At 40.4% G+C, this 70,396-nt stretch overlaps 5 protein-coding genes and 1 pseudogene across 6 annotated transcripts in view; 5 read left to right on the top strand and 1 right to left on the bottom strand.

Annotated features, from left to right (window-relative positions):
* LOC119787004 (striatin-like) overlaps positions 1–24,750 on the top strand; it is a 32,745-nt gene extending 7,995 nt beyond the window's left edge. Inside the window, exons 3-19 of the mRNA XM_038290624.1 lie at positions 9,526–9,629; positions 11,261–11,334; positions 11,589–11,667; positions 14,279–14,449; positions 14,537–14,672; positions 14,750–14,909; positions 15,741–15,854; positions 16,472–16,615; positions 16,708–16,844; positions 17,264–17,439; positions 18,909–18,956; positions 19,048–19,169; positions 19,252–19,419; positions 19,706–19,846; positions 20,772–20,873; positions 20,966–21,052; positions 23,360–24,750. Of these exons, the coding sequence (XP_038146552.1) occupies positions 9,526–9,629; positions 11,261–11,334; positions 11,589–11,667; positions 14,279–14,449; positions 14,537–14,672; positions 14,750–14,909; positions 15,741–15,854; positions 16,472–16,615; positions 16,708–16,844; positions 17,264–17,439; positions 18,909–18,956; positions 19,048–19,169; positions 19,252–19,419; positions 19,706–19,846; positions 20,772–20,873; positions 20,966–21,052; positions 23,360–23,529 (2,133 nt within the window). The 3' untranslated portion in view covers positions 23,530–24,750. The remainder of the gene's footprint in view (positions 1–9,525; positions 9,630–11,260; positions 11,335–11,588; positions 11,668–14,278; positions 14,450–14,536; positions 14,673–14,749; positions 14,910–15,740; positions 15,855–16,471; positions 16,616–16,707; positions 16,845–17,263; positions 17,440–18,908; positions 18,957–19,047; positions 19,170–19,251; positions 19,420–19,705; positions 19,847–20,771; positions 20,874–20,965; positions 21,053–23,359) is intronic.
* Positions 24,751–31,626: 6,876 nt separating this feature from the next.
* On the top strand, positions 31,627–40,155 carry btbd3a (BTB (POZ) domain containing 3a). Its single transcript, XM_038290619.1, has 4 exons — positions 31,627–31,796; positions 34,098–34,188; positions 35,545–35,663; positions 37,445–40,155. The coding sequence occupies exons 1-4, from the start codon at positions 31,627–31,629 to the stop codon at positions 38,475–38,477; spliced, it is 1,413 nt and encodes a 470-aa protein (XP_038146547.1). The 3' UTR covers positions 38,478–40,155.
* Positions 40,156–42,306: 2,151 nt separating this feature from the next.
* Positions 42,307–47,692, top strand: acaa1 (acetyl-CoA acyltransferase 1). Its single transcript, XM_038290628.1, has 12 exons — positions 42,307–42,580; positions 43,048–43,141; positions 43,267–43,324; positions 43,495–43,574; positions 43,994–44,036; positions 44,168–44,266; positions 44,458–44,538; positions 44,764–44,954; positions 45,024–45,203; positions 45,635–45,690; positions 45,773–45,918; positions 46,010–47,692. Exons 1-12 carry the CDS (start codon positions 42,407–42,409, stop codon positions 46,083–46,085), a joined length of 1,278 nt encoding a protein of 425 aa, XP_038146556.1. The 5' UTR covers positions 42,307–42,406; the 3' UTR covers positions 46,086–47,692.
* A 2,537-nt stretch (positions 47,693–50,229) lies between these two features.
* On the top strand, positions 50,230–53,313 carry LOC119787019 (annotated as a pseudogene).
* Positions 53,175–65,663, bottom strand: esf1 (ESF1, nucleolar pre-rRNA processing protein, homolog (S. cerevisiae)). Of its 2 annotated transcripts, none has more exons than XM_038290640.1 (14): positions 65,580–65,663; positions 62,868–63,225; positions 62,189–62,496; positions 61,895–62,008; positions 61,469–61,578; positions 60,994–61,146; positions 60,774–60,888; positions 60,290–60,446; positions 60,040–60,207; positions 59,815–59,942; positions 59,639–59,726; positions 55,688–55,779; positions 55,445–55,600; positions 53,175–54,193 (listed from the first exon to the last, which is right to left on the bottom strand). In XM_038290640.1, the coding sequence occupies exons 2-14, from the start codon at positions 63,190–63,192 to the stop codon at positions 53,864–53,866; spliced, it is 2,244 nt and encodes a 747-aa protein (XP_038146568.1). In that variant the 5' UTR covers positions 63,193–63,225; positions 65,580–65,663; the 3' UTR covers positions 53,175–53,863. The 2 variants fall into 2 exon arrangements, with proteins under 2 accessions (XP_038146568.1, XP_038146567.1); XM_038290639.1 differs by having other exon boundaries at positions 53,177–54,193; positions 60,040–60,210.
* Positions 65,664–66,278: 615 nt separating this feature from the next.
* ndufaf5 (NADH:ubiquinone oxidoreductase complex assembly factor 5) lies at positions 66,279–69,797 on the top strand (the record flags this gene model as incomplete). The annotated part of the gene is made up of 9 exons (XM_038290609.1): positions 66,279–66,595; positions 66,933–66,973; positions 67,821–67,884; positions 68,029–68,076; positions 68,160–68,263; positions 68,690–68,729; positions 68,802–68,999; positions 69,492–69,552; positions 69,714–69,797. Coding segments are annotated over exons 1-9 (883 nt in total), but the record flags the coding sequence as incomplete, so codon positions are not given.
* Between the last annotated feature and the right edge of the window lie 599 nt (positions 69,798–70,396).

Genomic DNA, 70,396 nt, shown 5'->3' with positions numbered 1-70,396 from the left:
CCAATATCCTTCCTGGTATCAGATCGGTGCAACATACAGTCGGTGCATCTCTACTGTCCCTTCGTTTTTTAGTCTGGGTTTTCCCTCCTAAAAGCGTTACATGTGGGACCCAGCCTTGGATAAGTAGAAAACCACAGTTAAGGAGCAACTCATCAGAACCTACAACCAGTTGTCAGCTCCTGGTCTCTCTAACCCCTGACCTACAGTTTACAGCTCTAGCTGCTGCAACCCAGACTCTGCTGCAGTAGGAGATGATGCATCTTTGTCACGAGCATGATGTGCTACAGAAACCTGAGAGAAGAAGATGAAACATCAGCATGTTCTCAGTAGTTCTATCACCCCAAACTTCACTTCAATGTGAGGCAGAAATCCCTGCATCCTCCCGCTAACAGGCAGTCTATGTCCCGCCCACGCAGAGCGCAGCATTCTGTAACAGCAACCACTCGGCATGTGGGGTGTAGGTGCGATCCACAGCTAGGACAAAAACACGTTCCCAGTCTGATCTGGGCTGTTAACATGTCATTCAGGAGGCCGGGATCCCACTGGGAATCAGAACTTGAGCTGAACTGTGAGCTCTTCATCAGGATCCTTGGCAGTTTCTGCAGAGATGCAGCAGGTTGATCTTCATGATGGAAACAAATCCTACAGGATGCTGTTGAGAACAATATGGGTGTAAAAATGTATTACTTACCAAATGCAAAGAGTCAAAGGTGATTTAAAGGTTAGAATTTAAGTTTTGATCTCTTTGATCATTGGCTTGAATTGATGGAAAAAAAACCTTTAACAATAAAACAGAAGGAATGTTATTGACCCTTTAAATCAACTGTAAACCCTTCTAATGTAGAAGATGACCTTACTGCTGGACGTTTTCTGGGTTTATTCCAACATGTTTCTATGTTGCAGCAGCAAGTTAATATACTATTGTGCTTCCATCTCGTGTTTGAACAACGTAGGAAGATTTGGGGCTTAAATAAAACATCCCTCCAATATCACCTTGCTTCTCTCTAGCACATCATGTGAGAACCTGCTGACACAGGTGTGATTAGACATATTGAAAATGTTCTACGAAATAGGCATCACATCTTAAAAATGCACGAAGCCTAATTTAACTATTCATATTTGAATTTATTTAATACAAAAAATGTATTGTGTAAAGATTTTCATTTGCATAAAACCAATACATATACCTACGCATATGCAAAACTTTACATAGCAGAGCTGGAGAACCTGAGCCTGTCATAAATGGCTAGCTGCTGCTGGAAGTTTGTAGAATAACCAATCATTTGTGTTTGTGATTGGTTTTTAAAAAAATGCTCCACAGCTTCCATCATTTTTCACTTTCAGCTGTTTCTTTCTTTCAGTTGTAAAACATATGGTTCAGATTCAAATCTCTCTTTTCCAGTTTACAAAATACTCTTCAATTTTAAAAGTATCGGCTGATACAGATTAAAACAAAACAAACCCTGAATATCGGCCAAAAAGTATCATCTGGCTATTGTATACGCTTATTTTTAATATAAAGTACTAATGTTTGCTGTGATAGTAGGACAATTTCTTACGAGCATCTCTTAAGCTCCTGTATCAGTAAACATGCTGGACGATGTGATGATTCAATATGAGCCATTATCACTAGCCCCATTAGGATGTGAAGGCAGTTTGATCTCCTTCATCGGGGTGTATATCCTAGCTGTTGAGTCCAAACTGCGACACGCTCTGTTTTACTGCAGGCAGGAAAATACTGATCATCAAACCATGACATCAGGTGCTAAATGATGAATCCCCTAAAGCAGAGATCACGTATTAGTGGACCGCGGTCCGGATCCGGACCCACCTGCTGGCTACTCAGGACCCAACCTGATTTAAAATATTTAGAAATTACCACATGTTGTCCGACAGCTGTGTCTAATTTCACTTGCGCCGCTTCTCCTGTTTGTACGGTAAAGCCCTCCAGAGCGTCCACGACCAGGCTGCACGTGATACAAATTAGCCAATGAGCATCATTTTGAAAAAGCGCGTCAGTCTGAGTTGCTGCTGCTGCTGCTGCGGCTGCTACTTTTAGACACTGCTGGCAAACCTGTGGCAAGCCGGGCGATGGGAAAGAAGGAGAAGACAATGAGAAAAAGTGAAAGAAAGTGTGGACTGCTGGAAGAACTGTGGTGAACTGGTGACAGAAAAGTGAAATGGTGTGCTCAAAGATTACCCTGCACATTTTGAGTATGTGTGAATCAACCTACTGCTGGGAAGCAAACGGTCAGTTCAGGTGTTTTAAAAATATGCGAATCAGGAAGGTGTCTATATACCAAACTGAATGATTTTTGTTCTCTACTTAAAAAAAAAAAGGAAAATGGAAAAATGTTATCATTTTTTGTATTTAAAAAGTCAATGTATAACATGGATGCATAAACACCTGATTTTATTTCAGTTTTAAATTCTATTTAAAGTTACAGATTATAAATAAAAATGTCTCAGGACCTTTACTGGTTGTTGATTTTCTTTATTTGGACCCCGCTGATCTTTAATTGCTTACCCCTGCCCTAAAGGATCAGCACACACAACCCACCCCACCGGGCATTACTCTAAAACAAGCCATAATTATTACAATATGACTTAAATAATAACACAACTTACTCAAAGATAAATACTTCCTCAAAGGACATGAAGGCATAGAACTGTTTTGCTAAATAAAATTGATAGAGGTTCTAAACAAATGTTTCAGCAATGACCTATTGATCACCTGCATGTCATGCCACACCATACAGACACTCGGTCTGCAATTAGGAAGTTTCACTCCCATATACAAGTTAAATTATTACAGTGGACCCAACAAGCAGTAGCCTCATCTGCTTTCTGATTATATCAGCTAATAATTGATTGTTTAATGCCATGTCTGCTCTAGCATCCAAAGTGGTAGATTTAGAAAATTAAACGACAAATGCACAACTGTTTTTTTTTGTTTTTTGTTTTTTTCGTTCTTCCTTGCAGTTCAACTTTAAGTCGTCAATATTGTAATAAAACAATATTTAAAACAGAAGGTTAGTTTCATAGAATACAGCAGGGAAGGTGGAGGAGTAACAAGGAAAGCTTGTTCATTCGGTCATATTTCTAAACTTAGAAAGTTCTCTGAATGACCCAAAAAGAAACCTTGCAAGCCCATGTTTCCGTTTCTAGACCATCAGCTCCTGTAGGCTTCCGTAAGAAACCATCCCACACACTCCCACGTGTGTGGGATCTCCATATTTAGGATTACAGGTTTCCATGGGCACACTGCAGCTTAGAGATAACGGATGGATGTTCAGAGTGATCAGCTGAAGCCCAAATGCTCTTAGAGGGATGTTTGGCTGATGTTCCTCTGAGAGCATCGTCTTAACAGCTTCCGAGTTTCTCCAGAGGGCAGACATTCCTGTTACCCACTGCAGTGAGCTGGCGTTAAATGCTCATAAATCACTGCTTCTTGGGGGAGACCCCTGGAAGATCCTTCCTTCATGAAGATGGATACTAGGAGGCAGAACTGGTTTCAGCATTCCCAAAGAAAGCTGGAAGAGCTGGAAGTGAGTTGATCCCAAAAGAGGTTCAAACTTTGTTCAGGACTAATTGAAGCTTCATATTTTGTTCCTGACACACGGGCAAAAAAATAGACATCCAGGGATCTATGTTCACAGAAAGGAGATGGTCCTGCTACTGCAGAACGAGTTGGGAATCAGAGGAATTCCATAATATAAATCCTTTTCTTAAAGGCTGTAATGATGCACAGAAATAAGTTCTAGTCACGAGAAACTGGACAAAGAATGTTGAAATGAAATTTTATTTGAATATTTTCTAACATTTAGAACATAACAAGACCTTATAAGATCATAAAAAAAATGTGGAAACCCTGATTTAGGATATTTAAGATATTTAGAATCCTTAAGAACAAGTCTTCTGCTTGTTTCCATGTATCCCTGCTGCAAAAAAGCTTAAATGACAATTGAATTGGCTCTTCAGTTGGTCCTAAATTTCTGCAGATGCCCGGGTTTGAATACGTTTTTTTTTATTCAGGTGTGTTTAACCAGGAGAACATCTCAAACATGTTTGCTCTCCTGGATGGGATGTAAACACCCCTGATAACAGTCCAGTGTACTTTTTATGCTGAAATGCACCGTAAAGGTGAACCTGGTGGGTTCCACAACTCTTTTTTGACATACCCGGTGCTCTCCAAATGATGCAGGCAGCAGATTTTGTCTCAGCATCTTTCAGATTGATGCTGGTAAGCGTTTTTTACGCCCAGGTCGCGTTCTGTGTGAACACACCTTTACATCACAAAATTGGAAACTTGAACAATGGCAAACATATCACACATCACATTATATTTTTTTCTTTGTCTGTTGCTATAACTAGAATCTTAAAAATAGCACTGTTATTGTGTGGGACAGGGAAGCAAGTCAGAGTTTATGTACAGTTGGCTGGAGCTGCAGAAGACCTGCCTTAAAGATACAGTTAGAAGCCATGTAAAGGCATGCAACACCTCAGATTTTTTTTTGTATGAAACAGCTTAAAATCTGCACAGGGTTGGGTCATACAGTTGACCAGTTTAGTGGAGAGTGGCTTATATAGTTTGTTTAATGCCAATACTTATTTGGATTCTGATGTTCTAAAAATGGTAATTCTTAATTTCTTCAAGGAGTCATAACATAAACACTGGGCCACGAACCAGAGAATACCTCGGTCATGTTATAACAAAGTACATCTGTGATAAAGGTTTCATTCTAGACTGCATCTATTGTGAGGATCCTCCTCCTCGTCCTCATCATGCATTAGGGTGTTTTAATTCAAATCTTCAGCTTCAGAGCAGCATGATTCTCCTAAGCAACCCCTAAGGAGAGAAAGTAAGTTATTTCGTCACGCTTCTATTCTTATCCTCCCCCTCCTCCCCTACCTTCTCCTTTCAGAGGAGAAGAGGAGGTTGGCGTCAGAGTGATGCTGGCAGTGTGGGCAGCTGTAGTTGGGGCCGGTTATAGGAATGAAGGAAAATTATAGTAAAGAAGAATTATTCAGGTTAAAGCAGTGAGGTAACGTCAGCGCTTCAGTTCATCCCTACCCAGGGACTAGATGTGTTTGCATGAATGCTCACAGCCTTTTGCTGGTAATTCCTTTGTGACGAATATTTGCACAACCCCCCTAAAAGTGTCCCTTCAACGCTGGGAACAATAATCCCTTCACTGCTCCAGATTTAAGCAGCGGGAAATTCCCAGTCGTCCCAAAATAATTTGGTGGTTTTCTGCAGTCTGGATGTGTAATTGGGTTATGGACTATCGGGGGGGGGAAGGGGTTCCGTATAACTGGACATGAATCAGTTATAAACTGAATACATTTTATAGTGAATAAAAACAGAAACCACTAAAATAAATTAGTTTCTTCTTGTTTTGATAAATTATGTTAAAAAAAACAAATGTATTTTGTTTTTCAGGAAGTCGTGTGGGAAGTCGACCCTTTCTGGAAGACAACATTTATTGGTTCTAATGCAGCTTTAGACACAGATCCAGTTCAACAACAGCAGAAACTGATGACTATAGAGAAGAGACAAAAATACATATATAATTTAAAATGTATAAAGTCCCCATTAATACAACCAGAGTGGATGTTTCCCTGGAAACAGAGAGCATCTGTGAGTGTGCAGTCTCACCTTTTTAATGTGATGCTTAGCCTTACAGGTGCTCAGGTGATTTGTTGGGGGGTTTTTAGAGCTTGTAGAACGATTTCACACCTTGCTGCTGTGGCAGGACCTTCAGGCAAACCAAATAAATCCACACTCCACAAAAATACAAGCTGCTGGTGGTGGTGAGCATGTTCCGCATGGACCCTCACCCTCTAGTAACAGAGTGAAGAAATTCAGGCATCTCCAGCAACCCAACTTCACATCTGCAGGAGAATAAATTAGATCTGAGCTCTGCAACTGAATGATCCACTTCAGGAGTAGATTTTGCAGGTTCTTAAAAGAACGAATAACTGGATGAGAAGTACATCTATTATTATAAAACATATTAATCTCTTTTCATTCCACAAAGAAATTTATCTGAACAAGCCCCCAAAAACTTTCCATGTCCAATTTGTGGACGAGTTTGCAGCAGTGCAATGAGGAAGTCAAAAGAACTCATCAATATGCATACAGTTTACTTATGGTATAGAATTTATTTTTATTTTTGTCATGTTTCAGTTGCTGGGTCTCAATGATTTCTTTTTCATTTTGTTGTCCACATCACAAAAACTCTTGTGGTGATTTCACCCCAAACACATTTTGAGCAGAAAAATGCATCTAACCGCTCAACTTGGACACTTGTGCATTTTAAAGTCAGACGATGTGGACGTTCAGTCCTCTTGATGATCATCACCATGGGCGTTGAGCTGCTCTTTTCTTCTTCTTGTGATCTAGAGCAGTGGTTTTCAGACTCATTGGCTCTGTTCGAAAACCTAGGACGTGTCCTCCAAGGACGCGGTCTACCTAGACTGGATCCTTCGAAGTCCTTGAAAATAAGGAGACCGGAAGAGTTTAGGCTGTGAATTCGACCAGGTCTACCCTTCGGCAGGTTTTACCGCCGTATGCTCTGTTACTTAGCAACCGTGAAAGTTGACACACAAAGCAGGAAAAGAATGAAAACCGAAGTTTTCAAAACTGTTTGTTTATTTGTTTATTTTTTATAATAAAGTGAAGAAAGACTCATGAGAATTCAGAGTGGAATAAAGGTTCCAACCACCAGGAGCAGGAACAGATAAAATCAAATGTAATGATAGAAACCTTAGTCAGATAAATAACTTGCTGCTGTCATTCTGCACATCTCTGATGTTGCTGCTATTTTCGAATATCCATTACTGTAAAAATGTCCATAGCTGCATATTGGTTATTTATTCCCCAATTTTATACTGTTAAAACACTTTACAGTATTGTATTGTTTATATTTTAATTCTTCCCTATCATGTTATTCTTATGCATTTTTCTAAGGTCCTCATTTGTGTGACCATTTTCAATAATCTTTCTGCTGCTGTAAATTTCCCCATTGTGGGACAATAAAGGGATTTTCTATTCTATAAAACGGCTAGAAAGATATAAGTAAATCTAAACAATGTATTTATAAAAAATAAATCTGCAAAATCTCTAATATTCAACAACAAAAAATACGTAGTTAAGCATATTGTGCAAAACAGCAATAAAAAGATAAAAATCCTATCAGATTTATAGTCCCCACCCTGCAGATATATTAGAATCTGTCCTTAAATTCCAGCCAAACCCATTTACACAGTAACAGATAAAAACCTTTAGATAAATCAAACATTACCGCCACATATCTGACTCAATAACCATTAAAACAACTATTTTTCATTAATCTCAGACAGAACTATTAAATGACTTGTATTATATTAAACTGAACTTCCAATTTTCACCACTGTTCGGCGCCAAGTAACCTTTACTCTGATCACAGCTTGCTTGGTCTCGCAATGAATCCTGGGATATCCAAATACCGAGGATACATCAGACCAGTCCTTCAAATCGGGCAAAAAGAAGGACACATTTTAAGGCCGCATAACAAGGACTCTTGGAATCCGACCAGACCTCGGCGCCGCGCTATGACATAATCGTCCTTCGAATCCGGTCTTCTAAGGATGCGTCCTAGGTTTTCGAACAGAGCCATTGGTTGGGACCCACAGTCCTGCAAGTTTTAAATCTGTCTCTGCTCTAGCACACCTGCATCAGATGATTGCACTCCTTCCTCAGCAACCACCACAGGCTGCAGGGGCATGCTAATCGCCCATTTCTTTAAGTCAGGTGTGTAGAGGAAGGGAAATACCTAAAGCATGCAGGACAGTGGGTCCTGATAATCGAGTTTGAAAACCGTTGATCTAAGGAATGGCATGGCTTTGTTTACTTTGTTGATCTGGAAAAAACTAGCTTTACAGGTTTTAAGTGATAAAGTATACCTCACATATCCAGTCAGTTTATGATCCTATATAAGAATTATTTTCTTGTTTAGAGCAACTGAACCATCATCATGGTGTGGGACAGTGCTGGGAGTCCCCAGTGAAAGCTCACTGAAGTCGGCCAAACTGCCATTAGTATTGGCTAAAAGTGAATAAAATTGCAAGTAAAAAATATATCTTAAAAGTATTTTTCACTGTTAGTTTTTGACATGTTTAGTCATTGTAGGCATTTAAGTGTTTCTCCACAGTTTTGTCAGAAAACATCTAAGTGGAGTAATAATAATCAGAGTGCTCACTTTTCCTTTAACATAAAAAAAGACATTCTCTTGGCTTTTCAGGCAAACCAGCAGGGTTAAACTCCTTTATATATATTATTTCTTCAGTTTTATGCTGACAGGTTAGCAAAATGAGAGATGATGGCTTGCAGGTAATGTCGGCCGCCCAGGCCGTTCTAGGTTCTCTGATTGGTCGGCGTCCAGCTGCAACAGTTCAGATTTCCCAACTCCAACATCCGCCACTTCGTAAGCTAGAACGCTAAAAACACGCTGCTTCCAATGCTGAGAAGGCTGCAAGATTTGCTGTTCACACTCAAATTGTGCAACTGGACCTCTTGACCCTTCTTGATGCCGTCACCCAGATGCTCTGATGCTCCCGATGATTTCCCATGGACGCACCATTACTGCATCAACAAAATTCAAGCAGAAATTTAAAAAAACATTTGGAATAAGCCTCTCACATAACTAAATGTGGAACCAGATGTATGTTGATTGCTAGATGGTGGATCAAAGATTATCTGTAAGAACTGGACCATAATCAGGCCTAAAACACTGTCCATGTTTCTGATGATGGTAGAAGCTGCTAACTCCAGCCCTGCTTGTCTGCTGCCAGCTGGATGTGTTGGGCATGATCTCTTGTTTTAAATATAACTGCTGACCTGCTTTCACCCCGCCTGTTCTCACAGATGTGTGTCAGCAAAAGGAGGAGAGCACCGTAAAGCTGCAGGACGTTCTGAGGTGTTATTATTGACCAGCTGGAAACAGCTTGCTCCATTAATGGATTTTTGACAGCTTCTAAACCCTCTACAAACTTTAAATCTGACTCATTGTCCGTCAAATATCTCAAATGGAGAAATATCCTGTTTCCAACCTGTTGGACTCTTTTTCCATCCTGCTGTACAAGCTCCAACCTCTGCAGAGTTGATCGCATCATGAATTCAGATTTGGTCAGTCATGTGTCGTCTTTTCCCACACTGCTGCTTAGGCCTCAGGTGGTGAAACATGTCAGTTGAAAGAGGCCAGACTTGTGAACAGGTCAGCAATCATTCAGCTGATCTAGTTTCTCAGCCGGCTTTAATGTCGGCGACCTCTCCACCCAGCGCCCTGGAAACCTCCTAAGCTTCAGAAATTAGGCTGTGGTCTGTCAGCAGAGATCAGGATCTTTATGGTTAAACCTAAAATGCTTGGAATTAGTTAAAACTGCAAATATAGACTTATTTAAACATGTTTGTCCAAGTAGCTTTGGAGGTTTTAGAGATTGTTTTCTAAATACATCATCTACATACATCTCTATGCTTTGCAGGCCCAGATCGCCTTTCTACAGGGGGAACGGCGAGGACAGGAGAACCTGAAGAAGGACCTAGTGAGGCGGATCAAGATGCTGGAGTATGCCCTGAAACAGGAAAGGTGAGCTGAGGGATGATAATAAACACTAAAGAAATATGAAATTTGTGTAAAACCCTGCAACAGCTCTATTTAGCAGCGTTCAGAGGCAATAATGGTTTTAGTCACAGATGAGAAGCTTCCAGGTGATCCCAGCTCACTTATTTCACTGCAAAGCAGGCAATCAATCTGTAGTTATGCTACAGATTGATTTAAGATGCATTTTAAGACTAAAAAAAAGACCTCAGTCCTGAATTGACCTGAGTTTCATGGACAATCTGTACTTAGGTTTACTTAAAGAAAAAAATGTTTTGTAAAATACTTGAGAAAATGTTTGCTAATCAAGTGAGCACAGATTTACACCTGATGACCTGTTTGAAATGTTACCTGTAAAAGTTGATCAATTTAAAGTCATCAGACCTGAAAGAATAGGTTCATTTAGCATAACCAATTATTGTAATCCATTTTAAGTTTAACCCTTTTTTCTGCTCCTTGGTTAAAAGCTCCATACTCCTTAACCTGGGCTTTTTCAGAAATGAAATAAGGTCAAGGAGGAGCTTAGACTTAAAACTAGACTTAGACTCAACTTTATACTTTTTACTAACTTGGAGTGTTTCTGAAATAAAACTGAATTAATTTTATATTTTTTTCAAATTAATTTTTAAATGTAAAGTCTCCTGAGACTTCATATAAAATAACTTTACCAAGCTGACATCTTTACAAAATACAGTAACACACGCCCAAGCTGCAAAAGAAAAGCACCTTGCTTTTGTTTGTTTTTTTTTTTAACAAATCATCATTAACAAATGTTAACGTAAAGGTATATTTATTTTTATAACTGGAAATATTTTGCTTTATTAGTAGTTTAGAATAGTTTTCTATCTATATTTTAAACTAAATGTTCAAAGATTATTCTAAATGTGTGACATTTAGGGCTGAAGCAATTAATCAGAATAATCATGTCAAATAATTTAGTAGTCGATTAATCGTCAACTGGGGCATAGAGACTAAAACATGCCTTAAGCTGACATCTATAAACATTTGCATTTAGATAAAAACAAAAAAAAAAAGCGTTTTGTTCTGTCGATATGCTTTATCCAGAACTCCTCAAGGGGAAAACTTTGAGTTTCATCTGGTTTAATTTAATTAAAAATCTTCTTTAAGGAACCTTTAGCTATATGATTATTTTTTGATTAATCAACAGACAGATTTGCTAAATAATTGTTAGTTGCAGCCCTGTTTACTTTAGACTTGATGGCAAATGGGACTTTATTCAATTTCCTAGCCTTCAGGTATAAATAGAGATACACTAATCAGGTAATATTTTTCTGTATCGCTCTCTATATTGAAGAAAATTTTAGATAGAGTATCGCTGAAAATGGACCCAATCCATAGGTGCAGATGTATTAATCTATTTCTTTAATGACTTTTAGTTGGATTGAAAATCTCTTGAAGAGCCTGAAAATGTACCCCTATGTCTTTGATTTAACAGTCAAACATGTGAACCAGTGCAGTTCCTAGTTATGACATGTTTCTAATGAACACTGGATGGAAAATACCTGGAATGCTATTTTCAGTTATCACGGACTTCATGATGCACTTTTGCTTTTAGGTGTTCAAATTCTTTTAATTACTTGTTTATTGTTTGCCCTCAGAGCCAAATTCCACAAGCTGAAATATGGGACAGAACTGAACCAAGGAGAAATCAAAGTACCAAGTTATGATTCAGGTGAGGATTAAAATGCTTTAAACCTCAAATTTGTTAAATATTTGGATGGATGGATGGATGGATGGATGGATGGATGGATGGATGGATGGATGGATGGATGGATGGATGGATGGATGGATGGATGGACGGACGGACGGACGGACGGACGGACGGACGGATGATGGGCAGAAGGACGGAAAGACGGATGGATGGATGGACGGACGAATGGTCATCCATTTGTCTTCAGAGCGTTTCTCATTGTTGTTCTTACTCAGATGAAGGGAATGAGAGTGAAAGTCCTCCGAACAGCAGCCATCAGCTCAGCTGGAAACAGGGACGGCAGCTGCTCCAACAGTAAGCTCACTCACACACAATCATGTTTCTGTATCCTTATAAGGACTTAACATTAACTTCTAATGTCTTCTATGGCCTAACCCAGATCCTCACCCTAACTAACCTTCATCAATACATTCCTAATCCTAGACCTAAACTCTATTCACGCTACAGGCCTAAAACTAACCCTCCATCCCAGGAACCCAGTCGACTGGTCACCTGTAATTCCTGACAATGTAGCATAATGCAGGGAAACAGCCTTACACTGTCCCCACAAGGCAACAAAAATGCATGTCCACACATTTTCGTGTGAGTGTGTAAACACAGCAAATCTTCTTTCTATGGATTAACACTCTTATAATGGGAAACTAACAGCACCAGTCCACTGGGACCAGTTTGGGGTTTTCTTTTTCATCCTAATGGGTTCATAAAGTGTTTCCAATGGGGGGCATAGGATTCAACCCAGATCTTAGGATTAAATGTCTAGAGTGGAGTTCACTGTCCTTAATAAATGTGGGATATTTCAGTTACGGTGCTGAGTTCACTGTCTTTATTGAGACTGACACACAGTGGGGAGGAAGGTCCTCCAGCAGCCCTCCAGGGCTCATCCAGGTCCTCCTACTGGGAGTGGGCAGCAGCTCAGACGTTGTCTTGTCCTTAGAGTGTTTGTGGGAATGTTGAATGGAGGATTGTGCGGAGGCCTCCTGCGATCGGTGCAGCTGGTACGGAGGGAGGAGGGAAACATAAACAGTGGATGCTGTTCAGGAAAACCTCGGTCCTTCCAGTGATGAACACTGCTGCCCCATCAGCCGGGTCCAGTTCTGTGGTCTCTAGGCTGGGTGTACATTAAACAGATCGGATCCTGTTCCCGCTGAATCTTCTCGTGCTTGAACGTGGAGTGGAGGAATTCTGTGGTGATCAGGTAAAATGGTTATTGGTTCTGTTTCAATGCTTAGCTGGAATATTTCACATTTCTGACATTTTTATTTAGTCAAAATCAGCCTCTTGTTTTTGGATAAAAAGGTTAATTTGTCCTGAATTAAACAGTTGCTCAATTTTACCAAACAGTTCTGAAAACATACTAGGGTTTCATGGATCCGAGTGCAAAGAACACGCTGCCCCTGGTTCTCCTGCTGCAGCTGCAGAAAACTGTTCAGCATTCCCACATAGCTACTTATCATGCTTCCTAGAAATCCCACTGAAGTAAACAATAAGAGACCCTGAAGTGAAAAAAGGGGAAAAATGAAGTTTGTGAACTTCAATTTTATTTAGAACTCCTCCATGATGCATGAAGAGCTTGAAGTAGAGCTACTGCTGCTCAACATCGAATCTCATCAGCTGAGGAGGTTCACCTGATCATTTTAGATTATTTTGTCCCAACATTTTGGGAAAGAACCAGAAGTCTTTGGAAGATCTATATATGTTTTCAGAGGTTTGGGAAGAACCAGACATTATTCCTTAGACAGGATTCCCTTCCTGAAAGTGTTAGCATCGTAGTCTGACCTCCTATAAATGGGGATGGAAGAAGAGATTGATTTTAGGATCAAAGCAACTACTTTCTGTCATAAATGTTCATACTCCGACTCCCGATTAATGCCAAGGAATAATAGAAGATAAGAATAATCTTTAGCTCTTAGCAGGAGAGCATGGATCAGGAGTAGAGCAGAACTTCAGATTTAGTTTTTTTTAACTAATGATGGATCTTCTGGAAGATTAAAAACTGCTTCTTTAGATCAGGTTTAGGTGTTTTTGAAATATTCTTTCCTTAGATTTAAGAAAATATATGAATCTATTATCATACATGATCACCAATGACTGCTGAAGCAAATTATGTGTGTTGTCCTTCCATGTCTGAGTCTACTAAACCATGATGTGGAGTTTTCTGTGCTGGGAACTATCCTGTCTTTGCTTTACATTCTTCCTTTAGGTCAGATCATGTCTGAGTTTAACAATGTCTCTTGTTGTCTTTTTGTCAACAATGCTTAGCTGTACTCTTCCTTTAAGTCTGTTGAATTTCACAGACTGTCTTTGTTTAGATGCTTGACAAACTTAAGGCAGTGATTAAGCAAAACTCATTTTATCTAAAGCCAGAAGGAAAAATCTGTGAAACCTTGATCACTGCAGTGGACGTTCTGAAATTAAACAAAGAATGGGCGATTTACAAGTCTCACTGAAGAAATGTAGGCATCAAGTCTTTTCTTAAAGCATTGTTTAAAACTAAATTTAAAAAGAGGATTTTTTTCTCATTTAAAGAATATCTTCAAACATAGGTTTCCCGCAGTGAACTTTAGATGATATTAGATGCTTTTGTTTCTTCATTAGTGGTTTATTGTAACGTCCTGTTGACTCGTTTTAATAAAAAGGGGCTTCCTTGTCTTCAGTTGTCCAAAACTCTGCTAACTCAGACAGAAAACTCATATAACTGTTTTAATCAAATACAGCTTTAATTTTAGTCTTGAACTCTTAACTTGCAGAGTTTTGAACAGTCTGGCTCCTTTTAGGTCTGAAATTTCCCATTTGGCTCCATAAAAGTAGCTCCTGTTCTAAACACAGATTAGAAAATGCATAAAACTGATCGTGTTCTGCATTATTCCCCAGTCCAGATTAACACCTGACCCGTTTGTTGACTCAGGTACCTTCAGGAGGTTGGATATACCGACACCATCCTGGATGTCAAGTCCCACAGGGTAAAGGCGCTGCTCGGTTTGACCGGAGAATCCAGAGACAAACCCTCAGAGAGGAGAGCTGAACCTATGGTGAACGGAACAGAGTCCTCCTCCCTGAAGGACAGCGGCATGGTCAGGTAAGAAGCGTTCCTCTGAGTACTGAGTGGGTTCTTTATTTAAAAAAAAAAAAAACACAGAACTAAGCAGACACACTGTCCTCCCAGTAAACCCGACATGTCCGACTCGGCAGCCGTGTTGGAGGCCTTCAGGTTCATTGAAAGCGCCGCGGCGGAGTTCAGCGATGAAGACGAGGAGGAGGAGAGCGAGTCCAAGGATAGAACCATCCTCGACCTGGCTACCGTAAGTCTGACCTCGTTCCCCACAATGGCCCTGCGTTTGTGTATCTGTGCTGAGACCCAAACTGGTTTCTGTGGCAGATGGTGAGAAAGAAACAGTCATCCACGCCATCTTCCACAGCCTCCGACCTCAGCGATGACCCAGACACCGAGGAGGCCCTGAAGGGATTCGACTTCCTGGCGAGTCCGGATGAGCCGGATGTGTCCGAGCCGAGGAGCAGGGAGGACAGCGGGGAGTGGGGTGAGATGGGTCGGATGGTGGGGAAAGATTTGAGATGATGGAGAGGTGACTGGATTCAGGGGGAGGAGAACTGCAGGACAAACAGAAAACTTTAGAGAAAACAGGAGCACGGATCCTGGAAGCTGCAGTTAAACCAATTTCCTCCAGAACCATCTCATCAGTCGGTGACCTGCGTGTTCCTGTACCATAACAGAACCATTTCTCCTTTTCTTCAGTTACTTAGCAACACATGATGGAGAGCTCTCCCACGCAGCTCATGATTCAACACTTCACAGTCCACATAGTTGGAGATCCGAGCTGACTCAGTGGCGCATTCAGCTACAGTTTCTGCTTTGCATCATAAAACCAGCACAGAACACAGAAACGGGTCAAATCCAGCTCCTTTTGCTACTGTCTGAAACACTAATCCAGAACCCAGGTCAGCTCCATGATCTGTCCCGGTACCAACCTCTTTCTGCTCTTAGTTGAATGTTCAATGTGAGCCATCGATCAGAACCGGTCCAGTTTATTCCCAGATTAGCTGCAAGGAAATCTTTTAAGTTTTCATCTGGAGAAACATCTGAAATCCTTCACAACTACTACCCCTGCAGCTCATATGAGGAACAGCAACAGTCTCAACAGTTCTTTCGTCATATTTTTCTATATAGTTTTCTTTATATTTTGATTTCTTTTTTTTTTTTTCTTTGCCTCTGAACTGTGTCATATTTAGTTCTTTATTTATTAGAGGCTCAAAACTGTAAATACTTCATCCTGTTTTATTTAACCTTGTTTGATGTTTATGGTTTGTTGTTACATCTGTCCTTTACCAAACATGTCCTCCTTGTCCCATAGAGAAGGAGGATCCATCTGCTCCTGGAGAACCGGTCTGGGACGTGGACCAAGGCCTGATCGCCCAACTGAAGGAGCAATACAAAAAGGAGAGAAAGGGGAAGAAAGGAGTTAAGAGTAAGTCCTGCATCTGATCTGGAGTTCATTCTCTCTATTATTTTTTTCTGGTTCATCCACCCTGCTGATTCTGTTATACTAGAGAAAACTCAGGCAATTTATCAATGTAATAATCTCTTTTTTTTTGTATTTTTAACTTTCCCCCCTTTCTGTTCCCGAACAGTGCCCCATAAAAACTAGAAAACATCACTGCAGTTGATTTGTGTTTGGATTTATTGCAGTGTTTTAATATCAAAGATGCAACAGGTCTGTGGGGCTGTGTTTAGATCTTTCAGTGTGCATCTGATGTTTTATTTTGTTACCTGGTGGAAACAGTACCAACATTCAGGTCTTTTCCACCTTTTTGTTACCTCGGCAATGGATTCTTCTTAAACCATCAGGAAGCACTAAGGCTAAATTTATCCATCTCTGGATGTTTTCCTGGATGGCATTATCTACCTTTTGAATGTAGAAGTCTTTCCTCTTAGTTACACTGATTGTGTTAAAGGATTCTGCACCTGGAACATTTTATCTATAACCGATTCTGCTTTTTTTCTGTTCTTGGATATAACCGAAGGTTTGCAAACTTAAACCACTTTCTATATCTTCCTATGCCTCTTGTCATCTTTATCCCCTAGGACCGAACCGCTCCAAACTCCAGGACATGCTGGCTAACCTGCGGGACACCGAGGAGCTCCCCCCCATGCAGCCGGCCATGTCAGCTCCCTCGCGGCCCACTGTTCCCAGACTGAATGAGCCCGAGGTTGGTCGGCCTGAAGACGGTAAGCCCCTCCTCCTCCTGGACCGTCATTCAGCTGCACCTGCAGCCAAATGCTCCCGTACCGAATCCTCCTTTCATGCTCCCTCCTTGTAGAACCGATGACGTTCCTGCCGTCCACCGGGAAGTCTTTCATTCTGGGAAGAGTGGACGAAGCCGTCTCCAACGAGCTTGGACTGGGAGAACTGGCCGGACTGACAGTTGCCAATGAGGCAGAAAGTCTTGGATATGATGTGAGTAAAACAACCAGATCTGAGAAAATCTTTATGAATTTTACACCCTGACTCCTGATTTCATGTCAATAGTCCTTTTAGCTGAAACCTTAGATTGAAAAGATGAAGAAGAGGCAACAAAATAAGAATGACTCCCTTTATAGATCCAACTTGTTTCCACTTGTGTAAAACTATCAGATTTTGTCTTTAAATGTTTATGGTGTATGTGAGCCACCGAGCTGTTGAGTTTAGATTGATAAATATAATTATAAGTAAATAAATTGGCATTTGCTTGGTGTGGGGAGTCTAGTTAAAAAAGCATATTTGATAAGCCAAACATGCAAATATTTATATGATGAGGTCCTTTTGTGGGTAGAAATGACCTAAACCTTCTTCAGCCTTTAGAATATCATCAGTTAATCCCTGCTTTCTCTAAACAGATCACTAACAACACAGATGCTCTGAGGAAAACCTGGAACCCCAAGTTCACCCTACGGAGCCACTTTGACTCGGTCCGGAGTCTGGCCTTCCATCCTGTGGAGCCCGTCTTGGTCACAGCATCTGAGGATCACACCCTGAAATTGTGGAACCTTCAGAAGACGGCACCAGCCAAAAAGTGAGAGATTATAGCAGGAATAATCCAGTCAAAGCTGCTCTGATGAGGATTTCACTGTCTCATGCTAAGATTTAGTTTCCTTTTAGGTCACATTCTGATTTTGTTTCTAAGGACTAAAAAGCATCTAAATTCAAAAGCTTCCCTAAACTCAATCTGAATTCAGAATAAAGGACTTCATTATCAGCATCAACTTCAATTCAATTATCTTTTTATAGACTGAGCAGAACAGATGTTGGAGGATGCAAACATTATTTAGATGCAGTTAAAGAATAAATATTTACACCAAAAACTTGAAAAATTATGTTTTACAGATTGTTTATTACACATTTTTTGTCTGAATCAAAAAGATAAACAGTAATGCTACGTTCCGACTGCACGCTGCTGAAGCAGCAAAAGCAGCTGGTTTTCATGCAAAGTCAAAGATGGTTGCGCATCGAGGTGTATCTTAAGGTCGTACAGCGCGTTTCAAGAGCAGGAGCAACCCGTCTTAATGCAGCTGAGGCAGCACCTCATGAGCTTCTGAGCATTTGACCCGTGTGACGCGCTTCACAAGCAGCAGATGCTGGAGTTGGAAATTTGAACTTCTGCTGCTTGACGTGCCACATCAACCAATCTGAGAAGCTGATCTGGGAGCTGGAAGAGAGACAGACACAGCGTTGTTGTTGCAGATCGCTATGATCACTTACCTGAAGCAGTTTATTAACGCCTAAATTAACTTAAAATGTCGAAACCTGCCGGCAAATTATGTCCGCTTTTATTATTCTGGTGCCTGCAGTTTGGATTACATACATGAAACGCCAACATCTCCTTCTAGCCGCCACGAACAGTAGCGAAAAACCTCCAAGTTGCGACCTAGCCAGAGGCTGCTGTTGAAGGGGATTTCCAGTGACAGCACACCGCCAGTGTATGGTGTTTTCGTGCTGGTCCGACAGCAAAATAATATTTGAAGGCAGGATGGTAATCTTGATGAACTGACTGCACAGATGATGTTTTGAGGTGGACTTTCTCACTTAAAAACATATCAAAACTGCTTTTTACCCAATTATAACAGCAAATATAGCAAAGCCGCTCTCCGCTTTTGAACACAGGAGCAGCAGAAGCATCAGATACAACTGGACACACTTTACTAGACGCTTCAGGAGCGTCAAGGATGCTCAAGACACGCCTCTGACCTTAATCTGTATAATCATCAAAAATGAAGCAGCAGGTGCTTTTTTACTGCTTTCAGCGCTTGCTGATCCAGGGTGGCCTGAGGGTGGCAGTATTTACTGGCAGTTTCAGAGCTGATTAAGATGATGGAGCTTCTTTTATTTTACAATAAATTGTTTATAATGATGATGATGATTATGAAGTGAGACGAAGATGATTATACCATCAACTCCACCCAGTTAAATATGTTGGGAATCTAAGGACTCTCACAGTTTTCTGATGTTTTCTCTTCTGATGAGGCTTCTGTTTTGTTCCTCCAGGTGTGCAGCGTTAGATGTGGAGCCCATCTATACGTTCAGAGCTCACAGGTGTGATTTATACTTGATCAGAACTTTGAACCCGGTCAGAACCTTCAGTGTTTATCAAAGTGATCTGACCTGAAACTGTCTCTGTGTGCAGTGGGGCTGTTCTCAGCGTCACCATGAGCTCGAGCGGGGACCAGTGTTTTAGTGGGGGGGTGGACGGCACCATCCAGAGCTGGAACACGCCCCACCCGAACATAGACCCTTATGACTCCTATGGTAGGACTCAGCAGGTCGGCAGTCATTACCATAAAACTGCTGCTTCCAATCGATAAAGGGTTTTCTCTCAATCCTGTTGCAGAGGCCTCCATACTGCGCGGGGCGCTGTGCGGCCATACGGACTCAGTCTGGGGCCTTGTCTATAGCTCAGCACACCACCGTCTTCTCTCCTGCTCGGCTGATGGGACGGTCCGACTCTGGAACGCCGCTGACATCTCACCCGCTTTGGCGATTTTTAATGAAGATGGAGGTTAGAGACAATCCGGATCAGAATCCATCAGACCTGATCAGTTATATTGATCTTTCAGCTGCTTTACATGTGTGCTGCAGCGGTTAGAACTTCACAGAGGTTTTTGCATAGCTGCATGAATCTTCCACCATGGCTTTTCAGTCAGTTTTTAAGTCTGAATTTAGATTAAACCATTAAATCAAATGGGTCATTTTCTTTTTGCTTTCTTTGCTCTTGGAGCAAGCTTTAGTTCCTTCTCCATATGTTGAGCTGACGAGTCTCTGTCCTCTATGTGGCTCTGTTTCAGACATGGGGGTCCCAACCTCAGCGGACCTGGTGAGCAGCGACCCAGCCTATATGGTGACGTCGTTTAATACGGGACACATTGGACTCTTCAACATGGAGACTCAGCAGCTGGTCTTGAAGTTTGAGTCTGCTGGACCTCCAGGTGTGACCAGAGATCCCCATCAGCAGGTTTTAGACATCAGTGTAAAGTTCCAGGAGTTTAGGAAGTAAAGCCCAGGATGGTTCAGACAGATTCTTCTGATGTCCCTCTTTCATCAAAGCTCCTTTCAGCAGCTCAGTGAACATGGTTGAGATAAAGCAGGAACGAGTCAGATTTGATATAATTAGACATCAATCCTTCCCTGCTGTGTTGCATCATATTATATAAATAATGGAGTGGATATCTGTTTTATTAAGGTAAAGAGGTAAACCACAAGTTAAGAGACGGGACAAGATTTTAGCAACATGTCAGGAAAACTAGAAATCCTGTAACTCCATCCCTATATAATCCCTATTTCCTATAGAATTTTCTTACAGCTTCTTAGCTCCATCTCTTTATTTCAAACACCTTGCTGATGCAGAGAAGCCACTGACTGAGTCTGCTTCATATGGTAACAGCTGCCTCTTACTTTCAGACTCACCAATCAATTATTTTAAAAAGACATTGTATTTTTAAACGCCTATTGGTCGATCATGACAGGTCCTTATCAACATGGGTTTGGGGACACCTTGTTTGGTGGGGCTGGGTTCACTATGGAGTTATTGACAAAGATTATATAATAAATACCATATTTTTTTGGCAAGTTGACTTAGGCAGCATATGCATGTCTTTACCTGGTCCCAAACAGGTGGGAATACATTTAAACAGCACAATTTCTTCCCTATATTGGAACCATACAACCTGGTGGCTAGGGGGAACTGTAGGGTCAGTCGATTTTTTTTCTGTGCATCTCCATCAGAGGACTCAGATAAAAGCAGAGCACTGTTTGCCAGCTGCATACTGAGTCCCTTTTTTTTTCCATGTGAGGTTCTGGATCTGATCTATTGGTTTGCAGGCTGATTAATCTCAAGCCTTGTCCGCCTTACAGAGTCTCCATGTAAGATCAACAAAGTCCTGAGTCATCCGACACTGCCGATCACCATCACAGCACAGGAGGACCGGCACATCCAATTCTTCGACAACAACACAGGTAGGAGCACCACCTCTTTACGTTTATCAGATGGATCTCTTCTCTTTCTCCCGGAATATCTGTATAATCTGGCTCTGGATCTGTTTCTGTAGGTAAACTAATCCACTCCATGGTTGCCCACCTGGACTCAGTCACCTGTCTTTCTGTGGATCCAAACGGCCTATACCTGATGTCAGGAAGTGAGTCTTTTCATACAATTATTATTATTTTATTATGAATATTATTGATTATAATTGGAAATTATAATTGATCATTTATTAGTCTAATAAAATGAATCTACAGCCGATGGATAAGTAGATAATTGAGACTTGTGGCTGCCTGTCTTTAAAGTCGTGTGGAAGTCAATTTAAATTTCAAATCCTTCTGGCTTAATATATAAAATGCATATAAATGTATTCCTTATCTGACCGTATTGTCCCAAAAGTTAGAAAATGTTTTTTTAAAAACCCTGTCATAAAGCTGTGTGATTTTTTTTCGTTATCTTATGCGGGCCAGTTAGTTATACGTCAGCTTGTACATCTAAATTCAGCCAATCATATATCAACGGTCATCTGTCAATAAAATTTTTTACGTCATAGCATCTTGATTCATATGTCGCAGCTAATATATGCAACAGTTGAAATAACAAATAAGAATAATTCACTTCACCATTGAGTTCCGTCCCAGTGTTCAGGGGGATGGACGTCTGTGTCTTCAGCAGGCGTAGAGCTAACAGAACTGGTAGCGTTGCGAGGCAAGGGCTCAAACACGTACGGCTGTAAGCCTTCTACACCAAACCAAGCTTCTGCCGCCCTGGCGTCCTCTTCCACAACAACTTCGTCCCCGCTTTTCTCCTCTAAATAAAAAATGCATGAAGGAGGAGACTCATCCACGACCGCCGACACAAAACTCTCCTCCTCTTGCATGTTTCCGCTGTCCTTGGTGTTCCTTGACAGTGTTGTTGCTAAGTGCTACTTGGTCCCAATATAATTTCCCATTGGGAACCTACTAGCACTAAGTTGCTAACTGGTTATCAAGATGCTTCCGTTACACCGGCCACAACCAAAATGCTTGCGAACCTTCCGCCACAACAACCCCGCCCCCTTGATAATAGACCAATCACATTCACTTTATTTATTCGTGTAAAGTCGGGCACCATTTAGGAGAATTTGGAAATGCAACGGTTGGAACAGCCGCTTCCCTACGACTTTAATGATTAAATTAACTATTTGGATTATTAATCAACCACAACTTAATTTACCATCAAATGCTGATACTAAAATATTCATAGGAATGGCCATCAATACTGACCTATGAACTGGAGGAGTCAATGTTCACCTATACAGCGTGCACAGTAAACATATTTTAAGTTTTTCTAATTTTCTTTTTGATATTCTCATTTTGAAATCTCTAGAAATACAAGTGTGATCAAAGAAAGGAAGAGCAGCAGCATAAAATCACGTTTACAACTGGATAAGGCTGATTTATACTTCAAAACTGGGTCATCTGCTTGTGTCACAGTGAACGCAGAAACGTCCCCACCCCTTCCGCAGACACTCTGCTGAACCTCTTCCAAACTGTAGGTGACCACAGACAGTGCCGCAGACAGGAAGCCTCTGATTGGTCAAATCTACATCCACTCTACACTGTCCGTATTTCCTGTTTGGTACCATACCGGCTTGTTTTGTTTGTATGACCGCCATTGTGGATAACGACTCGTGAAGTTGGGTCAGTTAGAAGAGCGAGGTGCGCGAGAACGCTAGGACCTTTTTTCCATCTGGATCCTCGCTCTTTTTCGCCCTCATGTCCCTCCTTGTCGCACAAACTTGCCCCCACTTCCTCAGCGCTTCGGTCTTATCTAGACCCACAGCTAGTTCGTGATTGTCCCTCTTTCGTTGTGGCATGGAATAACATAGCACAGACCACGCTTCAAAATTGAGCATAAATCAAAAATGTAATAAGAACTACAGACACATCCACTTTATTTATGCTGAAATTCATTTCTGTCAGTGAGCCCGAGAGCAGCTGTGGTTTTAATGTAGCAGTGCATGCAGCTCTGTGGCGGCTCATCTATAGAGTTTTGTGTTTTCTGCAGTCAGTAGCTGGGTTTCCATTAAACAACAAATTGTAATTACAAAAACAAGTTTACTAAATGGAAAAACATTAAGTACCTTGTAAAAAAAAATGAAGAAGAGGTTTTAAAGTTGTTGGAGAAAGATGGGGTGACATATTTGGATTCATGAGGAGACGGAGAATTTTTTACATTTAGTTTTCCGCTACCATCTTGTTGTCAAGAGTAATGGTGTTAACCAATATGTGCTATTTTAGTTGTGTTTCTTATTTAATGGAAATACCACAACTGCAGAATTTAACATTTCACGATCAGAAGAATATCAACCTAGTTTTGCACAAATTTGTAATGGAAACACAGCTAGTGAAATATTCAGGTGGTCAGCTGCTCCTTAGAGGACCTGTTCCTTGTCCTGACTGGCCCTTTACCTTCACAGGTCACGACTGCTCCATCCGTCTGTGGAACATGGAAAGTAAGACCTGCATCCAGGAGTTCACTGCCCACCGGAAGAAGTTTGATGAGTCCATCCATGACGTGGCGTTCCACCCAAACAAATGCTACATCGGCAGTGCTGGAGCCGACGCACTAGCCAAGGTCTTTGTATGACCGGGACCTGCAGTGACTATTTGTGTCATCATGGGGTTGACTCTCCTCCTACTGGACTCGGGCTGGCCTGCATCCCATCAATAAGCTCTTCATTTCCAGTCCCAAGGGGTGGTGTTCTGCACCTTTTAGGTTTGCTTGTGCTTCCACATACCTCCTCAATACTCAATATGCCCACAAGTTAATCAGAGTCCTGCTAATGACCTGGACCTGGACTAGAGTGTGCAGAAGCGGAGATTTATCTAAAAAGTGCAGGGAACCAGACCACCAGGAACCAGGAGCAACCTGAAAAATGTTTTTCAAACCCCAAAACCTCTGCAGCGTTTCTGCTTTTGGGAATTCTTTATCAGTATGATGTGCCTTTTTTCCTTAGAGCAGAGATTCCTTTAGAACCTGAAGAAATTAAAGTGCCAGTTCAGATTTCAGCCCCCTGCTGGCGGTTAGCAGTACTGTCTTGGTTGTCTAAAGATTGTGCAGAGGTTTTGTTTTAAAGGTTCATTCCAACTGCTGAAGTGGGTTGTCTCATTTCTTCTGGACTTTTGACAGGTTCTAACTGGCCTGGACAAGTTCCTGACAGAGCTGCAGCGGAAATCCTGCAGTGGAGCCCAGATTTCTATTTACTTTTTCTTTTTCTTTCTTTTTTTTTTTTTAAAGGTGAGAGGTTCCTGAGAGGTGCTGGTTCTGTTCAAAGAGACTTTCTGATTGTGTGCTGACCTAAACTATTGATTTTGGTGTTGGTATTCTGACATTGAGCGGCTGGTTTTAAAGGGATGTTCAGGTAGATTTACATTTTGTATTCTCTGTTTTACTTGAAAAGTGGATTTTGTTCCTGTTGGGATGTTTCAGGAAGTAGACTTCTACTTGGAAGCAGCTGCTTCCTGTTTAGGATGAACTCTGGTTTTCCTTTTATCAAGCTGTGTAAAAAAGAATAATTGAAATGTGTGTAGAGTTTGTGTTACAGGGAATCTATTTATCTACCAGGTGGGAAACTGTAATTTAAGATAAATTTTAACTTGAGCTTGATTTTTATGTTTTTCCTTAATTGGAAAGTTGAACTTTCCAGTTCACCAAGTTGTACTTCCTGTGGTGATGTTCCTATTTTTTAACTGAAATCTGTTTAGATTTAGACTTCCAGAACTTTTCCCTAGCTGATCCATCTGGTCGTTCCAGAAGCGTTCCTATGGATGGAAGGTGACAACTAAAGGAAACGAGTAGTACATTCAACAAACATCTGGAATCCTTTTTAAACCGGATCTAAGTCTGCTATAAAACATGGATCACATTCCCATCATGGACCAAAGGCTGGAAGAATTTCCAGAAATCAGACGGGTTAATACAGAGGTCAGCTCAGAATGCCAAGCAAGGTTACCACGGTAACCAGTGATGCTCTGGAGCAGGTTAAATCAACACATTAAGCGTTTCTCAGCCAGTCTGTACTCGTGGAGTGTTATCATGTCTGCAACAAATGGGAAAATAGTAAATATAATATATTTATTTTTTTAAGGGAGATGCAAATGTGTCATACACAGTAAAGCTACAAGGAGGACTAATATTGGATATGTTGTGTTGACTCATTTCCTCCCCGTAATGGGCTCTATGCACAGCTCCACTACTTCCTGAATTTAAGGCAGCTCCTTTGTTTCCTGTCTTTCATTACTGGACGAACTGATTAATCCAGGTGTGTCTGGCCAGTTACTTAGGTCATACACACCTGGATTAATCAGTGCATCCAATCATGAAAGACAGGAAACAAAGGAGCTGCCTTAAATTCAGGAAGTAGTGGAGCTGTGCATAGAGCCTACTTAACTGGAAATATTTTGTTCATAAAACCACAAACTTTTGTTTGTACGTCCAAGATGAATTTTTCACTTTGTCCGAAATCCAAATAAAATCTTATCAACGGTAAAACAAAGATTTTGTGCGTTAGTAGAAGACTTAATAAAGGCTTAGTAGGGTTCCTGGCTGAAGATATATTAGAAGTGCTTATTTGGACCGTAAAGGTTGACATACTGTTACTGTAAAAGTAATCACAGTATCACTTCCTGTGAACCTGCTATTCATCCTGCATCCTCCTTCTGATTAGTCCTCTGGTTCTGGTTTTCTTTGCTTGAAAATTAAGCTGTTTAAATGATCAGTTGTTGTAAAGAAAGTTGTTTTGCACAAAACAAAAAAAGAAAAAAGTGCTGTTTTTATTTATTTTATTTCTAAATTTCAAACATTTCCAAACTCACTGTTTATATTTTCTTTTTCACTTATGTATTTTTTTGAAACATTATAGTCCTACGAACTCGAACCTAACATCTGATCATTTGGTCAGACCACACAGAGCTTGAATCTACTTCAAGGTTTTTAAACTTCGGTGTGGAGTTGCTAACTACCGTCTGGCTCTGTACAGCATCTATGGCTTCCTGACTCTTGGCAATGTTACATATAAAAATACTTTTCTTTCTTCACTCTGTTTGCAAAAAGTGCTAAAAACTGGAGCGATACCTTTTTTGTCTTTTGACCCAGTTTATGAAACACAGGATAAAATAGCAGAACCTCCCTGTTTGGATTTTTAAGTCCGAAGTTAGTCAGTTTGTTTAAATGCTTAAATGCTCTAAAATATAAAATGTTCCAATTTATGTAGGAGAAAAACAAATTATAAAACAACCACTTTGCCAGTAAAATATTATGAGGTTTGGGGAACTTAGGTGAGAAAAATAAAAGAAGGGAAAAAACTCTGCTGCTTTTGTTTTTTGTTCAGATTTTTTTTTATCCAGACAGAAAATCAGGAAGGTGAATCCAAATTTTTTTCAGCCTCTTCAGGATAGAAACCCTGGCAGAATCCTGAAACCTTTGGTGGCAAACTCAAAATGATGACAGATATGAGGTGTTGATTGAATATTTTCAGTAGAAACTGGGATCTCTGCCGTTTTCTCCTTTGTTGATCCTTTCAAAATCCTTCCCCAAAGTGTAGTTTCTGTCCACCGTGAAGTTCACTCAGGGTGACAGGTTCTGTCTTTGATGGGTTTCGGTGTCAAAGGATAATCTTTAAAGTTGGCAATCATCTTCATGGCTCTTCTAAGTATCAGATCTTAATATCCTTGACAGTTTCGTTGACCAGTAACCGGTTACGTCATATTCTGGACCTTTGGATTGATCCAGCTCTGGGATAGTTCCAACCTCATAGCTGCAGAGAGGGTTAAACTGGAGCCCATCTCTGTAATATTCAGCTAATATTCAGACCTTCCTCTGGCTCAGCCTGCCTGTAATTCCTTGTTGACCTTGTACAGTTTACCTGCTGTTGCCTCCTTGCACACAAACCTTGCTTTCCTCCCTTCTCAATGAGAGGCTCATGGATCACTAAAAATAAAGGAGACTTTAGATCGCTGACTCATGGTGTTAATTGTATATTTGGTTCTGTATTAATGTTTTCACAGGGAATGATTTTGAATCAGAGGACTGTGTCCAAACCATAGAAGTTTTTTTTTCTCTCTGTAAATTCTAAACTTATTTTAATGAGAATAAAAACTGAAATATGGTGCTTTATGTTTGGTTGTCCCTTATTCTGGTCAGATGCATCTTCCTCAGGATCGGTTCAATAGCTCAGAGAGGAAAGTCAAGCAGTGGGAGCCCAGAGGCCTTCAGCAGCTCGTTCTCCTGTAAGTCAAACATGTAGAAAGTAGAGACAGAAAGCCGTGCAATGGTAGAAAGTAACGCTCACCTGGACTTCTGCAGAGCATCCATATGTTTGGATTCCAGGGTCCCCTGAAAACAGTAAACAGGTATGTGTTTAGGAAGAAAATCTCTTTGACTGAGATTGATTAAGCTAATGTTATTTCAGAGCCACTAACCTTTAGAAATGTTATTGGAGGGAATTTGAGTCCTTCCCATCCCGTTAGTTTTTCATTTTGACTGAAAATGTCAAAATAAAAATGTTTTTCATTCATTGCGTGCATGGGCTTTTCTAGAAAAGATTTTTTTCCTTTCTTCATCAATGTCGCCATCACTGAAAACAATTCATGTCCAATCATTAAACAGCGTGGCTACAGGAGCTGGTTCCTAACAGCAACTGCTTGCCTCAGTTTTACTTGTTTTTTCCAGCCTTTTTATTGTCATTACAAAGAACAACAAAACTCACTCTCTCCATTTTGACCCATCTCCTTGAGGAGCAGTGGGCTGCCATTGTGCGGCGCCCATAGAGCAGTTTGGGGTTAAGGATCTTGCTCAGGAACCCAGAGTGCAGGCTGTGGGGATTGAACCAGGTACTTGTAACCTCAGAGCACGAGCACACTGCTCTAACTAGGCCAACGCTCTCCATTGTATTCATGTAACACGAGTTCCAGAAGGTTCCTGCGCACTTATTTGATTCTCTTACTTATCTTAGTTGTTTGGAAAAAAAATCATGCCAGCAGAAGAAGAGTTGACCCTTAATTTAAACAAAGAGGATGTTGGAAAAATAGGAATAGTATTTATATTACCTGAAGTTCAAAAAGTACAAGTAAATAAAATCTATAAAGGATTGTCTGTATACACAGGAGAAATGTTATCCATGTTTTTGTAATCTGGGGGCTAGAGAAAATAAAAGAATTAAGCAATAGTATGTTCTGATTGATGTTCAGCACTTATAAGTTTACAGAAAAGTCATTCGGAAAGCAGACCAGCTCCAGCACAGATTGGAGAGGGTGGGCAAAAGGGCAATAAACAGGGGAGATTAGTTCTGGAATTAGCAATGGAAAGTGACAAAGTAGATTTACTTGATTACTGCACTTAAGTACTTTTTTTAGCATCTTTACTTTACTTGAGTATGCTGATGAAGATTCTCAGTCATCCAGGTCATAGTTATTCCAAAATAAGAGTAAAAAACAATCCACTGGACTTTGTTTCAAATTTTGAAGACGTTTCGCTTCCCATTCTGGAAGCTTTTTCAAATCACAATGTCAGAAATAGCGTTGAGTTTGAGGTTTTATACAAATAATCCTTGTTTTTGTTTAGAAAACATGCAAATAAAATAGACGAAGGGGTCCAGCTCTTTGAAATGGGGGTCGTTTGGCTTCTGTTAGCCTTTAATGCCCCATACCCATCTAACTGTCAATAGCTCAGTCGTTAAAAGGAATTGTTGGCCTGGCTGAATAGGCAAGGGCCTCCGCCGTCCTGAACAGAGGCAGGGGCTATCAGGACGGGATCCAGTCAATTGCTGCATTTTAGGTTTTTGAAAGGTGAAATCTGAGTCCCCCCTCTCTGTTTAAGGTTGTTTTTTCTTTCTTGACATAGATGGCTTCCTTCACGCCCTCTCAAACCAGCTATTGTCTTTTTCCAGAATGTGAACATTCTGGTCTCCAGAATAAAGTCCTTTGTCCATAAGGTGTAGATCAGGGGTCACCAACCTTATTAAGGCTGAGGGCTACTTCATGGCTACCGAGTCATAGGAAGGGCTACCAATACTAACCTATGAACAAAAGGGGTCAAAGTTCACCTAAACTTTATCCATATTAAGCACATTTTTATTGTTAACTTTCTTTTCATTATTGAAAATTTTCTATTCATTATTGTCATTTTGAAATCTCTCTAAATGCTCTATATGGTTAATATGATGAAATTATCTATAAATTATTCAAAAGAAGAGCAACAGAATAAAAGAAATTTTCAAACTTAGTTCACTGGTGAGTTGTTCTATTTTCAGAAGACTTTGAGGGCCCCCGCTGTGGTCCTTGAGGGCCTCCTGGTGCCCGCGGGCACCATATTGGTGACCCCTGGTGTAGATGTTCCGCAGAGTCTTGTCCAGAGGAGTTTGATCTTCTGTGTTGGGCCATGCGTCTGTGGAGAGGTTGTTTGGTTTCTCCAATATAAAGATCAGAGCATTCCTTACTGCACTAAACTGCATACACTACTCTGCTCATCTTAGGTTTGGGGTTTTTGTCCTTACGGTGCACTAGCCTTTGTCTAAGGGTCTTGTTAGGTTTGAAGTGTTCTTGGATTTTGTGTTTGGAGAAAATCCTCTTGAGTTTTTCAGAGACTCCAGCAACATATGGGATGGGGATGTTTTTCCTTCCAATCTTCTCACCGTTCTGTTCTGCTGCGTGTCTTTTTGATTTCCTTGCTGATTTGACAAACACCCAGTTTGGGTATTCGCTGGATTAAAGGGCATCTTTGATGTGTTTCTGTTCTTTGTGCTTCCCTTCTGTTTTTGTAGGGATATGCTCAGCGTGATGTTGTAAGGTTCTGATGACTGACAGTGTGAGTTCCAGCGGTTGTTGTGACTCAAAAAGAAGATATTAGTCTGTGTGAGTGGATTTCCTATACACTTCAATATAGAAACCTTGACAGCTTCTTTTTCCAAAATGTCGTCCAGTTCAATTTGCTTTTTTTTTTAAGCCAAAACAAAGCCTCAAACTAAATGCTATTCCTGACATTTTTAGTTGAAAAATGTGTATTGTTTTTAATTTTCATTTTTTGGCTTTACTTTAGTAATTTTATTGGGGGGTGGGGGGGTACTTATACCCTTCACTTCACTACATTTTAAAGTCAAATATTGTACTTTCTACTCCACTACATTTCTAGGAAGCTTCTAGTTATTTGTTCCTTGTTTCTCAGCTTAGCCTTTTTAATTTGGTTGTTGCTGTTTTTTTTTCTTGAAATACTTTTCAACATACAAGATACCAGCCCTTAGGACACCACGGTTTTAGTGATTTGCATGACATTCCACATATGGGGAAAAACTCAGGACAGATATATCAACGGTAAACGGTATCATTAAAGTGTTAGTTTTTGCCATTTGGCAAAGTTGTTCAGTAGGATGCATTCTCAAATCAGAGTTGTAGTTTCTTTGTGGGAATAGATTAAACCTTGAACCTCTATTCTATAGTGAAAGTGTAAGGAGAATCAAGACTCTACTATTTTCTGTTTGGTGTGTTTTTAATAAGTAAAAATAAAAATGTCTGTCCTTATATTTGATTTGGCAATTTTATGCTAAAGTTCTTTACTGGTGGTGTACAATCTGTAGTATGTGGTTCTATGCATCAAGTGGTAAAGTCCTTTAAAATGCATGTACTTTTGAATACCAAAGGGTTTCCAAGAGTAAATACTTCAATACTTCTTACTACTACTATCTTGAGTAGATTATTGACTAATTACCTTTACTTGTAGTTAAGAGGGACTTGACTATGAGTATCAATACTTTCACGAAAGTACTCCTGTTAAGTATTTTGACACTGAGAATTAGTACAAGCAAATACAAGAAGTGTAGCTAAACCAAAAAAAGGAAAAGTGGACCAACAAAACAGATTGAAGGAAAAAAGGGAAGATGTTATTTAAAAACAGGACAAATAGGTACATAAGGGCGAAACGGGAGAGAAGATAAAATTAGGTTTGGCCACAAAGGACCTAATGACAGAATATTTGCAATAAATAAACATTATACAGGAAGATTTGGATATTATAATTAGAAAACATTGTAATATGAAAATGAAAATGAAACTTGACATTGTTGATTTACTGTAAAAGGAATCAGAGGATATCAGGTTGTATTTGAGTTTTTGAAACATTCATTTGTATAACAGGATATAGTTTATTTATTTATTTATTTATTTTGCCATGTAGTCCACACTCCTTAACAATAAGTGGCGGTATTGCACACCCAACTTTTTTGCCAACCGCCAAAAAAAAATTCTAAAGAAGAAGAAGAATTTGTTTTAACAAACTATTCCACTAGGTGGCAGTAACGCGTGTTTAGCTAAACTGAAGAGTTCGTCTCTGATTGGCTGTTTCCGCTGCTGTGGCGTCCTAGTAAACAAAGCCGTGCAGCTAAATTCTGCTCAGTCTCTAAATATTTCTATGTAAAAGTCACAGCTTGTTTGCGATCCGAGTGGGTCTTTGCGGAACTGCTTTGATTCTGCTTACGTCAGCTGATGACATCCTCGGAGAGGCAGCTGCTGCCAGGGTTGGTCAACGAGAGGCTAATGTGGCTAATGCTAGTTTAAAGCTAAAGTCCGGTGGGTTTTCCTTATTTTCTTATGGAGCCCGGTTCTGTTTGGTTGTGAAGTTTCTCGCAGTGTAAGCAAGGGTTCAGTTCGGTCCCCGGAGCTGCCATGAGCTGTTCTCCGGTGTGACTGAAGGAGGATGGCTGCAGAGTTGTTCCCCACCCAGAAGCTGGTGTCTTCGGCCTCAAGCAGCAGCAGCAGCAGTAGCAGCTCCTCCGCCTCCATCCTGCAGCAGAACCTGAGCAACAACAACAACCTGGCACCGGGCTGCTGCAGCTGGCAGGGCCTGTACCCCACCATCCGGGAGAGGTGAGAGCACGACACTCTTTTATTCTTCTTCTTTTTTTTTTTTTTCCTTACAGAAAATCACCCCCTCCTTCTGCTGTGTAGCTTATGTTACAAAGAGAAAAAAATGCATAACAGAGTTAGAAGTTTCTACAATGATTTTAGTGTTAATCTGAGGTTTATACTCAATATGCATAAAACCCGTGGCCAGTTTTCTGCATGTTTAGACATTTCTCTGCTGCAGCTCATTGGTGGCTGATAAATGTGCTTTTACTGGAATCTTATCAAACCTGCAAGGACACTGGCCCTCAAGGACAACCCTGATCTAAACCTTAATTTTTCACTAACTCAAGTTTAACGCAGTTTCTATTTTGGTATGAAGAGGTTGGTCATGCTGTTCAGATTTTGCATTGATTTTCTATCTTTTAACCAAATTTTAGCCTAATTTTCCATTTCCTGCCTTTGTAGTTTGGAGCTGCTGATACAACTTTAGCTAAATCACATTGCTTTTTTTTTTAGAAGCAATGAGAATATACCAGAACTGTAGTGAATATATATAAATGTTTAATTTTGTTTTTGTCCCTTCCATGAGGCTACACAGCCTCTTTGAGAAATCATCTGCAGTTAAATAAATTAATTTTTTTTCTTATTATTTTGCTTTTATGATGATAATCTATTCCAAAACATATTAATGTACACATACACACAGTATACAACACACCCAACATCCTTTAAGGATTGATACCAACACTGTAATCAACATACACCCATGCTTGGCTAGCTTTACTCGGCTCCTTCTGCACCCTTGAAATCATGACTTCAAAAGCTGCTGTCCCTCACATGAGTTAAAGCCATTCCTTAATTTCCTGTCTATGTGGGCTCTTCCATTTACGAAGAATGATTCTAGCTGCTATCAGAAAACCTGTCATCATTAGTCTACCTTCAGCTTTTAAAATACCCCATAAAAGGCAGAATTGTGCAGACTCTGGTAAAGGTTGACTGAGCCAGTCCCCAATTCTTTCTAAACTGCCTTTAAAAGGGCATTATCAAGGGGCAGTCCCATAGTAAAAGGGTGCCCACCTCTTTATTACACTTTAGACATTTGTTATCTTTTATTAGACCCATTCGGCATATCTTACTTGGTGTAAAAATAATACCTATGTACAATTTTGTGGAGAATAAGTTTATTTCTTGCATCCCTTGTAGCCCCTCCCACATTTGAAATATTTTCCTGCACAGCCTCGTCAATTTCTGTATCAAGATCTTCCTGCCAGATAATTTTTTTAAATTAATAAACAGCATTTTTCATGGTCACACTACACAACAAATTGAACTTTATTGATTTCACAATGGAGACATGAACTCTCTGTATTTTAACCCATCCCCTTGGGGAGCAGTGGGCTGCTACTTTGCTGCGCCCGGGAGCAATCAGCTCAGAGAGAAAGAGGGGCAGTCTGTGGGAGTGGGTTTCAAATTCACAACCTCAGGATTCCAAGCCCTATGCCCTAACCACTTGGCTGCCATTTCCCGCAACATAGATCCTTACCTTTAATCTGAGATGTTATTGATGATTAAACCCATTCATTTTGAACTACAAAGCAAATCTGCAGCTGAATTAAGCTGAGATGAGATGTTTGACAATATTGTACAAAACTATGTGCGGAGAAAATCCAAAAAAGGAAAAGCATCACATACTCGTCATTATCAGCTTATATGCACGGCGGTGGAGGGTTGGTGAGTTAGGGTTGTTCTCTGGCCACCGGACTGAGGACATTTAGGACAACTTTTCTGCTTCATCTCCGCCTAATACATGAGAAGAAAGATGTTGTATGCTGCTTTTTTTAAGCTTATCTATAAATTATTGAAAAGTTTTTAAAGCTTAGGTCTTTTTTTGTTATGGTATAATACCTATTAGGATCTACTATCTCGTTTTCTTTCACAGTAACTCCTTAAATTATGAAAGTTATCCTTTCAAATTGAAATGATTTTTTTTTTGTATCCAGACTTGTAACCAGAGGCTAATGAGTGATAGATTCTAGAGATCCACTCCTCTAAACTGTAAAGAAAACAGGAAAGATAGATTTGGTTGAAGTGAAAAACCTGAGTCTGAGTTTATTTAAGTTCCCTGTTTGAAAGGATGTTTCCTCATTTTTTATTCTTTAATTTTTCTTTATTAGATATAATGTGATTTCGACCTTTGAGTCTCATCTTTGCTGCTCTCTAATGAAGCTGATAAAGTAACCCGTTTCTTCTGATTAATTTATCAGAACAGGACACTGTTGGCATAATCTGACATTAACGTTTCCTGTCTGTTTCTCTCTGTAGGAATTCAGTCATGTTCAACAATGAAATGATGGCAGATGTTCACTTTGTGGTTGGACCACCTGGTGGGACACAGAGAGTCCCCGGACACAAGGTAGAATCCCCCCACAGATCCTCTCTGAGTCAACCAGATTTAGAAGCCGGCTCTTGCAGCCTGAAAAAAGTGCTAGAATGTCTTAAATTAAAGGATCTTTGTTACAGGGTTCAGAAAGATCCATCCAGATTAAATATCTAAACAATATGAAGTTGTTTTCTTTTTAACTTGCTTCTAATCAGCGCTCACTTTTTTTTTTTCACTGTGATTTGCAATTTATGCAGAGGCAAAACTACTAACCCCATGATTTTAGATTCGTGGCTTAATCAAGCTAGAGGTCAGAATAAGACTTAAAGAAAAGATTGATAAGCTCTGATCTGTGATCAGCATGCAAGTCAATCACATTATGAATAGACCAGAGGTGTCTATCCCTTAAACCCATCAGCCCATAACATGTAGTTTGATGCATATCCTGCAGGCCTTGATGCTCAATTCCAAATTTTTTGTGAAATCCATTTTTTGTTTTGTTTTGCGCTGCAGTTCACATTTCTAAATATATGCGACTTTTATACGTTCTCCTGTGGGAACTGCATTCATACAACCTAAGTATCCCGCAAGTGCAGTAGAGGATGACGTCACAGGCCAGCGCGCGCTGTGATCACGGAAGTAAACATGGATGGTAGCGAATAGCAATCTCTCCCAACTACAAAGACTCAATCTCTTCAAGATGGTTAAAATAAAGACTGCTCTCCGCATTATCTCCCGCCATGGTTGTTGTTTTTCTTCCTGCTTCTGCGTAGCAAGATGCAGAATAGTGACCTTTGTCAGGTATTAATGGCGTTCAGGTCGGATGAATCCGACCTGGCCGTTCAGAGACAAGTCGCATTTGAAAAGATCAGATTCATATCGGATTCAGGACCACATAGCCAAGTGGCCTGGGTCGCATTGGGAAAAATTTGATCTGTGTTGTTCTGACCGCCATGAAAAGATCAGATCCAGGTCGCATGTGGCACAAAAAATCCAATTTGGGTCACTTCAGGCTGCAGTGTGAACGTAGCCATAGTCAAATCAGCTAACGGTTACAGGCAATGATGCAAAAACTAGACATTTAGTCATTTCTCCTCTTGAATTCAGAAGCCGTGCAAAACGTCCTTTCTTTTGCATTTTTATTTATTTTTTTAATGAAGGAACATCTGTTCTGGTTTCTATCAGGAAAATGAAGCCAGACCTCCACAGCGTCTGCTCCCATGATGCTGTAAATCAGACTCCATTTCTAATGTCCTTCATTGACGCATATATCTGCTTTTTAGGTTGATTCAGTCTACTTTAAATCAGGGAAAGCTTTAGTCACTGTGCATGCAGAGGTTCTGTGATGAGGCTGCTGTTTGGTTCTGACTGATGTTTTCTCTCTGGCAGTATGTCCTGGCCGTGGGGAGCTCCGTCTTCCATGCCATGTTCTACGGTGAGCTGGCCGAGGACAAGGAGGAGATCCGGATCCCAGACGTTGAGCCGCCCTCCTTTCTCGCCATGTTGAAGTAGGTGGAGCTTTGGTTTCTCCATCTGGATTCTAGAGGCTTAACCTTTTTCTTTATCCCCTTTTCCACTGAAGGCCCTGCGATTTAAAGTCTCTCAGGTTATATGCATCTGGAGGAATGTATCACTAAAGGAGCTGCTCAGCTCCTCTGCAGTCTGGCGCAGATGGTGGAAGGTGTTTTCCATAATGGATGTAAACTTGGACAGCACCCTCCTCTCTTCCTCCACTGAGTCCAGAGTGCAGCCTAAGATAGAAGCAGCCTTTCTCACTAGCTTGTTCAGTCTCTCTCAGTCCTGCTCTGTGTTGCCAGGTTCCCAGCAGACAACAGCATAGAGGGGAGCTGATGCCAGCACAGAGTCATAGAAGGTTTGAAGCAGGGGCCCGCTCACTCCAAAGGATCTCAGCCTCCTCAGGAGGTGGATGCAGATCTGGCCCTTCTTATACAGGGCATCGGTGTTATGATTACGAGCTTTAGAGATATGCACTTTAGTTATTTGATATTTAACTTGACAACCTCCATCTTTGTCTTTATTACTTCATAATAGGGTTGTCACGATACTAAACTTTTCAACTCGATACCGATACTAAAGAAAATATTCAATACTCGATACCATTTTCGATACCACAAGGATAAAATTTCAACAGAAATATTTTGATTAATAATTAAAATACAATAAAGAAATACAATAAACAATAAGAACAACATTTTGAGGTTGTTTGCTGTGCACAGTATTTAGCAAGCTTGATAAAAAAAACTTACAAAATTAAAATGAAGTTTTCCTTACTTGGCTATGCTTTGCACACATAGCAATGACACTAGCCAAACCGGTTAAGAAACATAAATAATTTTCAGCAGCTGCAACTGTTACAAAAAAAGTCTGAAACTGAAAAGTGCACAGAATTATTCAATCACAGTGTTCAGAAAGTGCATTTTCCTCTATTCTGCACTTTAGATGAATGACTGTTTAGGTGCGACTGGTACTCGATACTTTTGAAAATGAGTATTGTATCCGGATACAACATTTCAGTATCGATACTTTTTTGAGTATTGATACTTTTGACAACCCTACTTCATAATACCTAATACAGAAAAAACAATATAAAATGTTCTACTTCCAACTTTAATTGAAGTCTTCCCACCTTTAAAAGGAGTTAATACTGCAACTCTATAATGATAATCAAATATCTATATCAAGTAGAAGCTGGAGACAGTCAAGTTGACAATGGTGAGACCGGAAAAATATTTTCTTATTGTTGGGAGGCTCTATTTAAACTGCAGTGAAACAGTTTATTATATATTTTTTTCTTTTATATTTAAAATTAGGATTATAATCTGTATGAATTTACCACACAGATTATTTTAAAGGTGTACCTTTTTGCATCTCCTTCAAAGCATCTTAAAGCTGCTTGTTGTGAAAATAACAGGAAATGATCAATTGACTGCTCGCTGTAAAGGTTATGATGGGAAGGGGAGTTTGATTCATCAACCGCTGTGGCCTGACAGGAAATTTAAGCAGAGATAAATCAGGTGAAGCTTTGAGGTGTTTTTTTTCTCTTTAAATCGTTTTTTTTCTCTCAGCTTCATCGGTTACTGCCACCGCTGGTTAAACAAAGCGATGCAGGCTATGTTGCCATTTGCACCCCCTTCAAAAAGCCCCAGGAAGATAAAAGGTTCTGCATCTGAAGTAGAATCTATGTCTGGAGGAAGATGAAAATGACCCATTGGAGTGTGTATAGAAACGCTGCCAGAAGCTTTTGTTAAACCTGTTTCTTCCTCTGCAGGTACATCTACTGCGATGAAATTGACCTCTGCGCCGACACGGTGCTCGCCACCCTCTATGCTGCTAAGAAGTACATCGTTCCTCACCTGGCGCGGGCCTGCGTCAACTTCCTAGAGACGAGCCTCAGCGCTAAGAACGCATGCGTGCTGCTGTCACAGAGCTGCCTGTTCGAGGAGCCCGACCTGACGCAGCGCTGCTGGGAGGTGATTGACGCGCAGGCCGAGCTGGCGCTGCGCTCTGAGGGATTCTGCGACATCGACGTCCTGACGCTGGAGAGCATCCTGAAGCGGGAGACGCTGAACGCCAAGGAGATGGTGGTGTTTGAAGCTGCGCTGAACTGGGCCGAGGCGGAGTGCCAGAGACGGGACCTGGTCCCCACTATCGAGAACAAGCGGCTGGTTCTGGGGAAGGCCATCTACCTGATCCGGGTCCCCACCATGGCGCTAGAGGACTTCGCCAATGGAGCGGCACAATCTGGAGTGTTGACACTAAATGAGACCAACGACATCTTTCTGTGGTACACGGCGTCCAAGAAACCCGATCTGCTGTTCTGCACCAAGCCCAGGAAAGGCCTGTCTCCGCAGCGCTGCCACCGCTTCCAGTCCTGTGCATACCGCAGCAACCAGTGGCGGTACCGCGGCCGCTGCGACAGCATCCAGTTCGCTGTGGACAAGCGCGTCTTCATCGCCGGGTTCGGTCTGTACGGGTCCAGCTGCGGGTCGGCAGAGTACAGCGCAAAGATCGAGCTGAAGCGGCAGGGCGTGCCCATGGCGCAGAGAATCATCAAGTACTTCTCTGACGGATCCAGCAGCACTTTCCCGGTCTGGTTCGACTACCCGGTGCAGATTGAGCCCGACACCTTCTACACAGCCAGCGTGGTGCTGGACGGAAACGAGCTCAGCTACTTCGGACAGGAGGGCATGACGGAGGTGCAGTGCGGGAAAGTGACCTTCCAGTTCCAGTGCTCCTCAGACAGCACCAACGGAACCGGGGTGCAGGGTGGTCAGATCCCAGAACTGATCTTCTACGCCTGAGACTGAAAAAAAGATTCCTGCAGTTTCTCAGAGACTCAAAGAGCAGGATCCAACCTGAGGCCTACGCTGCTCTCCAGGGTCTGATGCTTCTGCTTGTAAGTAGATGAAGAAGAGGAGAAAACCTCTAGATCTTAACTAGCAGCAGGATGTCCCGTGCGGGGGACTATTTCAGCTGGTGGATGAATACACTAACAGAAAAACTCACCAAAGTTTACGGTTTTAGCTTGAATCAGATATATTTATAGATTCCTAAACAGCCTGCAGACACTAACCTGAAGGAAAAGAATCATCTGAAGAAAAGAACCAGAACCTGGAACTTTCAGAAGAATTCACCTTGAACATTTCCCTCTGATCTTTAAGTGCCTTAATAGACACGCCCCTCCTGCTTTGTATGCCCTGTGGTTCATCAGATAAGTTCGGAGAATCCGGATCAGTCATTTTCACCTGGTTCGCTTTGAGTGAGTCAGAAATCCCAGTTAAACCAGCAGCCTGGTCAGAAAACCAGCTGGGTATATATATCTGCTGTAAAATGAAGAAGATAATCACTATAAGAACTTTTTAGGGGATCTGTTTGAGCCAAAGGAGATTAGATGGATCCTGAAACTGTTAGATCAGAACTTTGACTGTTTTCCTGACAGGAGGGAACGTCTGCAATCTCCCAGCCGATTCATTGATCGTTTTAATGGTTTAAACTCCTTAGGAAAACTGACCTGACTCCTTTCAACAGAGCAATATGCCAGCATCTTCAGATGGTATTCCAACCTTTCTCCTGGTCTATGTTAGCGTTTAGGAGGAATCCTCTCTGATCAAGACCATAGTGATCCAATCTGATCATCCAGACCCAATTTACCTGCAGAAACATCCAGAATTCTCTTGATGCTTATTGGGAACCCTGGTTATTATGGTATTCATCCCCTCAGCTATTCCCAGATCTCTGCTGTTTTATGACTCTAAGGCTAAAAAGTTAACTCTAAATAAATTCTGCTAACTTTTGCACAAACAATCTTTAAATCCAGCTAATGGAACATCTGGAAGGTTCCATAGTTCCTGTTTGACGGATTCTGTTATAATAAACCTTCCTTAACAGAAAATCACTCCACTTAGTTTACAAAAAAATAAATAAATGTTTTTTTATAACAAAAAGAGATTTCCTGCAGTATCCTGAAGTGACTCCCCTTTTCGAAGGGAAATGCAGCTGGAACAGGATGCCCCGCTGCTGATCCCTGCAGCAGGTTTCCAGCTTGTTGCCTTAAAAGAATCGCTGAGTGTGGAAACGGTTCTGCTGCAGACTGAAGGACCCAGAAGCAGCTTTGAAGGTGTCTGAGGTTTTGCCTTGTGTGTTACCTGTTCACATGTTGAAGCAGACTAATGACGTTTCTTAGGTTTGTATGAAGCTGCCGTGGTGCTCTGTGATCGTCTCAATCTTTTTCTTTCTTTAATCATCTTTGTACCTGAAGTAATCATCTGTTTGTTTGTTTGTTTGTTTGTTGGTGTTTTATGTACTGATGCTCTTGTTCTTTTAATCACTTAAAAATCCGAAGTTAAACTGTTTTATATCTGATTTACAGGAAAATATGTTAATTTAGTTTAGTTTTAACCTGAATGTGATGCAGGTCAGCGGCCTTATCAACCAGATGTTGTGATAAACAAAAAAATAAATCTTTCAACTCACTAAAAACATCGTTCTCTCTTTTTTTTTTTTTTTCTTTTTTTTTTTTAAGACAAGAAATCCTAACGAAATCAGGCTAGGTTAAAGAAACTCTGCAATAGGGGTGAACATTTATCCAATCGTTTATTGTTCTAGTAATAAAATTGTCGTGAAAAGAATTTTGATTGGTAAAGGAAGAAAACTCCCAAAAGAATGGCTGAATTAAATTTTTATTTTTTGTCCACTATTTGTTCCAGACAGATCTTTCTAAGATAGAAACAATATGATCATCTGCAGTTTAGTGCTAAAAATCACAATACTGAAGATTGTTTAAAAAGGGTTCATTCTTCTAGAGCGATATTTATGATTGAGGCTTAGATGCCTGTGCTACGCAGATAATAACAGATTGACTATCAATATAGTAAAAATGTATATGTATATATATATATATATATATATAAAACCTTAATAACAATAAAATCTAATGAGGAAAATCTTGGCTCCATATTTATACCTTTTCTCTGTTGATAAGAGCCTTGGATGTGTTCAGCTGGAGAAATAGGAATCGATAAACTTCCAAACTCTTTGCCGTTTGTAGAGGAAAACATTTGCCTCCAACGCGGATGATGCCGATTCAGGTTAATAAAATGTCAGAGTGCATTTCTTTACTGTCACGAGGCCCTTAAAAACCAGTTAAGAATTTAATTTATAAAATGTAAGGCTTCATACAATGTAAACTTTTTAATATCTATATCCTGTACTTGTTGCTTCCATTACATTAGATAATATACCTGAATATTTTAATCTATTTTGTATTTAATCAGATATAGATGCAAGACTATATGTTTCAAATATGTATTGATTTATTGACCTTTAAATCAAACTGCTTTGCTGGTTTTATTTAAATATTGCATGCATAGTTTTCCATTCAGGAGCTACAAATGTATAGAAAAATCATGATAGTTTTTACAACTTTATCAACATATTTTTATAATTTATTGTTTTGCCTTTTAAACAAAATGTGGGAAGAAAAACATTTTTGCTCCCATGGCATGCATTTTTCGACCCCACAGCTTTATAACCTCTGGAGATAATTTTACTAAGAATTGTTCTTAAGATTATAATCTGATGGACATTCATCAGGCTGAGGAACAGACCCCTACAGCAGATCCATCACAACAACAAATATTTTCCCTCCGAATCTACAAAGTGGGATTTAACTGAAGTGATTTAATGAGTAGAAGCAGATTATTGCTTTTCTTCTCCTAAACCAAGCCAAGTGGTTTGATTTTAGAGCCACAGTTGTTGGTTTAAACATTATAACCAACATGTTCCTGTATTGTTCCTGGAGGATGATTTGATGTCTCTCTTTTATCCACTTTAATCTGAGGTCCCAACCAGACATGTCAAAGTATACACCTTCTTACAGGATTTTGTTTTCCAAGTTTGAAGACTTTTTCCCTTCCCATCCAGGAAGCTTTAAGCTTTCTCAGTTCAAAATATCTGGATCACCATTGAATTCCAGGCTTTATAGAATAGCCCATTAAACACCTTGTTATGGCCTAGAAAACCCGCAAATTGAACCAAAAAAACATCTCTACCTGTTAGTAGTGGGGAGTTGAGAATCCAGACATTTCCTTAAATTAAGAAAGAACAAATCTTTGTATACAGAAAAACAAAAAAGCAGATGTTAAAGAGATATGGCAAGTTAATAATATTCCTATTATTATATATAATTATATAATAACCTAGAGCATTCATATCTGCTTGCAGTTTTTTTTGTTTGTACTGCTGGAAATGGTAGATATAGTTTATTTCTTTAATTAAAACTTTTAAAAAAGGGTGATGATGATGATGAACATTTGCATTTGTGAATATGAATTTTGCCAAATATAATAAACCTGCTTGCATTAGTATTCTTTCCATGAAACCCAACAATAATTCTCATACCTTTGGACAAATCTGGATCAACATCACAAATGATAAAGTTATTACATCATTTCCACAATGTTTTTGTTTTACACCTGTTCCAGAATAAAGGATTGTTTCTGCACTCTTTGCTAAACTAACAGTTAGGTTCTATTGTTTCAAAATATTTCCTCACGTCCATTAGTTTGTGGTCAATTACTTGAAACAATAAAGCTCTCATAAGTAATTAACCCTCCAGTCCACTAGGGGGAGCTGTTGAGCCTAATCTGTTCAACGTAGAAGAAGACAGCTGACGGTCCAAAGTCCAGACAACCTGTCTCAAAGCGGCTCTTAGGAAAACAGAAGCAGCATTATGAACAGGCTGAAGGTGATCTCCGGACACTTGTTTCCCGGCGGCTCCTCGGAGCATGTCCGGGTCTTACGGAGCACTGAGTGCGGCTCCTCGGTGCCCAGTTCCGGGGAAGAGGTGGTGGTGGTCCACGGACGGAGGACCGCGATCGGAAAGGCTAAAAGAGGAAGCTTCAAGGTATTACTTTCTGGTGGGAAAAAAACAATAGCAGAAGGAAGAAGAACGTAAAATAAAGCCTCACCCATTAAACAAGCAGTTCTGACAGTTTGACAGATAGCCCCGCCCACTGCTGCTCTAAAGCCCCGCCCACTAAGTGGATGTTTGGTCCCAGTCTGACAGATTAGAGCTCCTAATTTATTTAATTCTGACTGTAAAACAATTTTTTTATTCTAAAACAAACAAAAAACTGAAGAAATATGGATCCAGTTGATTATTTTACAGGTAAATCAGAACCTTTGCATGTAGATTTAGTCTTGATACTAACTAGGTTAAAGTTCACCCTATGGACCAAAGGTGAAGGGTTTTTAGAAACCTGCTGGGATTGAAATCCCTGTAATCGTGTGAAGCAACTAATCTTAAAACTGAATCTGAAGAATGGTTTTTGGTTTTTTTTTTCATTGTTTTCTGATGTTTTCTTCCTGCAGGACACCACCCCTGACGAGCTGCTGAGCACTGTGATGACAGCTGTGCTCACAGATGTTGGACTGTCTCCTGATCAGTTGGGCGACGTCTGTGTGGGTGAGCTGACTCTTTTTTAGGTTTTTGGCCTCATGCTGAGTAAAGAAAATCTCTCAGATTAGCATTATATTAACCAACCCATGCTGGTCTCCTGAAATTGATGATTGTGGGGCTTCTGTGTGCAGGTAACGTGCTGCAGCCTGGAGCTGGAGCTCTGATGGTCCGGGTGGCACACTTCCTCAGGTCAGGCTCCGCTCAGGATCGGGGGTCTGTTTTGTGTTGCCACAGGGGTGGCCAATGATTGGCTAAGGGTGGCCATGGCCACCCCTGGCCCCCTATCTAGCTCCACCCCTGTGCAAAGGGAATGAGATGTCTCAGATTCAGAGGTTCTAATGGCCCTCTTCTACTTTCAGCGGTTTTCCAGAGACGGTTCCTGTTTACACGGTGAACAGACAGTGCTCCTCCGGCCTACAGGCGCTCTTCAACGTCGCAGGTAACTCCTCCTCCCCCCTGCATCCTATCTGGAACTTTTCTCTGTTGTTTTTTTCATTTTCTTTAATGAACAGACGTTCGAAGTCAGAAGGACGGAGAGAAACCAGATATAGTAGGCCTAGATGTAAAGAGCAAAACACAGGTTTACAGAAGTTTCCCTGTTTCCAGCTCTATGGATGGAAAACATCCAGAACAAATGCTGCTGTTTTAATGATGCAGTCTGCAGGTGGAGCTCCTGCTTCACATGAATTTCCTGTTTTTAAGCGATTCATTCAGGAAATTTTAAGAGAAAATATTTTTTTAGACAAAAATACTACTATACGAGCAATCACTAAATTCTCAGCCAGTTCCAGTAGAACCGGTGACCCGGTTTTTAGGCTGTTTTCCTTCAAGCTGACCTGGGTGGTTCTGTTTGCTCAGGAGCCATCAGGAGTGGATCCATCGATCTGGGCCTCGCCTGCGGGTGAGATTCTACAGTAATTCAGATTTTTAACAAGAACCTGATTTTAAATAGGATATTTTGGCTCTTTGAGTACGGAAGAGTTTTATAATTTACGGATACCCAAAGATCTAAGCTCCTCCCTTTTCTTTTAGAGTGGAGAGCATGTCGCTTCGGTCCATCGGGAATCCAGGAGATCTGAGCTCCAGACTGGCGGATAACGACAAGGCCCGGGACTGCCTTATCCCAATGGGGTGAGACACTGCAGGTTTACAGTACAACTAGCTCATACAGAAAAATGAAGATTAGAACACTGGGGAAAACTGAAAACAACCAGAACCCACAGATGTAGAGTTGCTGAACTGTGGAGAAAAAAAAGACTCTATCTGGTCCTGGTTCAGCCTCCTGTTTGAGGTTCTAACTGGAACGTCTGTCTTCTGTGCAGCATCACGTCGGAGAACGTCGCTGAGAGGTTCGGAGTGTCCAGGGAGAAGCAGGACAAATTCGCTCTAAATTCACAGCTCAAGTATTGTCTTTTTCTTTTTTCTGAGAAACTTTAAGAAAGTTAATTTGTAAAGTGTGTCAGAATAATTAAATAATTAAAATAAGTTTTTTTGTTTATTCGGCTCTAAATCAGTTTCATGAACCCTTCCTTTCTCTGGGTATTCCTTGTATACCTGTGTTTATCAGTTCTTAAATGCTGCTCAGACCTTCATCCCTGCGTCTGCTTTGACCTTTGGTGTCCCTGCAGAGCAGCCAAGGCTCAGAACTCGGGTCGGTTCGACCAGGAGATCGTTCCCATCTCCGTCACAGTCACTGACGATTCAGGAAACGAACGTCGGATGGTGGTGAGGAAAGATGAAGGCATCAGAGCGGGAACAACCCTAGAGGGACTCTCCAGACTCAGACCCGCCTTCAAACCCGATGGCAGCACCACAGCAGGTCGGAACCGGGGCTGATCCTCAGTACCGCCTCCACTTCAGCTGCTGCTGACTCTCGACTGTGTTCCAGGTAACTCCAGCCAGGTGAGCGACGGGGCGGCGGCTGTACTGCTGGGCCGCAGGTCCGCTGTGGAGGCTTTGGGTCTTCCAGTTCTGGGAATCCTGAGGGGCAGCGCCGTGGTGGGGGTTCCTCCAGACGTTATGGGGATCGGACCGGCGCTAGCCATCCCTGCGGCTCTACGGCAGGCAGGTGAGCCCCAGTCAGAGTGAGACTGCTGCAGTTATTCTGGGTGAATTCCTGAGCCATCAGAAATGAACAGCTGGTTTTCCACACCTCAGAAACTTTTCTACATGGTTGTCCTGACATTTATCAGGCTGTGGGGCCACCATCTTGGGTAGTGCCAACCCCCTCACTCAGCATATTACTTTGACAGTATCAGTGCATTATACCAATCATAATTACCAGCTGTTCTCTGGTTACTGGTAACAGCTGCACTCTGGTTACTGGTAACAGCTGGACTCCTGTTACCGGTAACAGCTGCACTCTGGTTACTGGTAATAGCTGGCTCCAGATCTTTAAATGTTTTCTGGATCAGGATCTCTTTTCCTTCCACGATCTTCTAAATTATGCCGTTTCAAACTTCTGGAAATAAACCAGGCTCGTTGACGTCTCTCCTTTAGGTCTGACTGTGGACGACATTGATGTGTTTGAAATCAACGAAGCCTTCGCAAGCCAGGTTTGGTCTGAACACCTGAGTGTGTGTGTTTGTGTCTGCGTGTGTGTTGATCCAGTAACTGCAGGACGTCCTTCTCCCTCAGGCTGTGTACTGTGTGGAGAAGCTGGGCATCCCGCTGGAGAAGGTGAATCCTAACGGGGGCGCCATCGCCCTTGGTCACCCTCTGGGCTGCACTGGAGCGCGGCAGGTGGTGACGCTGCTAAACGAGCTCCGACGCAGAGGCAGGAGGTTTGTTTGATCCGCTGCAGCTCAGGTCCTTACATTAACTTGTCTGGGTTTTATTGTCCCTCATGGTACTTTGCCCTGATTCTGCCTGCAGGGCGTATGGAGTCGTGTCCATGTGCATCGGCACAGGCATGGGAGCTGCAGCCGTCTTTGAGTTCCCCGGACTGTAGTAGGATAGTAGCTGCTGAAAGGTTCTGGGAAGCACCGCGATGGAGGCAGTTCAGGGAAAGGGTTTAACAGATAATTCTAGATTTATTTGCTAGTCAATTCTGAAAGCTTCCTGATTTAAATCTTGATAATCTACTGCCCTCTTTGTGCCTTTCTACTGTGTATAAACCATGTGGAAAGTTTTTAACGTTATTGTATTTGGATTGAATAAGGAATCAACTGGTGAAACCAGAACATTTCTTTAATGCTCCGGCTGCTACAATGATCCAAACTGTCCTGTTTCAGCTTAGAACCCGAAGCTTTTTGATCAGGATAGAAAAATGTTTAGAATGGATGCAGATTAGATTGTTGCAGGGGGAAAACTGGACCTGATCTCCAGATTCTGATCAGTTTATAGCTGAAGAATGACAACAGAACCAACAGGAAGACCTTGTGTATTAAGTGTCAGATCCGTTCAGTGATCAAACTGGGTTTCCATTCAATGGGATATTCTTTATACAATACATTTCTGTCCCATATTTAAAGACCTATTCTATTAAGTTACTCAATCATCCAATCGCCTGTTTCTCATTTGGAGATTTTCTTTTGATAAAACCTGAGAAAAGAAACACTAGAACTTTGCAGAATCCTGTTGGGCTCAACTTTATACGATGCTGTGGGTTTAAAGTTTTTAACCTGCCTAATGGATGCAGTAAACTAAGACCTAAACATGCCTTAATGGTGACTGGACCTCAGAGTGATCATGCATCAGAACATGTTTCTGGTACCTTCTCTGGAGATCGAAAGGAGGAGCTAATTTTTCCCAAGATAGTAAGTAAATTATTCTAGATTAGAAATTATTCAAGCTGTAGATTATCTATCATTGGTTCTTCACTGATGACGAGAAGCTCACGAGATCCGTCCTGATGAATAAAACCAATCTTTCTTCCATGAACACCTTCTCTCCTCTCAAAGATCTCACTGAGTGACTTTGGGTTAAACAGAGTATTTCCCAGAAATGACTGGAGTCAATCACACTTTATGTTTAATAAGGCGGGTTTTTATCTGCAGATATTTGAGATGAATGTTCAGGTTTAGATTAAGTAATTATTATGAGAAGGCTGAATGTTCCTTTTCTTTCTTATTCCTTTTTTCTTATTTTGCACAAACTTTTTATCTTTTTGAAAATGAGCCACAGAGAAAATTCTGTAAACAGACTTGTCTTTACAGAAAGTGCTATAACATGCAAAGTTTCTGAGACTTCTTGACTCCTGTAGGAGTGCCTTTAGCAGAACAGGATGGTTTTTGATTTACAATAATAATAATAATTTATATAATAAAAACTCACAATTAAAGAAATAAAAAACATTTCACAAACAAAGGGCATCAAGTCCGAAAATGTTTTTGTTTTTTTTAAAGAAAAACCTCCAGTTCTTCAGTTTTAACACTTTTTAATGTCTGACTCGTTTCTTTCTGTAAATAAATTAAATCTGTAACTGATGACCTCAAACTGTGAAATCTTTAAGTAGATTTTGTGATAATAAAGCCTGAAAACTTGCTCTGAATTCTGTTTTTCTCACATTTTTCTGAACAATAAAGCTAAACTGTCCATCTGTAGGAAGTTAATCCAGGTCCTAATCTGTGTTTTTTTTTTTTTTTTGCAAATAAACTGTTCTATTCAGGCTTTTTTAGAAATTGACATTTCTAAATAAAATTGTTTGCAATATTTGGCCTGAAACTATTATAGTGCTGCCCTCTATTGGTTGAAATAGTTTTTTTCCTTTTGATTACAAATGGTAAAGCTGGGTAGATGAATTACTTAATGTTATTTTCATTATCACTTATAATATTCAAGATGTCAGGGTTTCTGTCAAGTCTTTTATAAAGTAGCAGTAATCATGTGAACAAGAATAAGAATCAGGGTGCTCCAGTGGAGAAGCTGGACATCAAAATATGTAAGAAATATCTTACATGTAAGTTGGAATAAAGAAAAAAAAAATCAAAGATAGTTGTTTTTATTTTCTCTTCTAAGAAACAAAGACAAATTTTAGGTAAAGGTTCGATTTTTTTTTCCATAAAAAAAAATCAGAAAGGAACAAGAATGACCAGCAGGACTGATTTCATTCATAATTTATGTGTTGCTGTGTAATAAAATGTTTCACAAAGTGAACTAAATCTCTTTGCTAGAATTTATATTGAGAATAAATACATTTCATGGTATCCAGTTGACTCTGTGGCTTTTTTTTTTTTTTTGCTCCACCAATTTACTCTGAAATCTTACCTTCTCAATTATTCAAACATCATGCTCCTTCCTCATATCTTCAGATGTTGCACATTTAGTCGCTCCACTTCACCACTGACCCTCCTGGTTTCTCTACCATCTTCCTTTTTAAAATCTGTCTATTGTTACTTTTCATCCCTTAACTTTTGGCCAATTTTTTTTATTTCTTTTTTGTTATCTTTAAAGTGTCACAGATAGCAACATACGGATAATCACATCAAGATATCCCCACTTATCACAAGAGTCTATGACAATATGAAGTAGAAATTATCCTTTTCACACAGGCCACAAGGGTGGCCGCCAATTTATTATTTTAGTATTAAATATAACACACACACACATATATATATATATATATATATATACATATATATATATATATATATATATATATATATATATATATATATATATATATATATATATATATAGGACTGCGCTCTTCTGGACAGAGACCTCTGATGTTTTACCTGGAATCTGCTCGGTCATTCTCAACTACCTCAACTATATATATATATATATATATATATATATATATATATATATATATATATATATATATATATATATATATATATATATATATATATATATATATATATATATATATATATATATATATATATATATATATATATATATATATATATATATATATATATATATCTATATTATATTGCCCAAACTTTTTTTTTTTTTCAAAAACTACTTAAAGTGTAAAAGTAATTCAGGAAAAAATATAAAGGACAGAAGCTTTACTGCTCTACCCTATTAAAATATGATGATTTCCATAAACTTCATTTTCTTATTTTTATAACTAATGGTAACAATGATAAATTGAACTTGGCATCATCTTGAAAAACTATTCATTTTGTTAGGTGAGGAACAACAAGTTGGTGCAGCACCAAGTCCACAAAGACATTAATTGTCTTGACAAAACAAATTATTTTGATGGTTTTATTTATTATTATAATTTTTTTTAAATACCAACAAGCCATATCGAAAATGAGCTCAAAATGGAACAAAACTAATGCGTCTAATTCTAAAACGTAAGGAATAGAAAGTAGAGATAATTGCAAAAAATGTTAGAATTAAAAAGTTGTCTTAAAAAAAATTACCCCAGTAAAGTATAGATAACCAAAATTAACAAAGTATACCTTGTTACTTGACACCTCTGACCACAATGAGTGTGATTATTTACCAGTTTCATTAATGTATGCATAAAAGTATTTTAAGACAACATTTACATTCTGTTACAAACATCTGACCATGCATATTATCAATGCCAGATATGAAAAAATAAAATCTGGATTCAATCTTTTAAATGACCTGCAGAGAAGGATCCTAACTCCTTATTTGGGCAATTTAGTTTTTCCAGATAAAGCAATAAGATTGTGATCACTGGACATTGCAGCTTTTGAAACTATGTGTAAAAATAGCTCTAATGAATATCAGGTCAATACAAGGCAGGATATTCTTACCATTTGTGCCAAAAGAAATTCTAATGGGCTGCTTGACTATTCAGCTACATTTACAAATACTAGCCATAGAAGGTAAATGACCATGTTTAGAAATCAATTATTTATTAAAATCATCTTAAAGAAAAGTATCTTTATTTTTCTCAGACACTCTATCTAAAGTTTCACATATTTTGTCTACATAGCCTACCCGGTGAGCTGCATTAACAGCAGCAGATAAAGGTTTGCAGTGGGGTTTGTTGAACTGTGGCCATAAGTGTTAGCACACTTTATATCTTTTCTTAGCAGGACAGCAACGTTATCTTTGATGCATAATGCTTTACCCCACCATATTCATCCCAGTGATGAAGGCCTGCATATTTGCAGGAGGATACGCCTACGAGGAAATAGGAGGAGATCTAAGCGTCAGACTCCTTAAATGAAAGTGAGACTTAGAGAAGCAGCAGCAGCTTCGACAACAAAGAGTCTGGTTACTTTCTTAAAGAAGATTCAGCTCCATCAAGTATTCATCTCTAAACTGGTAGGTCTAGATCATTGCCTTTATGTCATATTTAAAAATAAAGGTTTTGCCCATAGGTTGAAGTAATTTAGGCGTTTACTTGTGTGTGTTACTTGATTTCTCTTTCTCTTCTCTTCATACTTTCCATTCTGTCGGCCCACATAAACCATTGTTGATCAAATAAGCTTTAACTTCTTCAGTTCAAATTTGCTGCAGTTATGGGGAGCCTAGTGGTTAGGGTATAGAGCTAGGAATCCATAGGTTCTGAGTTTGAGCCCCACTCCCACAGACTGCCACACCCTTAACCCTACAATGCTCCCCGGGCGCTGCATGGTGGCAGCCCACTGCTCCCCAAGGGGATGGGTTAAATGATGAGGTTAATTTTTTCAATGTGAGATTGATAAAGTTAAATTGTTATGAAGATGTTGATAAGTACTTTGGTGTCTCCTACGTATCTCTAACATACTTTCATGGTATTTTATGCACATTTTTAGAAAAAACGGATTAATTAGAGGCTCTAAAAAGCAATCCATGTTTGGCTGACCTCTGTCTTTTATCTCTCTGACTTCAGACATGTCAGCTACCTGCAATTCTCTCTCTGAAGATCAATTTCTGTGCTCCATCTGTTTGGACCTTTTCACTGGTCCGGTCACCACACCATGTGGACACAACTTCTGCAAGAACTGCATCACTCAATACTGGGATGTCAATGAAAGCTGCAATTGTCCGTTGTGTTTGAAGGATTTCAGGGCAAGACCTGAAATCCAGGTCAACACGTTGCTCTCTGGGATGGTTGCTCAGTTTAGAGATGAAGCTCAGCTGAAGGATATCGGCAGCTGCTCAGAACAACAGGCTGTAAAACATGGAGAAGTTCTCTGTGACGTCTGCATTGGAACCAAACTTAAGGCTCTTAAGTCCTGCCTGGTGTGTCTGCTCTCCTACTGTCAAGCTCATCTGGAGCCTCACCTGACTGCTCCACGTCTGAGGAGACATCAGCTGATGGAGCCTATGGAGAACCTGGAGGACAGGATGTGTCTGCAGCACGATAAACCTCTGGAGCTGTTCTGCAAGACCGACCAGACATGTCTCTGCTCGCTGTGCTCTGTTTTAGACCACAAGGACCACGAGTTTGTTCCTTTGGGAGAAGAATCTGAAGGAAAGAAAGCAGAGCTGAGAAAGACAGAGGATGAAGTCCAGAAGATGATCAAGAACAGACGACGGAAAGTACAGGAGATTAAAGAGTCTGTGAAGATTGGTAAAGAAGGTGTTCGTGTTTTCACTGCTCTGAAGGAGTCTGCAGAGACAGGCCTGAAGGAGCTCATCAAGGAGATCAAAGATTAACAAAAAAATACAGAGAAGCAGGCAGAAGGTTGTATCAAAGATCTGGAACAGGAAATTTCTGAGCTGATGAAGAGGAGATGTGAGGTGAAGCGGATCTCTGAGTCTAATGACCACCTCCACATCCTCCAAAGCTTCTCCTCCCTGAACGCAGCTCCAAACCTCAAGAAGCGGACGGAGATCAGATTCTGTCCTCCATCGTATGAGGGGACTGTGGAAGGGGCTGTGATTCAGCTGGAGGAGGAGCTCAGGGAGAAAATGAAGACCTTCAAACTGAATAAATTCCAACAGCATGCAGTAGATGTGACCCTTGACCCTGAGACGGCCCATCCCAAACTCCGGCTGTCTGCAGATGGAAAACAGGTTCACTGCGCAGATGTTGGGCAGATTGTTCCAGACAACCCGAAAAAATTTGTTAATTTACTTTGTGTTTTAGGAAAATCAGGTTTCTCCTCTGGCAGATTTAGCTTTGAGGTTCTTGTGAAAAGAAAAACTCACTGGATGGTAGGCGTCTCCAGTGAGACTACCGACAGGAAGAGGATTATTATGCCCAGCTGTCAGGATGGTTCCTGGGCTCTGAGTTTCTCCAGGTCCTGCGAGTACGAAGCTCTGTCCGACCCGCCGCTCCGTCTCTCTCCTCGGACCCGTCCTGAAAAGATCGGGGTGTTTGTGGACTATGAGGACGGTCTGGTCTCCTTTTATGATGCACATGCTGCAGTTCTGATCCACTCCTTTACCAGCTGCAACTTCACTGGTAGAATCTACCCGTTCTTCAGCCCTGCTGTTAATTATGGTGGAAAAAACTCTGCTCCCCTCATCATCTGTGCTGTTCATCACACCAAGAAGAAACCAGCTCTTCCTGTAAACGCTTAGAGCTCAAATAGCTGAACAAAATATCTGTTTAGCAACTTCATTTTTTTCCCCAAATTTGGAATTTCTTAAGCAGAAAATCAAAATATTTAATGCTTTCTGTAAATATGAACATGTAAACAGCTTTTCTTTGTTGAAAGCTAGTGAGAGATGTCTTATAGCAATATAGTATTTCTTGTTATGTGTTAAATAAGGCAGTAGTAGCCAAACCATGCTAAATTGGTATAAAAATACCTGATAATTAACTGGGCAGGTTTAATTTTAAAGTAATAATAAAATGCAAAGATGATTTCAGATCTTATTTCATTTTTGCTTACAAAAGAAGACTGTTATTGCAATGTAATGCAACAATGAAATGAAATAATTGAAGGTGTCAGGTGTATTTCTTCCACAGTAAAGTGAGGAAAACGTAAGAAAATGTGAATGGACTTTATTCTCTTTCTCCATCCAGTGGAGGCTGGGCATGAATCTGGGCACATTATAGACAATAAACTGACCAGGCTGAAGCAGTATGCAGCAATATCCATCTGGGAGGGTTTGAACTCCCAGACCCCCGAAACTGATAGTAAACTTTTTAACAAATTTGTTTAATAAACTGAATTTTACTGTACTGGTTGATTAGATCAGTTGTTATCAATTTAATTGATACTGCTTCTATGATAAAACTGAATGACTTTTTTTTGCATCTTAAGGCAATGTGTTATTATATGATGCTATAAATATAGAAAACTGAGCTGAATCAGTAAAAATGTGAAAATTGATTTATTTTTTTGCCTTTATGCAAAATGTTCACATATACAGCCCTGCGATGGACTGGCCACCTGTCCAGGCTGTACCCCGCCTCTCGCCCGTAGACAGCTGGAGATAGGCACCAGCAACCCTCGTGACCCCGCTTGGGATAAAGCGTGTCAGAAAATGGATGGATGGTTCACATTTACATTTAATAAGAGAACTTTTAACAAATATTAGCACTGCAAAGTAGAAAATATTAGTAAAAATCAAATTATTGCATAAATGATATTGTTTTCATGTGTTGCCAAGAAAGAGGCCAGATTAGCCAGACTGTCACACATGATAGGACTCATCGTATCCTTTCAAATGTAACATCTGAAGAATGAACACATTTCCATCCACATTCCAAATGCTTCATATTTTTAAAAATAAATTATAAATACGAAGCAATTGCTATTAACTGGATCTTCAGGTGTAATTAAATTAACTACTGATGCTGATAGCTCTGATTCAGATTGCTTTTACTTCCACTTGTATAGTTTTCCTGTGCAAACATAAAGAGAACCGTCCCAGCAGCAGGAAGTGGCCGTACATCAGGAAGATTTACGTCACTTTCTGTTTTTTCCGAGCCTGGAACTGCTCTGTTTTGCTTTTGATGGATTTAACCAGCAACGACAGGCTTGGATCCATTGCTTTCTTCTCTGTCAAAGAGTCCTTTTCTCGCTTTGCTCCTTCCTGTTTGCTGCCTGGCTCTGCGGCCGCCTCTAAGGCGGCCGATGGCTTCTGTGCCTTGAGCCCCAGCTCTCGGCGCCGCTGCTTCTCCTCTAGGATGCTCTGTGTGGCTTTGGTCTTTTTGAAGCTGGGATGGGAGGGGTCCAGGTTGAACAGGTGGGAGGTGAACATGGCCTGGAAACGGGGGTCTGAGACGTCCACCTGCAAACAGAGAGACCACTTTATGTTTACTAGATCCTGACTGATGGGACTTTGCAGAAGATTAGAGGCAAAATAGAAAATGGTTAATTTTTCTCATGCCTTAATTTGCTTTCAATTGGCAGTATTCTGAATCATTAGGTCTTGAGACCAACTTCAATGCCTCTTAGTGTTTATGGTTGTGCAGAAACCTAAATATTGGGCTGGTTAAACTTTAATAAACCACTATTATAAAGTTATTCATAAAATAGTAAACTAAAAAAGGCTAAATGACTCAAGTAAAAAAATAAACAGAAAAGAAATATGCTTTCAGTAGAAAGTTACAAAACATTTTGATTTATTTCAAGATTAAATAATTATCTACATATTTTTTTACATGCTTTTATTATGGTTTTCTGTGTTTTAATTCTATTCCTGTCATGGAGCAAACCTTGGTCTATGTCAGGGGTGTCCAAAACATTTGCCACATGGGCCACAGAATTCATATTTCTGTTTCTTAAAAAGCAAAAAATAAATGTTATTTAATTCTTTTTTAGATGCTCAATAATAAATAAACTTGAAACTTTTCCTTTGCCTGTGTAATTTGGTCAGTTTTAATTATTGGCTGATACCAAATCTGAAATCTGCTTCTGAGTAAAACTCTTTGCACATTTGTGATCCTATTGACTTCGTTATTCTAAAGAAAGTCAAAATACAAACTAATAATTTCTGTTCAAGCTAATATTTTTTACAAACATGTCTTTACAAAGTTGTCTCTGTTTCCTCAAAGGCCCCAATCTGTGACAATTTTACTTCAAAAATTGTGTCTCTCAACTTAAATGATCAGTTCTAGCAGATCAAATATTTTTATTTTTGGTCACAAGCCACCTAGATCCACTTCATGGGCCACAGACTGCGGTTTGGAGACCCCTACTGTCCCTGAACGGGGAGAGTCAGACTGCTTCCAATCCCATGGTGTTACAGTTACAGTAGTTTATATGTCTAGTGATGCTCTTCAGGTCTGCTGTAAAACCTCTGTAAGTTTGCAGGCTTCAGCTTTGTGTTTAGATTTTAGAAGAAGCGCATTAATTTTATAAAACCAGCCTATTCATCGCTGCAGCAGCTGAATTCAGCCCAAATCCTCAGGGAGCTGAACATGATGCCTGAGGATCTTTCAAATCACAACATGTGGGTTTCCAAATGCAGACTGAAAACTATAGCGTTTTAAATCCAGCTGGTTGCCTAAGCTGAGCTGCCTGAGGAGCTGAATCTCACCTTGAAGTCGTCCTCCTCCAGTGACTCTCCACCTTTCTTTAGCAGCTTTTTCCTCTTCTTCTTGCTCAGGTTCTGTTGTTCTACGATCTTGTCGTAGTTGAAGTGTTTGTGTTTGGCTTCATCTTCGTCGTCCTCCATCAGCAGAGCCATCTCAGCCTGGAAAACAGACGCAGGTTCAGGAGCTGCGATCAGGTTGTCTGAGAGTAAATAACATTATTTTTCAATCTAGGAGTCAATCAGGACCTTCTGTTTTTCAAGCTCCTCTTCCTCCTCAACCGTCGTTTTCTTATCCTCGGCTTTCTTTTCTTCCTTTTTCTTCTGTTTCTTCTTCAGGTCTGAAACAAAAACGACAGTAAAAACCATAATCTTGTTGACAATTAGGAAGAAGTTAAATGTATTTTAATAGTGAACTTTTCTTAATCAAAAAAGTAGGTTAGATCTATCCAAGGGATTTTAACTGTATCCCAAAAATGAAATATTCAAAACAAAAATGATAATAGAAGTATTTTTTTGTCCTGCATCATGTTACAGTAATCAAAGGTTGAATCGAGGAATAAAAGGAAGCTCTGTTGCTTGTCTTATTAATCATTTTTAAACCCATTTCTGGATTTTCTGGCTGAAACAGGACTTTTGTGAAAGTTTTCCTTTTGCTCTACAGTCTTTATGATGAGCAACAAGGAGTAGCTAAATTGCCATCCCAGGAAGCAAAATATCAACTAAGCTGCAGCTTTAACTCCTAAATAAATTACAGAGACATGGAAGTGGATCAGAATCAAAGCAGAGAGAAAGAAATTTTAAAGGAATTTAAACGATCTCTGCTATCGGTCATAATAGTTTTCTTGCTGGTAAAACAGACTAACAACAGACTATTCTAACACTAACAAAGACCGAGCAAGAGAATTAGAAATGCAGGAATAATACTGGATCAGATCCATAAATCTCCGTGTGAATGGTCAGATAGCTGGCATGGATCTGAAGAGGTGTAGTAAGCATAGAGGAGGTTGATTAGCACTGCTAGAAATCAGGATGCTCCACTTTAACATGTCATCTTCTTAGGCCTGATATTGAATCAGCAGAAACATTTAGTCCATAATATTTACCAAGAAGGTATTTTGTTATTATAGAAATCCACAAACATTCCAACATTTACTGTTGCATATACAGTAGGTCATGTCATCTGCTTAGTTGCTACTAAGCTTCACACACAACAACCGAATGCATGAGTGGGAATATTAGCCGATTTCAATGCTGCACTACAATTTAGTTTGTTTTGTTAAATTTCTTTAAAGGGATAGTTCGGGATTTTTGACATGAATCTGTATGGCATCCCCATCACCAGTGTCATGCAATCACACTGACTTACCCCTGGCAGCATCCTGTGAGCAGAGTTCTCGTCCAGCTTTGGTCAAGCCGAAAGTAGTCCGGCAGGTTGGCTAGACCCAGCGAAATAAAACGTTTCTCTTCCCAAAACATTATGTGTTCAAAAGAGTGATATTTTTGCATCCCAAAAACATTGTAGTGGAAAAAGTCACACGTCGTTATCACTTGGTCCTATTTTCTCTCTGTTCGTATCAGTGCGCGCGACACCATGACCTGACAGCTAGGGCCTACTAACCTGACAACAGCCAGATGCATGTCTCAGACATGCATCTGGCTGTTGTTGAGCTCGCTGTCAGAATGACCGCGCGCACTGATACGAACAGAGAGAAAATAGGACCAAGTGATAACGACGTGTGACTTTTTCCACTACAATGTTTTTGGGATGCAAAAATATCACTCTTTTGAACACATAATGTTTTGGGAAGAGAAACGTTTTATTTCGCTGGGTCTAGCCAACCTGCCGGACTACTTTCGGCTTGACCAAAGCTGGACGAGAACTCTGCTCACAGGATGCTGCCAGGGGTAAGTCAGTGTGTTTGCATGACACTGGTGATGGGGATGCCATACAGATTCATGTCAAAAATCCCGAACTATCCCTTTAAGTCAAGGAAGATTTTATCCCTCAGTTGGAGAAAAATTAGATAATAATTTTTTCGGCTTGATGTAGATAGACTCCCCTTGTTCAGAGGAAATCTGTAATAAAGCAAACCACTCCCATTAGAGCGGTGGGGCGCTTCCTCATTAACATGATGCAGGAGGCGCACAGGAACGGGCTCGATATGAGAATGACAATAAAAGTGAACTGAAGCCTTTCTTTAGTTTGAGTTCAGGAAGAAGCTCAGCGTTTTTTTCCCCTCCAACCCCCCAGTTAAACACTACCCCCCCTCCTTAACCCTCCTCTCTCTGCCACACTTCCATTGTTTCATCTAATGATTCTGTGATAAATCCTGCTGCAGCCCAATCTTTATATTCAACCAACATGGATTATACAATTTAAAACATGTTTCTGCTTCATTAATATTTAACATGCTTTTTCAGTAAAAATGTACCAACAGAACTTTAGCTTGGACTATCAACGCCTTCGACATTATATGCTAAACATTAACTATTGTCACTCATGTGCAGTATTCTTCTCTCCAACTGTGCAATAACACATGCCAACTACTGTGCAGTCTGTGTAATTTTAACTTATTTTATAAGGTCAGTTCATTTCTGCAGTGCAGGTGCAATAATTCAAGTCAACTACTATGTAGTCTTCTCTTAACTCTCTACTGTGCAGATATTTTTATATCTAAAGGAAACGTATTTGTCCTGAAGTCAATCTGCAAATGTATGCTGATGACACCATTGTTTACACGTCGGACAAAAGCGGTACTGTTGTCAGTGAAAAACTTCAGAGCAGTCTGCAGAGATTATCGACATGGCTAAAGGACTCATGCTTAACTCTCAATACAAATAAAACAAAGTGCATTTGCTTCTCAATTAAGAAAACATCATTACAGTCTTTGAACATTCAGATCAATGGGGTTCCTATTGAACAAGTATCACAAGAAAAATATTTAGGAATAATTCTGGATGCTCAGTTAACTTTTAAGAGCCATGTCGATAAAATCTGCAAAACTGTTCGATCAAATATAAACTGTTTTAAAATTATTAGACATTGTTTGACACTTCGCTGTGCAGAGATGTTTCTGAACTCACTGATCCTCTCACATTTTACCTATGGAGCTACTGTCTGGTCTCAGACTAATCAAACTATTCTCAAACCACTAGCAAGTCTTTATAATCAGGCCTTAAAGGTTTTATATCAAAAGCCAATTAGATTCCATCATTGTCACATTTTGGCTAAATTTGGCATTTTGGATTTTACAAATTTCCTAAATTATAACGTTTTAAAAATGATTTTTAAGTGTTTAAATGGACTAGCACCAATACCATTAAGCGATTGCATACAGAGACTGCAGGGCAATAGCAGATCTACCAGAGCAGCTTTGGATGGAAATTGTAAGGTCCCCTTTCGAAGAACCACTTTTGCTCAAAGTGGATTGTCTGTGAGAGGATCTGCAGCTTGGAACTCACTTCCTGTTCACTTAAAGTCTGCAACCAGTTTTAGTATGTTCAAAAATCAAACAAAACTCTGGTTATGTCAAAAACAGACCTGTACTCATTTTAAATTTTTTTTTACACTTCTCTGTTTGTATATATATTATGTTGTGTTATTTCAAATGATTTCACTTCAATTTTTAGAGTTATTTTTAAAAGCCCATCTAGGGACAAGTGCTGCGAATTAGCTGTTGCTATAGCACCATGATGCAAACATGGGACTGCTGTTTCATTCAGTTTGTCTATGTAAATGTGTGTCTGTCGCTATCAAATAAACTTTAATAAAATAATTTCAGGACATTAGAACTTTTTTCTTTTTTTATGCTTTTAGACTTAGAGTTAATTGTCATTTTGTACACAGAGTGTATCCAAAAAGAGATTTAATCAGTACAGCTCTTAAGACAATTCCATTTTATACAATATACACTCTTTTTATATTGTCTGTAGTATTTTTATCTTTAATCGCATCTTGCTTTAACTCTTTGTATTCTATATAAGCGACTGGAACCAGAATTTCTCTAAAGGAGTAAATAAAGTTGAGTCTAAGTCTCATTAACTCATTTGGAATGAAATCTTTTGTTTGGAAATGAAACTAGAGCAACTTTCTGCTTGACGACGAGAGAGGATTGGATCATCAGTTCTGTTCATCCGGAGCAACGCCCAAACTCCACCCCTGTAGCCATGGTAACAAAGACTGAGCAACCAGTTCACCTGATGTTCCAAGCTCCTCTGAGAAAAATGGGTCGCTGAGGTCAACATCAGATGGAAGCTCGTCATCACTAAGCTCTTCATCAGCTCCCTGATGAACAAAACATCATCAGGCTCATCCATTAAAACTATTACCATCAGCAGTTCAGAATTCTCCCTGAAGGAGGCTCCACTCTCACCTGCTTTTTTTTACTTTTCTTTTGCTTCTTTTTCTCCTTCTTCTTCTCCAGATACTCCTCCCAGGGCGTCAAATTGTCCTTGCCCTCCAGCTTCTTCTTCACCAGCTTCTCTGTTGTCTCCCTTAAACCTGCTCACACAGGAAAGTTTCAGCTTAATTCGCTGGGAAGAAAAAAAAATCTTGCATGGCATGCTTGGACAGATGGCCTTTCAAAGCGCTCCGATACCTGGCACCCAGGTGATCTCCATCTCCATGTCTTTTTCCTCCTGCAGCTTCTTCTCTTTGACCTGGATGCTATTCAGCAGCTCCCTGTATTTATTGATCTGCTCCTCACTTCTCTTTTTCTTCTTCTTTTTCTGCTCCTCTTTCTCCTCCACTTCTTCACTGATGGCCTCTTCTATTTGAAACAAAAGGTCAGCTGAGCACCATTTCTCCTCCTCAAAAAAAAAAAAAAAGGTTGGTTTCCTAATTTGTACCTTTGCTTGCTTCATCCTCCTGCTCTTCATCTTCATCCTCCTCACTGGAGGACGCCAGGTAAGCCTTAAAGTCCAAGTCCAGCAGCTCGTCTTTGTTGAACTTTCTGCTCAGCGCCGTCACGCGCTCGTGGTCCGTTTCATCCCACGTCAGCTGCACCTGATTAATTCAACAGACAAAGGAAAGGGAAACGAGTGAACGTCAATCAGTTGTTGCTATTTGAAGCCTCTCTTTGTGCTTTCTGATCATTTAAGAAACGAACAAAAGCGGTTTTCATTCCTTTTCCCTCGTTATACATTTCTTTTTTCTTTTTTTACAAACCACATCCAGAGCTGATTAATGTCAGAGACAGTCAAACATCATGCTACCGTTTTCTCATGAAAAAAATCAATCATCTTTAGCCCCAAACCAAAGCGTGATGGGAGCACAAAATCCCATGTTTACACTTCTATTCTCCCATCAGCCTGGAATCGACAGGGTTCTTACCTTTGAGGTGGCCGTAGCAGAAGAGGTAAAGAGTTTGGGTTGGTATGCTGACAGATTGATATCTGTCGCCACGTCTTTGGGCTCCTCTTCAAACGTCACATCGTCAGGAATAAAACTGTAGATTGAGAATGAAGAAAAAAACAAAAAAAACACTCAGCTTTCAAACAGATCAGTTGGATATCCTGCCCTTTTCTTTGGCTTATTCAATTTATACTGATACCGAAGGTCCAGAACAGAGCAGCTGCTCTCATATTCATAGCCATCGCATTCCTCATAGATCTTGGCCGCCGTTTCGGGAGAGTCGCACTCCACCACAGCGTAGAAATACTTCAGACGCTTGAACTGGTAGTCCCGCAGCTTCTCCCTATAAACCCTGGAAGGGGACACAAACATATAAAAAAAAAACTGTTAACACACCTGCTTTCAGAAGTTAATGCAGAAAAGCAGTTTGTTTCAACCAGCCTCACTCAGCGTTAACAACGTTTTAACCGACTTTGGATCCGTTAAACTAATACTCAAAAGTAGCAGCGTCTGCTCTCTTTCAAAGATCCTCCAAATTTACCAGATTGTATGGTAGATGTAAGATATTGGGCACAGATATACAAGTTTGTAAGAAATACAGGCTGAGCTAAGCTGCAACGTCTACAGCAGGGGGCGGTGTAGCACATCTCTGTAGGTAGAACCTATGAGCTCACTTTTCTTCCTCTGTGTCGTCCTCAGAGTCGTCAGGCAGCGCCTTCAGCTCCGGCGGTCCCTGCGTCTCCTCCATCTTCAGTCTCTCCTTACCGAACTCTGACGGGTAGATCTGGCCAAAAATACCCACAATGCAATGCTGTCACTCAGAATAAACAGGCTGGAAACAGCTGAGTCCTTCCTGGTTTCTACAAATAAACACACTCTAGTTCACACAATGGCCTGAAAATAAAAACTAAAACAAAACCAAGCCCTGGGCGTAAATATCACATTATTCATCCTAACTTCAAGGGTCAGTGCCAAGCTGGGCCCTGGGTCTTGTCTTTCAGGCATGTTTCTAGTTAGTTACATCCTCAACTGATGCTTTAGAGCTTTATAATATCTCTATGCATTTATCTGCTTCAACACTCATTTCACATCAGATTTACCTTCACAGACAGCACAGCGCCCCCTTTAGGTGTGAAGGAGTTAAACAGAGCCAGCAGGTCTTTAGCCTTCATGCGATCCCAGTCCATGTTGCAGACAGCGATCCGAGCAGAGACCTACAACATGATAACAAACTGCTAAAAACAGGGTTTAACTTGTCCCATGCTTCTGCGGGACTTAGACAACTTTTATTGTCATTGATGTTTAAAGTACAGCTTTCCAGAGAGTAAATTAACATTTCATTCCATAAAGTGCAGCAGTGATCAAACGTAAACAGTGTGGGACGCCGGCCTCACCTCATCACTCCGTGGAGCGTCTTTGCACAGCTCCCCCCAGTCATGTTCAATCTCCTCTTCCTCTTTCTTCAGGATGTCTTCCACATCATCATCGTCATCATCTTCATCTGAGCTGGTCTCAATATTTCCTTTACCTCGGGCCAGATCAGGTCCGCTGTCGCTGTCGTCGCCAGAATCCAAACTGGACTCATCGTCAGACCCCCTCGCTGCATCGCTCTCCTCCTCCTCTTCATAACCCTCCCCATTTTCATCAGAGTCACTGTCTCCCAGATCTTCATCCTCAGACAGCTGCTCCTCATCTTCACCATCTATGGGGGGAAATTACAGAGCTATGGTTACCCTTCTTTTGGTACCCCTCTTTAATGCCTGTGGCATGTCTAATGTATTTACAGCAAGTCTCACTGTTTTGCATCCATCCATTACATCACAAAACAAATTCTTATGATTGTTTTAAAAAGCGGATTCTGTATTTTAATATCAGTCTACAAGATTTTGCATCTGGTTCTTGCAGTAATGATCCACCTCTCCGGACTACAGTGAAGGGTCGAAGCTTTGATGGGGCTGTAACCCCAAAGCTTTACCTTTAAGTTCAGATTCTTCTATTATCCTCCAGAGAAAATCCTTCAGTTTTGCAGATTTAGTTCCAGATTCCCAAATCAGTATAAATTCATATTCTGACCTTTTTCTGCAGCGGTTCCTTGTCCAGACGGCTCCACTGCTTTTGTCTTCTTCTTCTCCCCCTTCCTCACCTTTGGAGGCTCATCGTCATCTTCATCTGAATCAGACAGCTTGTAGAACCGCCTCAGATCCTCAGAGGTGGAGTGGCTGACGGGCCGACCTCGTTTGTCCACCGTCTGCTTCACCTTGAAGCGCTGGTCATGGAACATGGACTGAAAGCGCTTGTCGATCTTGACCTTTTGTTCTTTCTCTGGCATCTCCCAGAACCTGGGGTCCTTCTGGACCCGGCGGAACCGTTCATCCTCTTCCTGCTTTTTTCTGGACATGATGGGGACGGGGAAAAATAATCCCAGCCTTACCTAAAAGGCAGGAGTAAAAATTCAGGTTAGTTAATGACATAAGAGCAGACGGACATAATTAATTCACAAACAGAACCACATGGAAACAGAACTCATTAGATCCGGCTGACAATTTGTCTTTTTATTGCATTAGATTCTTCCTGTGTGAGACTTTCTATAACTGGCATCTAAATGTATCAGACCCATGGTTCCCAGTCCTGACCTAGGGTTCTTTGGAGCAGTTTTAATCCAGATCCAGTCAGAACGGCTCCCTGTTCCGAAACACTATCACCATAACCCACGATCTGGATTTTAACTGCAGCTGTACAAGTATTTATGTAAACAGTATTGATTTTGGGCAGCACACTCAACTATCTTGGAGCTTGTTCTGAACTCCATTCACTGACATAACTTTCTGAAGGACTGGTGTGGACATGTCCCCACCAACTTTGGCATGGAGGGGACAGACCCCACCAATAAGTTCCGCTTTTTTCCTGCTTTCCACTGATTTACTTTAGCCAACAGTAACTGGGATTGGGTGCAGCTAACTGTGTTCAGAGCGTTTTCAGTCCAGGTATTTGCTGCTCTCGAGTCCCACCTCTTGGAATATCATCGGATCTGTCGCTTTGGGACATAATATATCTTGAGGTCGTTATTCACTGCGTACAGAGTAGCTACACGGAGGAGGAGAGACACAGCAGCACTCAGTGAATCTTAACCAGCAGCTACTTCGATATATGTTTCAGTAAAATTTGGGAGACTGGTTACTTAAAAAAATTAGAGATGCCACTGAAAAAATCAGTTTGTTACACATATAAAGCTTTTTCAGCTAAAAATGGCAACAGATTGTTCATTTATATAAGTTAAAAAAGCTGGGCTTCTCAGAGGACCATTACTCAGAGTTACAGATTAAAATGAACACATATATTTTGTTTCCTTATTGAACAGAGAGTCAGAGAGCAGAGCTTCTAGAGATCCTGAAAATTATTTTCTCTGGCATCTTTATATTGGTAGACAGGTTCATACATCTGTTTTTAAGCAGAGCAGAGACACAATGAGAGACAGCTGCAGATTTAAAGGTGAAACAGAATTACTGGGATATGCAACATGCAATAAAATTGCATGTTGCAATGCTATGATTAAATTCAACATATTCAACATATTCAACGAGACTCAGAAATAGCTGATCCAGCAACCAAGAGAGAGCCAGACTCACAGGAAACAAATTTAAAATTTAAAAATATAAGAAACCTACAAGAATTAAAGCACAAATAATAAAAATCAGTGTAAACGATTTCTTAAATGTAAGGTTCAATATAGAGACTTTGGCTGTCAATGACATATGGGACTAATTTGATTTTGCTGCTTGTGAAGGAGGATACTAAATGATGCAGCTTAAAGGGAAGCCATGCATGGATGGATGGAAGTGAAGTTGTGTCCATTCTAGGGATGCAGGATATATTGATGTTGGCATCGGTATCGGCTGTTATTAATCATTTTTTTTTATACATTTATGTTTTTGAGTCCTTTATAAATAATGCACTAAAGGCAGGCATCTGTCTATAACTATAAATATCAGTGTCTTATAATTTTCTCTTGTGTTCTCAACAATAGGAAAGCATTCAATAAATATATGTTTCAGCTTGTTTTTGGAAAATATAAACCCTGTTGAAAGCGTTGGGATTGAGTAGCTGTAGGTCCATCAGCAGCACCAACTTTTATCACAAAGTTACACCCTTGACTCTAATCGTCTTATCTTTTCAGATTTCTTTCTTTTTCTGTTTTTTTTCACAGAGAAGTTTGACAATCAAAGCAACTTATATAAAAACTCATCCCTGACCTTACCTGCAGCAGATCTAATTTAAAAATATTCAAAGGTCTACTATGGTCAGGGAGTAGCAGATTAATACTGGTGCCTATGAGGGTCAAAAGACCTAAATGGTGCTTCGACAGCTCAAACAGTCACATTTACATAATTTAAATTAATGTTCTTTTGTATTAAGTCCGATTATTTCATTTCTTCCATCAGCTGAATTTACTTACTTTATCTATTTTATAACTGTAGTTTATCGCGATTTTAAAAATATTTTTTTATATATACAGAAACTTTAAAAATACGCTAAGCGGAATAAAATGACACTTTATGCACAAGATCCGAATTATGAGTTATACCGAACCGAAAAGGTTTGTTTACAACCATCAGAGAGAAAATTTTTGTCTAGCATAAAACTATCTCTCCATCTTTTCAGAATCTAACTCTATCGACCAGTTTTCGACTAAACACCTGCAGGTTCGGACAGATTCAGAGTCCAGAATCAGAACCAGAAGTAAAAACTCCACATCATGGTTAAAAACTCATTTTAGAGCCACTTTACCTTCACCAGTCCTCCTCACACATGTGTTCTCCCAGCATGCACTCTGTTCCAACCCTTCCCGTTGTGCTTCCTGGTCTGAAGCTACGGCGCGCAGCGTGGGACAAACGGTGCGAAACACAGATCACACAACTAACCCTCAAAGGTTCACGTTTTAGGATTCAAAAAATGATCACTTACGTTTGAATTTGATTCCACAATTATCAGAAAATTGAAAATAAATGTCTGCCGCTGAATAAACTGCACAGCAACGCTCCATGGACTTCGTAAAAACTTAATAATTCATTATTTCTTTGATGTAACTGAAGAATTTCAGTCCAATAAAATATGATCGGGGGATAATTCATAAAAAATATGCATTTCAAAGTAGAAAAACAGCTTTATTAGTTATTAAACATATATCATGTTGTCATTCTAGTCTTTTCCTATTTATTTAAGTTTACACTGTAACATAGGGGCTTTATATTTAGACATATCATGGCAAATGTGCCAAAGATTAAACATAAATTCTTCCCTAGCTCCAGTTTTAATACAGTTAATACAGTTAAAATGTTTTTGTTTTGCTTTTGTTTTTTTCAGATTGTGAACGTATTTCTGGGACAGATCATAACCCAGTTAATCAGATGCAGCAGCTTCCAGCTCCGCCATGAGGCTGTGATCCAGTTCCTTAGTTTTATTCCACCCAGCCGGGTTTTCCCTCCAGCTCCACACTGAGGTCATTCTGCTGAGCCGAGATCAGACATGTTGGAGGAGTTCTTGTACTGTGAAGTAACATTATGAACAACAGAGGAGTCCAGAAGGTCCTCCAGGGGCTGCAGCTGGTCAGTTCTGCTCCTGCAGGAAGGATCTGCTCTTCCTTGTCCTCCTGGAACAGAAGGCCGGGATCTGGATCAAACAGGGCCCTGTCAGGATCTGGCAGAGGGAGCATGAATGTGTTCAACAGGGAAATGAAGAAGAGGCAGAAGAACTGGGCTGCAGTTCTGCAGGATGGTCACCAGTATGACTACCTGAGGGATGAGGTGAGGAGGAGGAGGTGCTGCATCAGTCTGCCTGGTTTCAGCTTTGCCTCTACTTGGGTTCATTTAGTTTGACCCCTGTCTCTGATGATGATCTGCATCAGTCTAGTTTGTCCTTTAATGCCAGGTTTTCCTCATCAGCTGCATCTGTTGATGGATTTTATTTTATATCCCAATAATGTTCTTGCTTTTAAAGTGAAATCAGTGGAATCAGCAGCAGGCAGAGGACTCCTCTGGTGGCAACTGCTCCATGTCCTCCAGGAGGAACTGTCCAGCTTGGTAGAACAATCTAGCATCCAACACTTCTTCCTGTTGAAGTTGGATCTTGTGTGTTTTTCAGGTCGGGAGTCGAGTCGCTGATCGGGTTTATGATATCACCAGGTAAGGTTCTGGTCCAGGTCCAAACAAACTGTACAGAGAGCTGTTACTTTAAGTTAAAGTTTCAGTCAATCTGGATTCATTCACACAGTTTTTAAGGAGGAATTCAGACCCAAACAGATTAGATGATTCAAGAGACAGATGATCAACCAATAAATGAAAAATCAGAACAGGAGATGATTCCATTAATACATAAACAGATGGAAATGTTGCTGCAGAGTATTAAAACATAGATAATGAGGGTTTATGGCAGGGCCTGACCAGAGATCCTGTTAAGGAACCATTTTGTTTGGAAGTCACCAACTGTTGTTGATGTTGAGAGGATCATTCTGCTTCCTGTTCGGGTCAGTCTGCCCCACTTTAGGAGTATCATTTGTTCAGGTTGGAATCATAACTGAATCACGCTGAGAGATGCCATCAACCCTGAGTTTGGATTTATTAGTTAAAAGGTCAAGAGTCCAGTTAAATCTGGACTACTTGGTCTCAGGCCAGTTTTTCCCACTGGGATAAAATTATGAATAACAGAACTAAAATCAGAGATTGGAGTGGGACCTGACATTCTTTGTAGATCTTTTCTGGACCTGCTACAGCAGGTTTTTGTTGTTTTTTAAGCAGATACCTGCAAACAACCATTTTTATCTGAAACTGTTGTTCTGAAATAAGGATGCTCAGGTAGAAAGTAGAACAGCACGTGGTTATGCAGTTTTTCTTGTGCTTCAAACTCTACCAGATGTCCAAACTGAAATGGGAAACCGAATCTGATTCAAGCATTTGCTGCCATGTCCCCATCTCTGTCCCTTTATTCCTGCAGCAGATAGAGAATGCATCTGATCTGTGTTTATCTTGTCAGGACATTCCCTCTCGCTCTGGACATTGGAGGAGGAAAAAGTCACATTGCAGACCATCTAAACAAGGTGATGATGCATTCACTTTTCCTCAAGCTTGAAATTCCTAACCCTGAAATGTAAACTAGCTTATAAGGAAAAGCTCCCAACATGGAGGATGAGGAGATATCTTTGATGAGAATCCTGCTTAATATGTCCAGTCTGATGTTACAGGATGTGGTGGAGCGTTTGTTCCTGACAGACATCTCCCAGCACACCCTGGTGAGTTCTGACCCCAGTCCAGTGAAACCAGTACATATGAGGCGCCGCTTCCACCTGCCGTGATCACAACTGATGTGTTTCAGAAACATCGCAAGCCGAGTGAGATTCCCACTCAGTGCATCCTTGCTGACGAGGAGTTTCTGCCGTTTAAGGAGAACACTTTCGACCTAGTGCTGAGTAGCTTGACGTGAGTCACTCTGGTTCTATCTGAGGCCTCTACTGGTGCCTGCCACCGGAGGGAGCTCACTCCCTTCCATTTATTTTATTACATTAAATTAGGCTTTAGAATGTTCAGGTATAGCATATTTTTAATCCGTTTGCTTATCAGGAAAGCATGAATTCTCAGGGAACCCATTCAGGACGAGCAGAAGAAATTAGACCAATGGTTGGCTGATTTACAGTTCTCTTTGTTTCCTGCACTGAATCCAGCTGGATAATCAGTATCAGGGTCCCGAGAACTGTATTCAATTTCAAATGGTCATCTACTTCAGGCCACATAGTTTTTGTCAGACTATTTTTCAGATAAAGAAACAGCAACAAACTTGTTTTAAGCTTGAATCTTATTTTTTCTAAAGGAACTTTCCAGAAATCATGTTTTGTTCTGTCCTCTCAGCCTTCACTGGATCAACGACCTTCCTGGAGCCCTCAGACAGGTGCAATGAGTGATTCTGTGTTCTGCTGGGATCAGGAACAAGCTCTTGCCTCATCCTGCCTCTTGCTCTTAGATCCACCAGGTTCTGAAGCCAGACGGGGTTTTCATCGGGGCGATGGTGGGCGGGGAGACGCTGTACGAGCTGCGCTGTTCTCTCCAGCTGGCTGAGACGGAGAGGGAGGGAGGTTTCTCCCCCCATGTGTCGCCCTACACCGCCGTCACAGACCTAGGGAACCTGCTGGGCCAGGCTGGCTTCAATATGCTGACTGTGGTGAGAACATCTTAAGATGTTTAGTTTTCTGTCAGACCCAAACCAGGACGAAGCAAACACAGCCTTTCTTACACCATTAGTAGACTGTTAAACCCAGAAGTTCACCCACTGTGCATTAGAGGAACCACAGAACTCTAAAGCTCTAAAAACTTTATATGTTATGTTACTCAATACAATCAGCAGAAAGGAAAACAAATCCTACTATATCCCAAATCTTTGGAGATGTGGGCCTTTAGTTTGTTCTTGTTAAACATTCTGTCCAAATGAGCTGATTATATGAAACCAACTGGTTGGAATGCATTCAAGGGAACCAAGCTGATTGCATCAGGTCCTTAGCTGTGTAGCAGGCCTGCCTCCTGAGCAAGCATATGGCAATTGTGGAAAGGAGCATCTAAATTTTAACATGTAAAAATGTCTGGCAGAAGCAGAACGGGGCTACCTAGGAATGCATATTGTGTCTGACATGTGCAACATTTTCTTCTTATTTTTCAGGACATTGATGATGTTCAGGTGCATTACCCAGGCATCATGGAGGTCATGACTGATCTTCAAGGTACAAATTGCTGAGAAACGAAAAGTAAAATCCAGAAGATCTCAGAAAACATCCAAAACACTGATTAAGGCTACTAAGAACTTCATGTCTGCAGAAAAATAGAACATTAACTGAAAGAGCTTGAGATGTTAACAGAACTCTTAAAACGCTGCTCCTTGCAGGTATGGGAGAAAGTAACTGTGCATGGAACAGGAGGTCGATGCTGCACAGGGATACTATGTTAGCAGCTGCAGCCATTTATAAAGGTGAGTGGTTGAAAAGGGAGCTGGAAACACAAACATGCGTCAGATTGAGGGACATTGCATGTTGCAATTCTACTGCAATTCACTGCATGTTCTGTAGACGCAGAGGCATCATTTCAGTGACAGTAGAACTAAAAACAGTAGAGATCATTTCCATGTCCTGCAACTGTGTGGCATCTCTTCTCCCTCTAAGTTCACTTTAAACAGCTCAGAAGTGACATGCAGTCTGGGACAAAAACAGAAAAAAGAAATCCCATCAGAAACATTCTAATGGTCCATTCAGACCAGAGGCGATGGCAACGGTCTTAGATGGCAACGGCATAGAATTCCTATACAAACCGAGCATTGAAGGGCAGTGAAGCGACCAGCGGTGAGAGCTTTCACTGCGCTGCTCTCACCTCGTGCTACTAGATAGAGCTGTGGTGTTTGTAAGTAGCAGCACCGCATGGAGAGAGGGGAGCGGTGATCGCCGAAGTTTTTTGCAATGGCGATACGGCAGCCAATCAGGGATTGGTGTTAAGCGACGCTTTTTTCACTCAAAATGGAATACAGATAAAATAATGTTAAACAGGTTAGGAAGAAGGAATTCTCTCAAGAGGTCT

Source organism: Cyprinodon tularosa, unplaced genomic scaffold, assembly GCF_016077235.1.
Source record: "Cyprinodon tularosa strain WSP-4 unplaced genomic scaffold, ASM1607723v1 ctg285, whole genome shotgun sequence".
In the NCBI taxonomy this organism is placed as follows: domain Eukaryota; kingdom Metazoa; phylum Chordata; class Actinopteri; order Cyprinodontiformes; family Cyprinodontidae; genus Cyprinodon; species Cyprinodon tularosa.
Note: the sequence above shows the minus strand (reverse complement) of the source record. Positions and strands in the feature narration are given on the sequence as shown.

Coding starts and splice junctions, on each gene's coding strand:
- btbd3a (XM_038290619.1), top strand. CDS start 31,627: ATGGCTGCAGAGTTGTTCCCCACCCAGAAGCTGGTGTCTTCGGCCTCA. Junction 31,797..34,097: donor TACCCCACCATCCGGGAGAG/GTGAGAGCACGA, acceptor TTCTCTCTGTAG/GAATTCAGTCATGTTCAACA. Junction 34,189..35,544: donor AGAGAGTCCCCGGACACAAG/GTAGAATCCCCC, acceptor TCTCTCTGGCAG/TATGTCCTGGCCGTGGGGAG.
- acaa1 (XM_038290628.1), top strand. CDS start 42,407: ATGAACAGGCTGAAGGTGATCTCCGGACACTTGTTTCCCGGCGGCTCC. Junction 44,539..44,763: donor GCTCTAAATTCACAGCTCAA/GTATTGTCTTTT, acceptor GTGTCCCTGCAG/AGCAGCCAAGGCTCAGAACT. Junction 45,691..45,772: donor ACGAAGCCTTCGCAAGCCAG/GTTTGGTCTGAA, acceptor CTTCTCCCTCAG/GCTGTGTACTGTGTGGAGAA.
- esf1 (XM_038290639.1), bottom strand. CDS start 63,192: ATGTCCAGAAAAAAGCAGGAAGAGGATGAACGGTTCCGCCGGGTCCAG. Junction 62,009..62,188: donor ACGCTCCACGGAGTGATGAG/GTGAGGCCGGCG, acceptor ATCATGTTGTAG/GTCTCTGCTCGGATCGCTGT. Junction 61,147..61,468: donor GACGACACAGAGGAAGAAAA/GTGAGCTCATAG, acceptor GTCCCCTTCCAG/GGTTTATAGGGAGAAGCTGC.